At 36.4% G+C, this 56179-nt stretch overlaps 4 protein-coding genes and 1 pseudogene across 15 annotated transcripts; 1 reads left to right on the forward strand and 4 right to left on the reverse strand.

The window, feature by feature from the left end:
* Positions 1-4341: 4341 nt before the first annotated feature.
* Positions 4342-5473, reverse strand: LOC147548927 (large ribosomal subunit protein uL11m pseudogene; annotated as a pseudogene). The gene is made up of 2 exons (XR_015238557.1): positions 5344-5473; positions 4342-5010 (listed from the first exon to the last, which is right to left on the reverse strand). The product of XR_015238557.1 is annotated as a large ribosomal subunit protein uL11m pseudogene (transcript).
* Positions 5474-6379: 906 nt separating this feature from the next.
* LOC147548928 (putative O-methyltransferase 3) lies at positions 6380-13023 on the reverse strand. Of its 6 annotated transcripts, none has more exons than XM_086670121.1 (6): positions 12486-13023; positions 12342-12398; positions 10288-10322; positions 9566-9641; positions 8049-8845; positions 6380-6838 (listed from the first exon to the last, which is right to left on the reverse strand). In XM_086670121.1, the coding sequence occupies exons 5-6, from the start codon at positions 8838-8840 to the stop codon at positions 6539-6541; spliced, it is 1092 nt and encodes a 363-aa protein (XP_086526247.1). In that variant the 5' UTR covers positions 8841-8845; positions 9566-9641; positions 10288-10322; positions 12342-12398; positions 12486-13023; the 3' UTR covers positions 6380-6538. The 6 variants fall into 6 exon arrangements, with proteins under 6 accessions (XP_086526247.1, XP_086526244.1, XP_086526245.1 ...); XM_086670118.1 differs by having other exon boundaries at positions 10288-10636; XM_086670119.1 differs by lacking the exon at positions 12342-12398 and having other exon boundaries at positions 10288-10636.
* Positions 13024-13982: 959 nt separating this feature from the next.
* On the reverse strand, positions 13983-14396 carry LOC147548929 (secreted RxLR effector protein 161-like). The gene has a single exon (XM_086668154.1). It carries the CDS (start codon positions 14394-14396, stop codon positions 13983-13985), a length of 414 nt encoding a protein of 137 aa, XP_086524280.1.
* Positions 14397-27664: 13268 nt separating this feature from the next.
* Positions 27665-31299, forward strand: LOC147548930 (uncharacterized). 6 transcript variants are annotated; one of them, XR_015238204.1, is made up of 3 exons: positions 27665-28309; positions 28698-30517; positions 31003-31299. XR_015238204.1 is itself a non-coding variant. In XM_086670873.1 (2 exons), exon 1 carries the CDS (start codon positions 27718-27720, stop codon positions 28033-28035), a length of 318 nt encoding a protein of 105 aa, XP_086526999.1. In that variant the 5' UTR covers positions 27665-27717; the 3' UTR covers positions 28036-28046; positions 30457-30659. The 6 variants fall into 6 exon arrangements, 1 of the variants encoding a protein (XP_086526999.1); XR_015238201.1 differs by having other exon boundaries at positions 27665-28046; positions 30457-30517; positions 30835-31299; XR_015238200.1 differs by having other exon boundaries at positions 27665-28046; positions 30457-30517.
* Positions 31300-54239: 22940 nt separating this feature from the next.
* Positions 54240-54845, reverse strand: LOC147548931 (uncharacterized). The gene has a single exon (XM_086668159.1). It carries the CDS (start codon positions 54843-54845, stop codon positions 54240-54242), a length of 606 nt encoding a protein of 201 aa, XP_086524285.1.
* Between the last annotated feature and the right edge of the window lie 1334 nt (positions 54846-56179).

Raw genomic sequence — 56179 nt, forward strand, 5'->3', positions numbered from 1 at the left:
GGGTTTTTCTATGGCACATATCATAATTTTTGAAATCCTGAGGTTTGCATCCGCAAACTGGTCTCTCATTTTACGATCCATTTTGGGTTGTTGGCCCAATCATGGTGTAATGAAAAGGTAAGGAGTAAGGACACAGCTATTAGCCTATTATTATGCTCCTAATGTCACATGGAGGCCCATGATTTACATTTGCTTTTATTGAAGATGGCCCATCATTTACATACACCATGTGCTGCCTGTGTGTACATGTGTTTAAATGGTGCAAATGGGCATCAAATAAGAGATTACTTCCATATATATAAAGGAAGTTTGTTAACCATTGGCATTAATACCTGCTATAAGTTGACGGGATATTTTTCATTGACTCGACCATCCTGGGGCATGGTTTCTTTATCTAGAGAATACTGGCAGGATTATTTAAAATCAATTTTTAGTTTCTCCTTGTTGAGATCTTTTTTGTCTTTGGGAATTTGAGGTGTCCATTTAGTCCATCTTTATCCAGAGAAGACCTGTTGTCAGATTTACAAGCCTCAAAATGAAGAATATCTTCTGAATCGTAGTTTTTTTTATTTTTGAGAAACCGAATCAAAGTTATTTTTTCCAATTCTTTAGTTCTCTAATTTTGATTTATTTATTTTGTATTGTTGCTACGTTATGATTTAATGCAAATACCTCTCGCAAAACAAAAATGATTCCAGAGCATCCACAATGTCTATTGTCCGGGTTTAATCATATAGATCAAAATAGCATTGAAAAGTCAACAGTTGGTAGCCCAAGTGGTTCCAAGGTGGTGACATAAACTCCAGAAACCCCTGGAGGTCCCAGGTTCAAATCCAAGAGAAGGTGAAATCTTTGGTTATTTGAATTGGGATTATTAGGGTATAAATAATGTAGTGCAGTTGGGTTTTAAGTCATTATCTAGTTGGGCTATAGGCCAGGTCATGTTAGACTTTGAGTGGGCGGGTAACAAGCTTATAACATCTTTGATGTATTCAATGCCAATTGTAATGACAATGTAATCGGTTTTCAAAAAGAAAAAATAGCATTGAAAATATAAGCTTTGAATGATTATTATTCAGGCAGAAAAATTATAAAGACTAAAATATATTTTTCCCATTTTGTGTATCCAGTTGATTTATTTTCTTTTAAACTTTAAATCTGCATAACTTTCGATTTCAGGTTTCTTATAAAGTTTATATACTTAGAAATGTTTTTTCGTTATCTGTCTCACAAGATACTCAATACTTTTTCTTAAAAAGAAACATCCAAAAAAAATGACATCTTTTTGTTATCTTTTTTTTCTTCTACAAACTGAGTTTGCAGTTATTACAAACTCAATTTGAATTTGCATTTGCAATGTTGGAAACTCAATTAGAATTTGCATTATCTCAAACACAATTTGTATTTACATTTGCAATATTTCAAATTCAAACTCTGCAAACTCAATTTACAGTTTCCTCCAAACTTGGTTTGTTTGTGAACCCCTGCAAACTCCGTTTTGCAAACTTTTAGAAATTAGTATGCAACCTCTTCATATTGCTTTAACGAGTTCTATGATAGTTATAGATCTAAATCAATTTGCACCTGCAACCTAGATCTAAGTTTTACTTGCGATGACGAATTGAACTAGATCTGAAGAAGAAGAACAATCGAAGATGCAGAAGAATTAGTTCCCTTGAGATCTAGGAAAATCTTGATCACACTTACTTTAGATAGACTGAAACAAATTAATAAAGGCAAGGCCATTTCCTGACCTAGAGAGCGTTCGGGCCATCATCATCATCTTCAGACGCGACCGAACATTTGAGTAACCCTACAGAGAGAGAGAGAGTGTGTGTGAGTGATTGTTTGTGTGTATCGAGAAAAAACAACCCAAGCATTAAGATTGTCGAGGACACAACATCCAACTCGGTGTTTATACTCAACCTTTCTTCATCTCATCTCACTTTTTTTCCCTACAGAATCTTACATTTCAATAATACAACAGAACCACCACGTACAACGACATCTAACACCTTAGGACCTTCATCCTTAACAATAGAAACAAAAGCATCTAAATCTTCACCTGGTAACCGATACTTTAAATTCGAGTGATGATCGCTATTAAACTCTCACGATCTTGGTGATGAATCTCCTGATTTGCTGTTTGAATTGGTTCTTGAAATGTTGTTAATAAGAGTGATACTCTACGATCTTGTATCTGAATGAATAAGATCTACAACAGTTTGGATGTTGTACGATCAGTCTAATGGTTTTTGAAGAGTCATTGGTGTGATTTCGACAACCAGTGATCGCTAAATTGGAGAACTCTTTCGCCTGTCCCGATTTGCTAAAATATGTTTTGTGGGAGAGTATATCGTGTCCTAAAATACTCGGACGATTAAGGGTTTACGTGTACAGTCGTGGTTTTTTAAATATAAAAGTTACCCAGACAGTCTCAAGCAATGGTTATTTCAATCGGTTGATTTCATATGTACAGTCGAGCATTAACATTGGTTGGTTTCAACCTTGCTTTGTAAATGGTTTTTAATGTTCAGGTGTTGTCCTTACACTTACTACGAAGTTGCGAAGGAATTGGGATGGCTTCGCACCAATTTCCACTAGTTGTTGAACATCTTTTCCTCACATTTTACTTATGCACGACCAAGAAGACTTTTTGTTAACTCATGGTTATGGATTCCAGACATAACTGGCACTTCCCACGTGTCACCATCCCTCGGTCTTTGTGAGTGCTGATCTGAAAAAAGGATCCTAGAGTTCCTAACATAGTTTCGTTCTGTCAGTCCTTCCATAATTGAATAGTGCACGCTTGGTGAGCCTGTGCTCATTCGGACATCCAGTTAAAGAGTAAAATCATACTAAGGTGCTAATAGAGCCCGCTAGTCAAAGTTGATTGACGGGAGTCAAAGAATCCGTCGCCCGCTACGCTTACAACACTTTGGTCGAATGTCTTATGTAGCGACCTAGTTCATTTGGGAAAGTCCGATTAGACCTATGGTTGATTAATTCTAGTTTTTTTGGTAAAAACTCTTTTACCATTGATTGGAAAATTAAGGAATTAGTATCTCTTTACAGCAGTCTTTCTTCTAAGTTGAAATGAAGGTGTCCTGAACTCATAGGATGCTTTCTACATGAACTGTGTTGGCCGACAAGTTTATGTTTGGGTAATTAGGTTGCTTAGTTTGAAGGAATTCTACTATATGATCTTATCATGTTACTGTTTAAAAGTAATGGAGACAGCTTTTTGATACCCGCCATCACTAAAAAAACCCTTACTTTCCTTCATTAGCCACCCGTTAGACCCACTAGCCTAGTTCCACATGGTCTGAGCAATTTCATTAGGTCGGGCCTAGCCAAAGATCCTCAATTACCTCCAAGAATTCGACTAATCTACACGCAAAAGCACAAAGAAGGCATAAACAATATGTAGAACAAGGTGTTACGTTGTAACCTTAGGTACAAAAAGTCTTCATAAGCAACGCCCATCTATTTTCACTCTAATGTTCCAATTAATACTTGTTTCTCTGTGTCTCGCAATCAAAAGATTCGGGATAAATGAACATCTCAACTACATAACTTGCCCACTTCCCCTAAGGTCACTTCGTTATAAGTATGACGTAATATGAATGATGATTGTTTTTTGCGTAGTGTATTGTCCTGCAGAAGCTAGTGAATGTGATACAGTGGATGGAGAAGCTTGCAATAAACCACTACACAACCCAGAAGTTTAACTTTAACTTGAACAAGACAACAAAAGCACTTCACCACATGAGTTTCAGATTCAGCAAATAGATGGTACATTGAACATAATGATCCTATGGACATGCAAATCTCAAAACCGCCTGCGAATTTAAATAGTTTTTTTTGCTTGAGGTGAACTTTTGGGTAGTAGAAAGTCTTCTTACTAAGAGTTGGTGAGGAATGTTATACATTTTCATAGGAAGGTCTGCTATGCTCTTGAAGGAGACTCCTGCTGCGGCCCTAGTATAATAAGAGTTGGGTTACAAAAATCATAACCCAATACTATCAGTTTTACTAGAAATGTACTTAAACAGCGACCAATAAAATATAATCTAACTTCGTCGGATGTTATACCTAGCTTCAGAGCTCGGCATTAACTATTAACTTCCAATATGTCACATTATCACGTAAAAGTATTACAAGATGATTTCTCCCTCAAATTTCTACTACTACTTTCTAAACAAAACAAATGGTTTTCAAGAAAATGAATCAAGTTTTATATGATATCTTTTCACACATAACTTACTTGCACCAATCCACCATTAAAGTGCAAAATATTAAAATGGGTAGGCACAAAACCATCAATACCCAACTCCATCATCAAAGAACTCCAAGTAAAATTGTCGAATTCATGTTCAAATTAGATTCTTCATATATCAAATGAGAAAACACTTGCCCATTTCCCACATTCAAAACCCAATTAGTACTTTCTACAGTAAGTTTTCTTGAACTTCAATTTTATTTAAAAGGAACAACAATCAAACTACTACCCAAGAACAAAGAAAAACCCTAGAAATCAATCAAGATCCTTCTGAACTTTGATTCCCATGGTATTAGCAGTACCAATAATGGATTTGGAAATTGCTTCTAAAGACATATACTGACAGTAAGGATCAGATTGTTTTACCTTAGCGATTTCATAAATATGTTTGACTGTTAGGGTTGAAGCAACAACATGACCAGGTCGACCACTTCCATTTTCGATTCCAGCTGCTTTTTTAAGGTACCAAGTAACAGAAGGAGATTTAACAGTGAATTCAAAAGTGTTATCTTTGAAAGCTGTGATTGTGACGGCCATTGGAGTATCTGGTTTGAACTTTTGAGTCCGAGCATTGAAGTCTTTGCAGAAAGCCATTAGGTTTAATCGGTACTGACCTAGTGCTGGTCCTACTGGTGGTGCTGGTCGAGCTGCTCCTGCCGGAACTGTTAGCCGGATTGTGGCGGCTATAGGTCGGCGAGTTAAGATCTCTTTCAGAGTCGACATGATTTCTAAAAATTAGGGCAAATTCAGCATCAAAACTTCCATCAAATCAATAAGAATTATATTAAAGAATTGGACCAAAATCATCTCTGAAACTAGGAAAAATGAGTAACAAGACAAACTTGAAGAAGAACACACTAGGGTAACAAATTAAGGTAAAACCATTCCTAACACGGCTTTAGCTAGAGAAAAAGCCCGTTACTTCAAATCGTTGATACCACTGAACGATTTTGTAAAGAGAGAGTGCAAATCGAAGAAGAACAAGATATAAAACGGCTGCAAATTAATTAATTACTCGATGAAAGAGGAAAAGGTCGTGCTTTGAAGAAGAAGAAACTTACTTAAAGATGAAGCTGTTTGAAATGAGTTGTTAGTCGAAGAAGAAGAAGCTAAAAAATGGCTGCTCTCAAATTCTTTGTAGGGTTTCGTTCTTGAAGAGGAAGAAGCCGATCCTACGCGGGAAAAGTGCACAAAAAAAGGGGAAGTAATTCTAGGTCAGCCGTCTTCATTTTAATCAGAATGACTTGTTCATTATTATTGAAAAATAGAGGGACTAAAGTAAAAAATATTAAACTTGCACAATATGGTCACCTGTGGTGCTCTGCCCGAATTGGGCCGAATAGAGCCTGAAGAGCATCATTTTTGTGCCTCTTCAGTTAAGCATCCAAGGTGTATTTGTGCTGTGAAATGTGCTAATGTGCAGTAGGGAAACAATGTGCAGTAGGGAAACAATGTCGAGCAAGTCGATTTAGAGGTGGCAAAAAAACCTGCGAGCCCAAACCCGCCCACGCTCACACGAGGGCACCCGAGTCCTTAGACCCCCGATGTCCGAAACAGACACCGTCCAACCGACTGACTAGAATTGGCGGACGGACACGGACAGTCGGACACAACGCCTTGTCCGACATACCGTTCGAGTCCGACCATTTCAATTGTCCATCCGACCAGGCGAGAGAGAGAGAGAGAGAGAGAGAGAGAGAGAGAGAGAGAGAGGGACTTCAATGTAGTTTCACTGACCCTTTGATTTACGAGCGCCTTTCATGATAGTAATAAGCATATTTCATATTTATGATGTAACCAAATCATACAGTGTAATGTAGGTCTACTGTAATCGAATAATCTTATAATGAGTCCGAACTAAAAATTAGCATGAATCGGAACGAAGGGAATTGTGAATAAATTGATTTAATTCGTGTCAGCTATGACACTAGACCTGTATTGCCAACAACCCTTGGTTAGAGTGGTAAGAGGTATAATCTTCCACCTAAAGGTCAAGGGTTCGAGGCACACGCTGAACAATTCAAAAAAAAACATTAGACCTGTATCTTGGCATTAACTGGTAAATAAAAATGTCATGCAATACAACCACAAGCTTAATTCACATTTTAATTGAAGCTGTTTTATTATGATTCAATAACTTCAGCAATAGCACAACTTTATCGACAGTTTACAAGATTTCAATTCTACAACCTCGGTATCCACTTTGATTGATGAACACTGAAACCCAAAAAGTAAACTGGATAGCACATACTCTCTCTAAGGAAAAGCTTCGATAATAGATCCTTCGCGCAAGAGATTGGTTATTTTGTAATCAGTAAAACCAGAAGCTGAGAGGAGTTTTTTCCATTCCTTTTCGGTTCTTTCGTTGCTAGCAAAGGTAGTCATCATCATAATGTCCATGTAGAATGCGACATCACTCGGAGGGTGTTCTTGTTTCTTATCCTGTTGTACTACGATATCTACTATAATCACCTTGCCTCCTTTGGTTGGAATAGCTTCTCTACAATTCTTCAGTATCTTTATTGAATCGTCATCATTCCAATTATGGAGAGTATGCTGTCATTTTACATAACAAAAAGAATCATATTTATAGTCTTTGCTTGTCTTTTCAGAATTTTATCCAAATTTGACTCATCATATCTGACTCATTGAGAACAGATGAGAATAAGTTATTTAAAGGCCTACTAAAACGTATACTTGCTGTTAAGTCAAAACAAATACACAAGTATCCGACTCGGTATATGCTACTATCCTCATATGCCAGATGAGTAAACATCAAATGTTGCAGCCAAAACAAAATAACAAGAAAACTAATTTAACGAGCTAGACCTCAAATTAGTATATTTGAGGGTTGAGTTAATAATCATTGATACTCACTTCTGAAGCTAACCAATTCATGGTTCCAAACATACTACTTAATTCTACTTCTCTCAGTCTAGGGGTGGGAATCGGGCCGCACGGGCACTTTTTTCATTGGGTCGGGTGGCTAGGTTACATTAACCCCTTGACCATTAGGGCAGCCATGCGGACTCGGGCGGGTACTTGACAAAATCAGAGCACCATTGCCCATCCTACCGAGCGCATCGGGCTCGGGAAGTCAATTAGCTTCGCACAAAATCCAGGGGGATACCCAAGGGCTCCTACATGAGTTGATTGTATGTGATCTAAATCATCCAATACAAGCCCAAAGAGCCTGACTAGGTACGCGGTATGCCCATCAGGTGTGGTCAAAGTACTCCTACACTATAAGATAAGAACACCCCTGTCCTACTTTATAAAGCCCCAATCCTCTTGGCTTAACTTACTAAACTCGATTTGGGACAAAACCTGTTCAAGGTGAATTGTTTATTGCCTGAGAGTTTAGAGCCACAGTGAAAAATCAGTGTGGGGGACACATGAGGTTGGGGTTATATAACCCCAATAAAAGCTAGTAGGCCTTCAATGTTGGTGTTCAAACTCAGACGCCCCAAGCACAACTCCTTCCATGTACAGGTGATATACAAACGGGTAAATTATCGGGCGGGGGTGTGTGGTAGTGGTAGGTAAGCCTGTTAAATTAATCTACCGCGCCAGGCCGTCTATTTTAGACGGAAAGGTGGCTGTCGCCAGTCACGGTGTCAAGGGAACCGGCGCCCATGGTCACTCTAGGGCTCAGACGCTTGTGGTTGGTTAAGGCAAGCCAGGCTTTATTCCGACCCCTATCTTAGTTCTTAGTCACATTCAAATATTGAAAATAAATAAATTGAAGGAGTGTGAAATATCACACCTTCAAAAGGACAGCATCTGCATGATGAATGGATTCAAACATGTCACCACCAATGAAGTCTATGTTATCATGAATCTTCGGCAAGTCCGCAACCACTTTTGGCAGGTCAAGAACAAAGCATTTCAAGTCTGGGAAAGCTTCACAAATGACCTTAGCCACAGTCCCGTTACCACCCCCAACATCTACCAATGACTTCAAATTCTCAAAAACATTTTTACCCTCAGTTACAATTGCAGTAATCTGTGAGTGAGAGACGTTAGCCATGGCGTCATCAAATATCTTCCCGAATTCAGGATTTTGCTCAGTAAAACTCCAAAAGTTTACTCCATGAACTATCTCAAATGCTGTACGATCACCACTACTCCCTTGAAACCACGGACTTAAGAAATTCAAAGGTGTTACAAGAACTGGGTTCAACATAGCAAGAACCAAAGATGACATGCTATTTATATTCCCTTTTATTAGAAGACTTGATAAAGGAGTTAGGTCAATCCCTTCTTGATTTTCATCAAGTTTCTTTATTGCAAAGAATTTTGAGTGAATCAAAAAACGAAGAAAGCGGTCGAAGTGATTGATTTTTTCAGGTGGTATCGACAAAGCATCGACGAGGCTAGAGAAAGTAATAGGTTTTCCATGCTTGTGGATTATATCTGGGATGCCTAATTCAACCGCACATTTGAGAGACATAGAACTCACGTGGCTGAATATTAATTTGCACATTTGAGTCTGAATTTCCATTGTCATCCCAGTATCAAGAGTAGGACCACGCATTGATTGTTTACCCATATCCATTAAACCTACAAAGAGTAAAATGCTTATCAATTTCCAGTTAAATGCATTAATATTATAATAATCCGATCCATCATCACTATATATGTCACACACCAGAAAGGAATACAATAATAATACTGGATCTGAAAACTAGAAAAAGGATCTAGTCATGCAGATCTTCGAAAAAGATTCAGAAACATTACATCAATATTTTCTAATTGTCCATAAGACAAAATGAGATAAAATAGGGTCATTTTCATTTACCAAACTAGATGGATGGAGTTGACTGAGAAGGTGGTGGAGGCGAACGCTGGTTCTAGATGAAGCAAGAGGATATGAAATATGTCGAATAATCTGCCTCCAATTTATAGAGATTTGAGGAGTATCTAGATGCTTCTCATGCTTAGAAAACCCTAGATCCAAGGATGAGGGGTATTTCTAATATCCCTCATCCAATGGCCCTTATTCAAGCCCATTAAAGGGTCAGTCGGGTAGGTTCAGGAAGGTTGGTTCGGGCGAGTTTCTTGTCGGGCAAGGTGGGTGGGGTACATCAGGTACAATAAATTGGCGAGTTTATGTATATGTTATAAATAGAATATTTGACTACAACTGACAGCTCATGCACCAATTTTGGTTAGCTAAAAGAAGATAATCATGTCTTTCCTTAAGAGTTCAAGAATCATTGAAGTATTGTAGCTTAGAAATAGTATGGCTATATAGGGAAAATGTGCAGGATTAAAAATTACCATTGAATGTTACTGATGCTTTCCTGGCAAAAACCGCATTGGGCTTCACCAATATAGTTCTTCATAGTTCATATCACTGCAACGACACAAAATTAGTAATGCAGTTACTAGTCTGCTTTTCGGTCGAGAGATAAACATAACTAAGACTATTTACTGGGTATAAAAAGTGAATCAAGCCTCCAGAGCTATGTAGTATATCAAAATCAAGAGATACGTAAAATCCAGCAAATACTAAAATATAAGTTAACGTGTAATGTCGAACTGAAAGTTACCTTAAATCTCTACTAAATACAAGAGCAAATCACATGTTTCGAAATTTTCATCAAGAAAAGAATCTATTTGATAATTATGATTACACATAAGCGGACTATGATCAACAATATTCTCAATTTCTCATTACTGAATCCTGTTAGTGCGATGTTTGTCAAAAACCTACTGATAATCCACTATTTAGTCCAATAGAGTAACAGCATCCAGTTAACCTAGCGTTAGTTAACGCAACATTCAAGGGCTGACTAAATAAGCATGTGTCACAACAACATCCCAGCAAAGTACTTCATCCAACTAAGACAGTAAGTCTTTTTATATGCTTTAATTGCTTAGAACACAGAAAAAAAAATGTATTTTCTTTCTTTGAAGAAACTATTGAACACACAGAAAAAAATATATACGAAAGAAAATTGGCTTCAATGATACAAAAGAAGAGAAATTAGCTCAGTGACCTCAGTTCAGAAGAGAGAAGACCGAACCTGGCTACCTGCGACCACAAAAAATGTTACATAATTGTTACTACAACTTCCCATGCAAAGGCTATAGTAGTTAAAAGAAGAGAACTTAGCTGGTTAGCCCTATTTCAATGATATAAAGATCCTTGAATTGTATGATTCTTTGTCTCTTCACCTATATGCATATGCGTGAAGAAAATAAGCTTAAAATACTTATATGTGACATTCAACACTTGTTTCATGGTTATAGAAGAGACAACTGAATGATGTATCAAGCTTGTCCCTTCGTTTCTTAGGAGATGTCTTTGTCCTTGAGTTTTCGTCCCCATGGTTCGATGAGATTATCCTACTAGTGTCAAAAGTTCAACTTACAAGATTTGTCACTTAATTAATGTCTACTATTTTCTTAAAGATACATATGAAAACCATAGAAAAAGTAACTCCTAGTAACCAATTATCAATATCAAAGTTTCAAAAACATCATCAAATCCATGTATAAGAGAAAACCCTGAAACTACTAAAATCGAACACCGACAATGTGTAAAAATCAGGTCTGAGAATATCTTATGTGACAGGTCCAATAGTCAGACGTGATCCATGCCATCCAATAAAAATGTTACATCGAAAGAACGGAACATGTGAGGTAATGGCATGTGAGAATAGTTTAACATAGAAAATAGTAAATAAGATGATGTGCACAACTTTTGGTCCACTTACTCAATAGAGTTAAAAAGATATCTTATTCATGTTCTATTCTTTATTTATGCATTTCGATTAGGTAGTTATTTTCCATTGTGAATAGTTATTTGCTTTTTAGTGTAGTTATTTGCTTTTACTTTGTGAGAGACATGAGTAACAAATGTAGTTATAGGTAGTTATGTTTTAGTCTATATATAATGATATAATTTGCAGAAGAGAGGAAAAAAACAGAGAATAAAGAGTAGAAGTGAAAGTTGGAGAGTTAGAGTAATCCTTAACTTTAGTGTAAAGCCACTTGGAGTGATTACAAGAAATTGATCTTGGTTTGCAGCCGTTAGTATTATTATGTATTTTTTTTATACTCGGTTATAATAAATGAAGATGCTTGTTGTCGTCCAAGTTATTTCCTACCTTTCCTTTCTCTAATCCACTATCAGGCAAAACTTTCAATCTTTTTTTCTTTCCCATTAGTTCCAGGTATTATACCCATCTATCTTTACCTATCTTCCATGATTTAGTTCCTACCATAGATTTGTTATTGGCCTTCGTTTCAAACCTAACATCCTAGACAACCCTGTGTGCCTCTTTTTGAGTTAGTATTGATCCCTAGACCTTTAATTATTGTTTAGTAACGTAAGAAACACTATTGTAGGATTGTAATAGACTTCGAATCATGTATAATATCTTAGTGATGATCTAAATTGTTATGCATGAAGTCAACATTGTCTGATTTTTAATTGCTCATGTTAATATGTGATTGATCTTGGATATGGATAACATGACCATTTACACTATCCTAAATTACAAGATCAGGGGCTTCTCTACTCATTCCCAATTAATTTTGAGTTTGACACACAAAGCATCCTTTCTCTCACGTCTCATAAAATAAATTTTTGTAAATGTTGATTCAAAATAATAAAAAAATAAATGAAAGAAAAGCAGGAGCACAGAAGTGCATTAAACAACCCTAGTTTTACATATTTTGAACTGAATCCGATTCAGTGGCACAAAGATGAAATTATGAGGGAAAACAGTTGGATGTCGTAGGTAAGAAGAACCCTTTGCCAACAACATTGGTTGGAGTGATAAGAGGTTTAGTCTTCCATGTTAGAGGTCATGGTTTCAAGGCAAGGCTCGCAATTCAAAAAAAGAACCCTACCCCAAATACACAAAGAGAGCACAAACAGATACAAGGCCTGAAAATTTTGAAGTGTAATTCAAGCAAATTGTATTGAGTCAAGTCTGAAAACCCTATTTAGCTTTTCTTGTTTGGAAATTAATCACAAAAGAACAGAGCCGGTAAGTACGAACTCCCAACTTTGTAATCTACAATTCAATTTGGGGCTTGGTACCTTCTTACCCGCACCTTCATAAGAAAGAACTTTCTTTTCTTCAATTGATGTTATAAACTTCGAAAACGAATAATTCAATCAAATCCAAGTGAAGGAAAAGCAAAATCTAACTGAAATTAAAATAAGAAGCAAGAAAAGACTTACGGCGAGAATGATGAATATGGCAGAAAATACTCGCAAATCTTCTGGTTCTTCTTCTTCTTCTTCTCTCTTCCGATTATGTGCCATTTGACTGAAACAAACCCCTTCCGGTGAAGACGATTATGGAAAGAGCTTAATTGCTGGGCACTGCCAGGCTTATTTCGGGTACTCTCTGATAGAGCTGGGAATCGAGAAGGGCGGGTTGGGTGCGAGCAAATCATTCCTCTAACTCCATCGCTGCCCGCCCATGCCTGCTTAATGTAGCGCCCACGTGAAGGTGTCGTTTGGCAATCAAAAGTATAAGTACTTTTATTTGTATTAGAAGTTTTTTTACTTCAAAAAAGGTAAAGAATTACCAAATGTTGTAATATAATAGAAATTGGTGGAGAGAAAATATAGAAACTATAATATCATTTATAGTTATTATTTCTTTGTATATTACTCACTGAAAGATAATAAGAAAGATGATAATTACAAAGTAAAAGTAAGAAGGGGGGAGAGAGAGAAATTCAATCGGAGTTATTTTACCAAATTATCCCCCTTCTAGAATGAGAAGTGGGGTCTCCATAAATAGTAATTAATGCATGGGAATAATGACTCTATGAAGAGACAAGTGGTGATGCACGGGAGTAGTGGCTTCATGGAGAGACAAGTGGTGATGAATGGGAGTAATGACTCCATGAAAGGACACGTTGAGTAGGTAGGAATAGCAACACTTCCTCCCTAAGTAAACTTGACTTCTCTAGATAAGATTTGTGTAACACTCAAGGCAACTATAAAATTGACTATGGGCAGCCACCATCATTTATAACACTCCCCCTTAAATGACCATCACTCGAAATAATTGCCTCATTAAAACCATGTCAGAAGAACTCAGTGGGACAAAAACTGATAAAGGAAAAAAGAGTACAACTAATATATTCCGAGTGACAACGGATACGCAAAACACTGCCTCGTTAAAACCTTGCCAGAAAAATCCATTGGGATAAAAACTAGACAAAGGAAAAAGAGTACAGAGCGTAGATAGCGATACATGAACCTGCACATGATAATAAACTCCCCCTGATGAATATCATATCTTTGACCGATGTAGTCTTACATCATTATATGACTCAAGCGTCGCATTCTGATGCCTTTTACTAGTTTTCTGAACGTTGTAGTAGACAAAGACTTGGTAAACAAGTCAGCATAATTCTCACATGATTGTATCTTCTGGATATCAATCTCATTATTCTTCGGGGGATGGTGCGAATAAAACAACTTAGGGGATATGTGCTTAGTTCTATCGCCTTTGATGTATCATTCTCTGATCTGAGCGATGCATGCCGAATTATCTTCGTGAATGACTATGGGAGAATTTGTGATTGAATTAAGACCACTTGAGCTTCTAATGTGTTCAATAATGGATCTAAGCCATACACATTCTCTTGTTGCTTAATGGAGAGCAATAATTTCTGCATGGTTAGATGAGGTAGCAATCATACTTTGCTTACTAGATCGTCATAAGAAAGATGTACCTCCGTTTTTGAATGCATAACCTGTCTGTGAAATCCCTTTGTGCGAATCAGAAATATAACCGGCATCTGTGTATACCCTTACTTGAGAATTACCAGACAAATCTTTATAATAGAATAATCCCATGTCAGTTGTTCCTCTCAGATATCTTAGAATTTGCTTTACTCCGACCCAATGCCTCTTAGTTGGTGCAGAGCTATATCTGGCTGATAGATTTGCTGCAAAAGCAATGTCCGGTCTAGTGCATTGAGATAAGTATGATAATGCACCAATAACACTCAGATATGGTACTTCTGAACCAAGGAGTATTTCGTCTTCTTCTTTAGGTCGAAATGGATCTTTCAGAGCATCGAAAAACCTAACAACCATGGGAGTACTAAGTGGATAAGAATTCTTCATGTTAAAGGGCTTCAGGACTTTTTCATTGTATAATGTTTGATGTACAAGTATCCCACTTGTGCTTCTCTCAATTTGTAAGCCAAGACAGAATTTTGTTTTTCCGAGATCTTTCATCTCGAATTCCTTTTTCAAATATTCTACTGCTTTAGAGAGCTCTTCTAGAGTTCCTATACGGTTGATATCATCAACATATACTGCAAGAATAGCGAATCTAGCATCTCCTTTCTTGATAAATAAACATGGGCAAATGAGATCATTCACATAACCTTCTTTGATCAGATATTCACTGCAAAAAAAAAAAAGAGTCTCATTTGGGGCGGTCGAAAACTGTCCCTAAATGCCTCAAAACCGTCCCTAATTATTATTCGGAAACGGTTTTGCGTGTGTGATTACTACTGGCGTCATAGATACCTTTAGGGACGAATCATGGGACGATTTTTATCCGTCCCAATTAAATTTCTGGGATGCTTGATATCTGCCCCATTTAGTTATTAGGGACACCCAATAGGGACAGATATGGAAGTCACCAAAAGTTATTGGGGACGGATTTAATTCGTCCCTGTTAGTATTTTCAGACGAAAAAAGTTGTTGGGACCCATAAAAACCCGTCCCTAGAAATTCTTAAGAACGGTTTACAAACTGTCACTAGTATATTTTTAAATTTGAAAATCATTTTGCCATTTATTATTGGTCTAGGAAGTTCTGCCTATTAGCATTCCCTGCTATAAAAAAAATAATTTATCCATTTCACATAAACTCTAAAAACAACAAAAGAAACTTGCATTTTACTGATATAAACCAATCGAACAAGAAACAATATTTGAACTTAAACTTAAATTTCTAATACACCCAATACTTCAAGTTTTCATATCTAACCATAATATTACTTGACAAACTATATAGCTATATACCAAAACTAAATCCGTTGTCGTTTTCTGCTTACTTCGTATCCAAATGACATTCTCTTCACATTGAAGCTTGATTCACGAACTGAAACAAAACAACACATAATAATAAAAATGAATGAAAGATTATACATGAATGTTGCCTAACATATTAATACATTCAACATTAAAGTCAACCAAAGGGTTTAGAGTTTCAAAGAGTATAATAAAACAAACATTCAGTAACTACAGGTTAAGAAATAGTTATGAATATCAGAGATATCGAAGTGGAAGAACAAAAGACATTTAAGTTTCATAACAAACATGAAGTAACCAACAATAACACTAAAGAGATACACATCTACTATATCTCTTACATCTCTAATTTGCTTGGTGGGCACTATAATCTATTGTTGCCACTTTTGTGATGGAGCACAAACTTTCTACTAGGTCTATTGGTTACTATTTTCTTCTCGTTAGATACTTCATCGAACCTAATGAAATACTAGTTCATCAAGGCTAACTCAACAAGAAACCAGTACGTTATAGGAACAAAAATCACCTCATATTAATCGCAATGAGTGGTTAAATTTGGATTAGTAGGAGAACTTCCAAATAAGAAGTTAGGTGTAGAAGTGTCATCCTGCAAAAGTCATATATGAATTTTTAATATGGGATCTTGTAACACTAAATTCAATGAAATTATAATATCTAAGATAATACCTTTTGGTTGCCAAATCGCCTGAAATAAGCCTTCATCTCAGCAACTTCATTTTCCATTTGTTCGACTTTCCTCTTCAAATTCAAAACCTCTTCGTCGTTCGCATTAGATTTAGTTTTTGGTGATTCTCTCCAAATAGTTTTAGGATTTCCTTTTCCATAACAATGGACAAAGCCTCTACTTTTAGGTCCCATGACCTTCAAAAATATGGCATCTGGTCCACAATCACCTATGCAAGAAAATGAGTTGAAGTAAGATATAATCTAAATAACCAGATTTTGTAAGACAAGAGAGCAACAAATGGATCAAAAGACAAAGAGGAAGAGAACTACAGGAATTCTATCAATATGCTTCTCTCTGACACGAGCAGATACTGCCTTCCTCCTTTTTGAAAAGCAGGGTATCAAAATTAGAAACGAGATATGAGAAAATCATCCCTGTATAAGGTAGAATTATACAAAAAAAAGTGAAATAACTTAAATAATGTGGTATTGTCAAGTATTTACAATCTGGGCTTTGATATTCAATCATGTAATTTGCAGACTGCAACTATAAAGCTATGCTAAAAATAATAGTTGTTTATCGTTTATAAAGGGCTTTTGTCTTGAAAACCCAGACCCGGATAACCCTGAGCTGAGTAACTCGGTCGAGTTCCGCCCGAGTTTTAGTTCAGTTTCAACTTTCAACCGAGTTATCATTAATTCTTATATATCAATATATATATATATATACAAGATAGAATTACCTTCAGATTTTTAATTTACTTTTGAAGTATTTTATTTGCATCTTTAAGCTCATGAGTTTCACTTTTTAGCTGATTCAAAACACGGATGGCATCACTTAGTATGGCAGACTTGTCAGTTTTGGCGGGTCTCCCAGGGTCCAATTTAGAACTCAATTTTGCCAACCTGCAGAAAAGATAGACACACTTTTCAGCCGAAATACTTCTACATTGACTCGATTTGTCTAAGAAAAGATATAAAATTTGCATAAACCATGATTTTGCTCAAAGGGTCTGATAACTCTAGTATATTACTGAAATGGAATTCAAATTTGTCTAAGAAAAAGCACACCTCTCGTTCATCTTGTCGCTTCGCATTTTTCGTGACAAGCTTTGGAACTTGCTTTGTTGGACGAATCAGTCTGTCCACTGTCCATATGAAGGTTAGGTAAATTCACAATATTTGGACACCTTGTGCTCAACTCCAGCATGACGTAGCTTGTTCTCCGCAGCTAGAACTAACTTTATTTCCTTGTCGCGGCGATCTATATTTAAGCTGCGAAGAATTTGCATCTCAATCTTGCCTTGACTTGTATGGAAAACTTCTAAGTGTGTGCAGAAGAGATTGATTGTCTCCCTGCATTATTCAGTTATCCTAGGTCAGTTAAATTGTCCTATAAATTTGACAGTATGAGGGTGTAAGAAGCTGAAGATTAAAATAATATCCCTAGATATCAATTCAGAAAAACAAAAAGGAGTATAAGAAAACAGTGAGGAGTGTGTTAGCAGATGATTTAAAGTTGGGTTAATGAGGAAAAGTACTTACATGTGAAGCACCCAACCTCAAAGCTTTATCTGCCTCGGAGTTCTTCTTCACTGCCAAAGAAACATTCCTCCATGTGGGAGCGATCTTTCTAAGAGATTCCTAGACCCATTCGATGAAATTAGAACACAAACTGGACACTCATGTATACAACTCATAAACGTAATGAGGTTGAAAATATGAACCTTCCCAACAATGACAGGAGAATTTCCTATTGGGTCAATATTGGTAATGGGACCCTTATCCTCGGGGAAGAACTTTCCAAGTGTAGCCTCTTACTTCTTGGGTTCAATATAAAAAAGAAAGGGAATGCATCTCCAAGTCCATCTCTAGATCAATTTGGTACCGGTTGGACAATAACATGGTATGGTTCTGACATAAGTATATGACTGCAAAAAAATTTCTAAAAGGTATAGAGTGTTTTAGGAAGAAATTGTCTAACTCAAAGTGGGAAAGAAAAATTTCTTACTCTTCTTTAATGTCTACCTTTTGAAACCATTGAATGAACGCCCTTGGTCTGTTAAGGACTATGTAACCCTGAAATTGAAAAATGAGACACGCGAATGATGAATGGCAAGAGAAGCAATACAATCCCATGGTCAAGGATAACATCCCCCCTATAGGATTCCAATTCATCAAGTATATTCTGGAAACCTCATCCTACTAAAACTCAGTTGTAAAGTCTAGTCCCTCTTCTAGTCAGGCAGATCTTATAAGGTTCTGTCATGGTGAAAGCGAAGTACAAAATAAATAAAGACTATCATCTAAAAACCCAAATCCAGTGTAGGTAATGAATGGATTGAAAAAACCAGCTTATATAACTCATTAATGTTTCATAATGACATAAACAATGACCACAGTTTGAACAATAATCTCGACAAAACAAACTGAGAAGAATACCCAATACCCAACTGAAGTTTGTCAACATAATCAACATTATACACACTTTGGAAATCTTCATTATGTGATTTGAATTCTAAAGAGAGATTACCCCTGGTTATGTATAGAAGGCCATAATCTTTGCTGTGTCCATAACCATGATAAAAGACTCCACAAACTAAAAGACTCGGTATTCTGAAGATATTGCAGCAGAAGTTCATAGGAGTACTGATGGGAGAACACAAACATTGAAAACCAGACATTTATGATACATAACCTCGAACATCTATTTCAGTAATATATGGGTGTAAAAGAAGATAGGAATGATGAGCCAAAAATGAGGTATACCACGAAGGAGTAAGGGATAAGAAATTGTATAAGATCAAACCGATAAAATGCAACGATGCACTAAGTGGATAAAAATTTAACGCAACACTTATTTCCCTTAGTCGTGACCTGCAAAAAGGTATTTTCAGGAGAAAAATCGTAAGTTGTGTGTATACATCGACATGGAAGAAAGAAGAAGCTTAACAAAAACCCACAAAGTGGTCGTATATTAATCAAAACAATGTTACTGACATGAAGAATACAGAGGAAAATAATACTCAAAGCACGTGTAGGAATAGTAAAATGGATTCATTAGTTTTACGGAAATACAAATAGTGTAGACATATGAATGTAGAAGGCAGAGAAGAGACACAATTAGCAAATAAAAAGTAAACTTATGAGTGCATTTTCCACAACATCATTTGGATGAATTTGGCCACTAAAGCGCCTCCGAACGGTAGCTAAGTTTGTGTGTTTTAGCATTGACACCAATCAAAGTGAATTTTTTTGCATATTGCACAATGGACCTTTAGATATGACATGTTAACCCTTTTCACGCTTTCGACTTTAGGCCAATTTCTATGGCAACATGGGAAAACATGCCTTTTATACACAGGGATTGGTGCGGTCTTTTTTATGTGGATTTGTCGTACGGGTGCATCACGTGACACCAAAACGGTTGCCGATGAAGATGAGTCTGACAATGAAGGGAAGATAGATAGGTGACGCATGGGGAAGACGATGTTGATGAAGAAGGAGATAATGGACAAATAACAGTCGGAGATAACCGACAAGTAACAATTGCCGATGAGCCACATGATGATTCAGTTGACGACGCCATAACAGAAAAGGCGTAGATATTTTAACCTGTACAACAGGAATATGAACAAACTTAACCAATTTCGAAAATATGATAACAACTAATAATTTTTAGCAGATCGGGTGTGTTAATAACCCAAATGTGAATAGTCTGCTTTCATTTTTTCCTTTTCTATTTGGTGGATAGTTCCTTATCTACCTGTGGTGAAAACCTGTTGAAGAACTTATCCAAACTAAGCTATCAAATTTTAAGGACAAATATGTAGTTGGACAAAGAAGAGGCTAGGTAAGGATTGTTGAGTGTCCAATTTTCTTTACCTACGTCTAATAAAGTATGATCAGAAGCAATGGACAAAAGGTCGGTTTGGCGGATCGAAAGTCATTGAATCACACAAATACAAAGCATAGAAGGGTTGAGCTGCTACAATTTTTAATTAGGTAATATAAACCTATGGTTGATTGTTGTGTTAATAACCCACAAGACGTTAACATAACTCCACATAAGACATTAAGTAATATAAACCTATGGTTGATTGTTGTGTTAATAACCCACAAGACGTTAAGATAACTCCACAGAAGACATTATAAAACTAAAGATTGTAAGGAAGCAAAATTTTACAAAGTTAGACTACAATTGGGTGATGGAAAATACTTCGATAAGTACAATAACTATAACAGTGAGGAAGAGTTGATACCTAGAATATGTGTAATAATAATCTATATTACTGCATAGCCTATAAAGATTACTAATCACAATGCAGATAGACTACCACATACCTCCACTAACCGAGAAGCTAGTTGATGGGTCATGAAAATGTTCCATCTGAGTCGTTTAATTTAGTCGAGTTAGTTCGTTTCGAGTCTCTATTATAATAAAATGGTTGGTTTTCTTGATTAGGTGTCTTTTGGAGAGTAAGGTGTGAAAAACGGTTAAAAACGAGGAAAAGGTGCATGAAGGATATTTTGGTCATTTGGAGTGAAGGAAATTCTGGTAATTTGGCCAAGGTCAGTGCGTGGTTGAAAAGTAGATGTCGAGACGAGTCCGTAGGAGAAAACGGAAGTCAAATCGGAGTTCGGATGAGTGAAATATGCAAAGTCAAAGTCAGTCAACATTTGGTGCACATTTGGTCAACACTCGGGACAGTGTCGGGCACAGATTTGGCGCGCGGTACACCAAGAAACACGTGGCGCGCTATGGAGGCTGGTGCATCTAAATCCCGTGTTTCCGCTAAGCAACGAAATGGAACCTATAGGTCTGATCCGGTGTAGCGCGCTGCAAGTTAGTACGGTGGTCCCAATCCCACGTTTTAATCGTGGCCGTTAGCCTCCGCGTCTTCAAAATCCAACGGCTCCTGTGCATCTGCACTTTTAGGCTTGATCCAATGTTTCCGTCGCAACTTAACTCCATAGTCCCGCTCCCACCTTTTAATCTCATCCGCTTGATCCCGCGTTCTCTAGATCCGACGGCCTCTGAGCTTATGTGCCCATATTATGATTCCGTGCTGCTCGAAACAACATAGTATCCCTGCTCCGGTACACGTGTCGCTCTTCTGTCCCTCCAGATCCGCGAGTCCTTTAATCCGACGGGTACCAGCTGCTGCCGCACATCAATTGCCTAGCCGCAAAGCACCTTAACATCCGGACTTCAAAAACCCTAACCCAGCCGACCATATACTTGTGTGATTTAGGGTTTTTATATTTTAAACCCCTAAAATTCCAAAAGTAGCCCTCCAATTTACCCTTTTTACCATTTTAACCACCAAAAACCCTAACCCACCTATAAATAAGTCTCTTTCTCCTCCATTAAAACCTAGATTTGCAAACCCTCTCAATATTCTTCTTCTCTATTCCCTTATATTTCTCTTCTCTACTCAACCTATCCCTTTTCTTACCTAAAACTTCCTCTTACCTAATCTTTCTTCTCTACTACTAAATCCATTTCTTTTCCATTCTTTTTCCATCTTCTTCTCTACTACTATTCTTTCTTCCATTAATAGTCTTCTCCTTCTTTCTTCCATATTCTTCTATCATCTTTACCCTCTTCATCTCTTCTTTCCAACTTCTTTCTAGATCTAATTTCTTCTTTTTCTTTCTTTTTCTTATTTGGGTGGCAATAAAATAGCTATTACTTGGATTTCTTGGAGTACAATTCTTGAACACAAATGGAGCAAATCTTGGATAAAATGGAGATACATGGGAATATGGATTTTGAACATTCTTGGTGATTTCTTTCCATTAATTTCTTAGTATTTTCATTTATTTTACAATGTCAATGAATGTCACTCTAGATTCCATGTATAGTTAATTTAGCAATCTAAGGTTGTGAATGAAACCCATTTTGGATCTTTATAATACTTGTTCTTGATTAATTAAATCCTTTGATGTGCTTTAATGTCTATTGATTGTTTATCTATATGGATTGGATTTTCTTTCCATTACTCATGCCTCATAATTAGATATTTCATACTTTCGTTAAGTTGTTAGATGGAGTATGCTTTTTAGATGATGAATAATAGTTAAGTGATCCGAATCTTTATAAGGAAGACAATTAGAATTAGTGATTATAAAATTGTTTTATCTAGAATATCATCCGGAATCCAAATAGTTCATTATATTGGATCCCGAGTAAATACAAAAGAGATTTAAGTAATTAAGTGCTTGTTTTATAAAGTGAAATTATGTGGTGGATTTTATAACCTTAGATATCTTCTCCCCTCTCTTAGATAGTTTAGATAGTTTCATTTGTTTTCTTATTGCTTATATATCAATCAAATCAAATTTATGAGTGGGGTGTGTGTGTGTTAGTCTAAGTTAGCTATTGACATTTTGATTATTGGGCTAAACTTACCGTCAATATCCGAAATTGCCTACTTATCCCTTGGGACGATACTCGATCTTATTATAAATACTATAACTTGACCCCGTATACTTGCGGGAATAGACCTATTTTTAGGCCTATCACTAGTATCCAATTGTCACTAAAGATTAAGACTCAATTTTCATGGAAGGAAAAAGAAATACTTACCCGTGGTTGTCCAGGTCAAAGATTATGAGGTCCACAGAGAAGCTCGACTGAAGAATGCTAAGGAGAACAAAGAAGATGCACCTATAAGAAATCAACTTTCAAAATTAGAACGTTATATCTCTGTTAACCAAATTAGGGCCTCTAGTTGCTATATGGGGGTGAAATTGATGAACTCACACTACAAATCAACTTAAACTATTAGAAGGTTATATCTCTGTTAACCAAAACAGATCTATTATACAAACACTTACAGATGAAGAATTACAAAGAAGAAAAACAATTGGACAGAAGAAATATAAAGTCATTAGACAGATCAGAGAGAAGATTGGGTACCCAAAATGAGAAGAAATTAAAACTAAGAACTCATAAGATTTCTTTATACAAACACTAACCTTTTGTTTGAGAAAATCACTTACCTATTGATCTTCTTCTCCATTCTCTTTATACAAACCCTAACCTTTTGTTTGAGAAAATCACTTACCTATTGATCTTCTTCTCCATTCTTTTTAAATGAACGATCCCTCTCCCCATAATCCCCTCTTAGTGGAGGAAGGTGAAGGTATTTGAAAATTGGGGAGCTTCCTGTTAAGTTTTGAGATGAGAGAGAGAGAGAGAGTGGCACTGTTCATCGTTAAGGGGAAAAAGAAAATGAACCGTTCAGTGGAATCTGTTATGAGGGGGGGGGGGGGGCATAGTATTTCACTAACGTTGTAATGGGCAATGACAAATTCCGTTGGATTTCAGGGAAGTTGGAAGATCCGAGGGCTAGATTTTTAGAATGTAAAATAGACATTTACGTGGACGTCCAGTCACCTTATTTTTGTCCTAGTCATATTTTATGTAATTAATATGTCCCAGTCACATTGATCTGTTTTGTACAATATATATATACTACAATGCTATTGCTACATAACTTATTATATGCTATTTACTTATATATATGCCAAAAACACACTACTATAAATTTTAATTAAATTCTAACAATTCAAAGTGTCAGACATATAAGTTCGGACTGCGGTGGACTCGGGATACCCCAGGTTTCGGTCTAATCCGATCCCCGAAACACTCGGGTGGGCCGGTAAACTACTTAGATCCCAGATGATTTGATCCATCATACTCATTATAAACCAACAAAAATCAATTATGAACTTCATAAAACTTGAAACCACACTTAGATTACATCACAGTAACTTCTAGGAAAAACACATTGCAATACAGATACTTATCTTCCAAAATAAGAAAACGAATTTGTCCATGAACAAACACAATTCGAACAAAAGTTTGGATAAGAAAACGAAATCAAACGAAAAACATAAATGTGAATCACATTCAACAGTAAACAAAATATACAAAATCCAATAAGAAATAGAATCCAGATTGTAAAATCTAATCACTAGAACTATCGAAGCAAAAAAGAAATCCACCCTCAAATTCATTCAAACGAACCACAAAAAACGGCATAATATTATAACTTAATCTTCAACAATATCCGACCATCAATAATCAAAATCATTCGAATACTTACAAAAACCTAAGAAGTGGGTAGAACCGAAAGAATCTCCTTGTTAGAGAAGCGATGGTGGTGATTTCTAGAGAGAGAAAGAATTTCCTTCTTTGAGCAGAGATGTCGTTCAGCTTTCTCCCTTTCAACTTCCCTCCTCTCGGCTTCTCTTCTTGCTCTCTCTCGGCTTCTCTCCATGTTCTCTCTATCTCTCTCGGCTTCTCTCCCTGCTCTCTCTCTAACTGTTAGGGTTTGAAATTGAGTGTGGTGTAAAATCGTAGGCACAAGTAATTTTCAAAGTTGAGGGTTTGGAATTGGGCGTGGGTTAAATATCGCCGGACATGAAAAAGTCATTTTCAAACAATTTTGGCGGAAAACAAATTTCGGCGCAAAATCTTTAAGTGCTCATGAATCTTCTAGGGGTCTCCACATCCCATTTTCTTGCATAGTTCTTTTATGGTACCTTGTCATGAATATAAATATAATCTATCAGAGTTGAAGCATAAAGTGGACTAATTTATCTAAGTTAAGTGACCTCAATGTGACTTTTTCACATCACATTAACTACCGAAACCACAAAAGAGGTCGAATCAATGAAAAAAAAAAACAAGTTCACATAATGAATGAAACAAAAAATAAAATTTTAGTTACAATTATTGAATGAGGAAATTTATATTCACAAATGAAAGTAATTAATTGCGAGAGAAATAATCCTCAATCATTCTTCACCACTGGACATCGGAGGTGCAACATGTTACAGGTACCTCAAAAATTGCTCCATTAACTTAGACGAAAGGCAGATCGAAAAGGAAAAATAATAGTTCCAAAAAAAGAGAGTTATTTCCTGTTTGACCCCCTACTTTCTAACCAACTTCCTTTATGGCCCCTTATTTTCTATAAATTCAAATATGGTCCATTTTTTTAAATGTAAGGGTCTTGATACGTGTGCAAATGTGAGTAAGAAAGTCGTTTTCCCAGGAAAATCAGTTTTCCGCTGTTTGATTGGCCACTTTGGGTAAGAAAATCGATTTCCTAAGAAAAAAAAGTGTGTAAATGGTCTAATTTTTTTTCCCACCTTTTAGATGGGAAAGTTGATTTCTCACTCTCTCCCTCCTCCCATAACTTTCTCCTCCCGTAACTTTCTCTCTCTATTCTCTCTTACCGTAACTCTCTCTGTTCATCTCTGTCCAATTAATAAATAAAACAGAGTTAATAAATAAGCTGAAATTCCAAAGGCACCCCTTAAATTCTAAAGGCACCCCTTTAATGCCTAACATTTACATATTGATTAAAGACCCAATTGATAATTAAATAAAACCTAATTGATAAACATTTGTCTAAAGGCACCCCCTTAAATTCTAAAGGCACCCCTTAAATGCCTAACATTTATATATTGGTTAAAGGCCCAATGAATAAATAAAACATAATTAATAAACATTTGTCTAAAGGCACTCTTTTTCTCACCTTCTTATCAAACACCTAAAATTCGAGTTTGAGGTAAGAAATCCCTTTTCTTTCTAATGGGAAAGAAAGTCGTTTTCTTACCCATATATTTTCTCGCGTATCAAACGGACCCTAAATGTCGTAACTACCCTTCCTATAACTATTTTTTCAAAATAAAATTAAATACAAAACATGAATTCCACCTCACTTCCACCTCACCTCTCTCCACCTCACATAACTCTCAACTTCACCTATCTCTCTCTCCAACTCACATCTCTCTCTCTCTCCAACTCACATCTCTCTCTCTCCAACTCACCTCTCTCTTCTCCGACGAAGGTCGCCGACCCGAAGATTTTTCAGCCGATGACCTTGAACCATAAAAAAAAAACTTTCATCTCTCTCTCTCTCTCTAAAACTCCGGCGAAGGGGGAACGTTTAAAAAAAAGATGAGAGTTTTTTTTATGTTTGAAGGTTGCTTTCGTCGGAGAAGAGAAAGGTGAGTTGGAGAGAGAGGTGAGGTGGAGAGAGAAAGGCGACGTCGAGAGAGATGTGAGGTGGAGAGAGAGGTGAGGTGGAAGTGAGGAGGAATTCATGTTTTGTTTTTTATTTTATTTTGAAAAAATGTTTATAGGAAGGATAGTTATGACATTTACATTAAAAAAGGGGTCCATATTTGAATTTACGGAAAATAGGGGGCAATAAAGGAAGCTGGTCACAAAGTAGGGGGGCCAAACAGAAAATAACTCAAAAAAAACAAAAAGAAAAGGGAAACTACTATGATTACTTTTGTAAGTGGTGGTGAGAAGGGCAGAAGGCCCGCTCCTTGAGTGGAGATTTGGGTTGGGAACAAAGAGTACAAATGATTCGAGGGCTCACATGAGTGACAAAGCAAGCAAGGACCAAAAGAATTGAGGAACAAAGTCTTATAATTAAGCCTGTCAATGGATATCCGAATATTCGACATCCGATCCGTATCCATATTCGAATTTTACAAAAACATTCGAAATTTCGGATATCGGATACGGATTCAGATATTCTTTATTGGATATCTGCTTATCGGATATCGAATACAGATACACTAATATTCGTTCCGATAAATATCCGTATCCGATAAGTAAGATAAAAATTAATAAAAATTTAAATTTATTCATAATAATATATAAAATATATGGTTGAGATTTATTATTTAGATCTAATGGTTAAAAGTCTAAATTTTTTTTTGAAATTTTGTTAAAGATTCGGATATTATCCGATATCCGTTAATATTATCGGATTTGGGTTCAGATATTGATTTATAATATCCGTCGGACAATTATCAGATACGGATACTCGGATAGCTTATCGGATTCGGATACTGGTATGCCTATATCCGATCCGATAAGATACCGAGAAACCTACTTGTCAAGGTCTCCATGTGACTAGGGGTGGGAAAAAGATCCGGAAGACCGCTATCCGATCCGTTCGACCGAGATAAAAAGTGTCCATGGACACCCGATGGTCATAACGGTCAGTGTCCGACCGGCCCGAAAGAATTGGCGGACGGTCACGGTCAAAATTCTATGTCGAAGGACCGACCGCTAACCGACCGGTACGAGTGACCGAATAGGTTGACCGACTAAACTGTCCTCATTTTTAGAAGTTGACCGTTGAATTTTATAGACATATGAATGAATATATGATGATCGTTGGTTATAGTCATATAGTCCTCTAGAAGACCAAACATTAGTGCATGGCTTAATTATATCTTGTCAAATGATGATCAACTGTGTTTTTTCTTTTTTATATTTACTTTTGATTTCTTGGCTAAACATCTTCGTTTGTAAGTAATTTTGATTGTGGTAATAAAAATAAAGTTCTGAATTAAGTAAATTTATTGGAAAGTTCGGACCGAGACCGTCCGGTGTCCGACTGGACCGGTAAAATAAGCGGTCTTGGACGGTCAATGGACAAAGAATTCTTGAGAGTGACCGTCCGAGTCCGCCCGAGTAAATTGGTGGTCACCAACAATTTATGTCCGAGTCGACCGGTTCGATGAAGTTAGAGTCCGGTACCGACCGGTCCGGACCGATTCCCACCCCTATCCATGACTCCATCTCACTTTCTCTGTCCGTGTGGCCGAGCAAATACTATAACTAGAAGAGAGAGAGAGAGATAGAGACAAGAGAGAGGTATACAACCATGGTAGAGCAACAAAACCCTAACTCTTTAGATTCCAATAAGATTTCAAGCAACACCAGCAAAGGGGTTAATAGTTCAACTCCTGCGCCAAAACCCCATCACCAAAATCCACCTGATGCTTCAATTCCGGATGCAGCAACACTTAGGGATCAGTGGAGGTTTGCTATCAGACAATACAGCAAATGGTATTCTCATGCTTGGGGTACTGCAATTCTTGCTGGTATCTCATTTTTTGCTCTTGGGTGGGTTATTAAGGGTTCCAATCCTCTTCCCTCAAGAAAAGATGACACTCCTCATAAGCCGGATCAGAATAAATGATCTCATGTCAGGTAACCTCATCTCTTTCTTTATTTTCAATTTTATGATCTAGTGTTTTCGCCCCTTCAATTTGATATCTAGGGTTTAAATTGACATATAGGGTTTCAATGATTATGTGGTTAGTTCTTAGTAAAATCAAGTAGTTTGTTTTATAGTTCTTACTAATTTGTAATATCTTTCAACCAAGTTTTAATTCAGTGCTAACTAAATTAATAAGTGTACTTTCCTTTCCAACTCCCTAAAAAAAATGAAGATAGAGTGTTCATGTTACATAGTTTTTGTGGGAAATTTACTGAAACCCCCACCTTTTCATAATACACATTATTGAAGGGGAAATGATAGAGTGACTTAGGCATTGGTACTTAGAGGGTGAATAATTTCCTGATTTAGAAACAAAAGCGGTCCCACCGTAGTCAAACTTTGAAAAAACTTTGTCTTTTGATTCCACATAAGCTGGGCATTAAAATGCCCAAAAAACTGGGCACTCTAGCATCTCAAGCCCCCAACTTAAAACCCCCACCTTTTCATAATACACTTACTAAAACCCCCACCTTTTCATAAGAAAATGTGGGGGTTTAGTAATGTGTATTATGAAAAGGTGGGGGTTTCAGTAACAGTAATGTGTATTATGAAAAGGTGGGGGTTTCAGTAATTCTCCCTAGTTTTTGTACCCTCCAATACTGTTTTGTGTTAATTATTTTAGCCGTGTGGGACTATTCTTACTCGCCCCCTCAAGTGTGACCTTTTTCTATCTGTCTTTGTATTAACTCTGAGAGTCATTACATTGAACATGGTATGGATAGTTATAAATGAATTGAATAAGCCCAATGACTACCATCATTAAAGACATCTTGGGCTCTAAACGCCATATAAAGACGTTTAAGCTATCTTAGGGACACGAAAGCCCATTCCTATGGTTACTTCTTTTTCTTGTATTGATAAGTGGACTCGTTACAAGAGATAAAATAAGCTAAAACGAAATGAAGACTAAAACCCCATAAAATACTAACAACAAGATTCACCCCTTAGCCCCATCCCTTTCTCACCCTCACTTTTCCTCTTGTATCCATATTAATGATGTTGGTTAGTGCGGCCGGCAGTTGGTTGCTATTCAAGAACCTATTGCCAGGTTGCATCTTCCTTTTCGATAGAAGTCAGCTGCCTGGTTGCTTCTCTGTAGACATATGTGATCTTTATGCTCTCGAAATTGTCACGTAGCCGATTCACTTTGTTCCAGATGCGAGTTGATTTGGTTTCGTAAGCAAATCTCTTATGTTCGCAGAATCCGCACCAATATCTAGGTGGTGGATTCTTATTTCAGTGGCAATACGCATTCCCATTTCGACCCCTTGCAATTCATGGATGAATATGGTATGTGGTTCCACTAGTGTCGTGCCTGCCTTTATTACATTACCCTCTGAGTCTCGTATAATTGGTTCGTAACCAACACTATGATCATCTAGAGCACCATGGAGATAACCATACATCTTCCTGAGCTCGGCCCAATCCAGCGACAAATTTTGGTTATGGGTTGAACCATTGAACAAGATATATATTCTGGTTCCAGCGGTCCACTGCTCGTCTATTAGTACTCGTATCCTCGACTCGTTTTGTTCCAATTAGCTTTATTTTTACTTTATTTATACCCTATTACCCTATAACACTAGTCGATAAATGATGGGTTCTACTTCTACCGGTAATCGAACTTGCGACCTCTGGGTTTTGGGAGTAGATGCACAACCAACTGGTCAAGCAGTTGTTGGATATTTATCTTTTTGTTACCCATTTGAGATTTACTTCGTAATTTCTATGAATTCATTTCCTTGAGTTCCAAATGGATTTCCTTGTTCAAGATTGGGACCGGCTGATGCTTTCAGATGTAATGCCATTTACTTTTTATAATGAATTCTCCAATTTGGAAACGAGTTTTCATCTGGCGGGTGAGGGAGTTGGTCTCTAGGCTCGATTGTGGGGCAAAATATTTACTTTCTGATACCAGCAGACTGACTGATGACTTTGCTTTCGAATCTAAACTTTATATAAACACTCACATACTATTGTCTCACTTTAAAGAAACAAACAAACAAACTAGATGACAACATTTGTCAGCCATGGCAGTTTTCTTGCTCATGTTGACTCATAATATTGTATACAATACTTATGCCTGAATAAGATAAGGTACACATGCCCATATGTCCATATTGTATACAATACCCATGCCCATGGTAAAGTTTTTCTTACTAGGCTACAGTTTCGTAGTACAATAACGAAATGAAATGTTTGTTACTAGTTTTGAGGTTGTTATGCAACTCTTTTATGAGTAACCAGTGGCTAAATTCTTTTGTTCTATTCATACATACCCACAACGATCGGCTTTCCTGCTTGGCTTATACAAATGCTTGCTTATTCCTGGTTTCGCAGGAGATGACTGCATATGGGAAGACTTCGGGGAATAAGGTGTAGGAATTTCCATGATCTTCAGGTAGTCTTTCTTTTTTTGTGGTGTAAATGATGTGATACAAGGATCTTTTACTTGACATAGGCAAATGACGGGATTTTACGAACAATGTTATATATGAGAGGTTCAAAAGTATATTAATAGGGGTTCAAGTCGTTAGTGGTCACTCATGTATCTGCCCTTGAGGCTTTTATAAGTCATTCAATATCTGGGTTGCTTTCATTTGATGCATGCACATCCAAATCGTTTGCGTTCCTATTCTTTCTCCTCTCTTGATTTTCTATAGGAAACTTTCAAGCCTCTAATTGGAGGATTTCCTTTTGTGAGGTGTCTACTGTTAGGTTTTTGCAAATGATGTATTTTCTTTATCTTGTTTTATAATCATCCCACGTTAATAGTCTGTCCTTTGGGCAATGCTGGACTATCTCCAGTATCAAGAGCTAACATGGTAAATCTGGCCAAGGAATTCTTTGAAAGCATTTTTTAGACATTCATTGCTTCCAATGCAGATGTCCCCATGAAGAAGTAGTTCCCTCTTTTTGGAAAGCTTTGGCATTTTCTACAGAAACAGCCTGTCAATGAGGAGGATCTGCTTTATTTCCCACAAGCATTATTATTATTATTTTTTTTGAATGGTCAGACTGCCTCGGAAGCACTATTACAATATTGAAATCATTATTATTATTTTTTTAATTGTCAGCCTGCCTCAAAACTTTGGAGCTCTATAATGGCCTAATCCTATATTTTTACTCCTTAAGTTTCACTCAAAACGCAAATCACTATTCAAGTCTATATTGGCATCTTTGTTATATTATGAGTTTTAAATCTATAATTTATTATGACTTCGATAAATTAAATATAATTAATATAAATTATATATAAAAACATTATATTAAAAAATAAGTACATAATATTAGAGATATTAAATGCTACTACAAAATACAAAATATAAACTAAAATTGTTTTAAATCTATAATTATTTGTTAATATAAAGTTTTTATATTAATACATAATAATTAAAAAATAAATATATAATATTAGAGATATTACAATGCTACTACAAAATATGAAAATATAAACTAAAATTGTTATGTAACTGCTCCTGTAAAATTATTTAGTACTTCGGTAAGTCTCCACCTCCGTCTCCTTTTCTACATTCACCTCCGTCTAAGCTTCCATACCCACCTCTATATCCACCACTTCCGTATCTACCCATTTGTTGTCCACCACTTTCATATTCACCATTTCCGTATCGCACACCTCTATACTCCACCACCTCAAGACCCACTTCTGAATTGGGTAAAACTTGATGACCCCCCCTCGTCCCGCTCCAGTATTTTTTTCCTTATAGTTACTAGTATTTGTTTCGAAAATACTCATGTTCTTCTGGGTTCATTAGGCCTTTCTCCATAATGTTGGCTTTTAGTTGTGCACGATTGTAATCTACTTTATTACGTTCCACCTCTATTTTGTTATGTTCGTTCTCAGGTCGAAACACCACAAGTTGATGACGCTTCTGAATTTGTTCGACAAGGGTTGAATGTTTTTGCACAATCTCCATTTGTACTTGCTCTAATATGTGTCGAATTTCTGTTCCTTCCTGAGACACTTTATCTAGGTAAACTTTTTTCGAGTCTTCCATACTCTTTTTCATGTTCTCTTTCATTCTCCCGACGGGTCGACTAGAGTGATCTGATTGCATTGCTATTGGTGATTAATTATTATTTTCCTCAAGATTTACTGAGAATTGAACTTTAGGAGATTCCAGTGTAAGATTGTTTGGTTCATATTCGTCAAATGCATTAGAGAAGTATTATTGTCTTTGCATAGGTTCCTTCTTGAATTTTTGACAATTTTTCAATACGGACCATATGTGCTCAAACAAAAACCCTTTTTTTCCATCTAAATCTTGTACATAAAATGTTTTCGCTTGATTAAGCTACAATATTTGAAAATATAGATCGATTAGATACTTTGAAACTTTAACAAAAACAAGAAAATACTTACATTGTCTAACTCACTAGCACCATTTTGGTTTCGATTTTCTATTTGGGCGAACACATCCTCTGTTATCCTTGAAATCACCTTCCACCGGACTGTCAGAGACTTATATGTTCTAGATAGCTCACCACTCTCGGGCACTTGACTGAGAAAAATTTCAGTAATTCGAGTCTATAGACAGTCGATTTTTTGACTGTTACCTTTAATAGGATCTTGAGATATCTCAACATAAGCATTAGCTAAAATTACATCTTCTTGCGATGTGAATGCTTTTCCACAAGGTACCTTATTAGTCTTTTTACTACTTGCATATTTTGGACCTGTAGGTAACCCTTAGAATATGTATGTGTTTAGATGTGTTATATAGTAAGAGTTACGACAAGTCATGTATATGATTGGTAAATTTGGGTTGGAAAAACTTTAGCTGTTTTTTTCAAGATTATTTGATAAGATGTGATTGATAAGAAAATTTGTACTCTTATAGCTTTTTCAGATTAAATAAGATTTTCGGATCGTAAAATCTTCGGTTCTTTTTTTCAAGATTGTTTGATAAGAAGTTACTGGTAAGTAATTTGTATTCTTATAGCTTTTTCAAATTCGGTAAGATTTTCTAATCATGAAATCTTTAGCTTTATTTTTTCAAGAATTTTAGCAAGGCCCATCACAAGATTGAAGCTACAAATAGACACAAATTGCAGTGATCGATCATCTTACATTTCTCTACCGCATCAACATCACTACAAAAAATTCCGGTAAGGGGTCATCTCAAAATCCTAACTGCCATGTAAATCCACTTGAACAACTTCAAAAGAACTTGAAGATGACCGAACACAAAAAGGTCTCTTATATGTGCATACACATAACAATACTCTTATTAATTATATTTTATAAGATGATGACGATGAGGATGATAATGTGCAAAGGTTCAATTCCTTGCCACAGAGTAACTAATCATGCAAGAGAAAAATGAATATTCAAGTATGCAACGGCTATTTCTCGAAAATCCAAATTACACAGCTAATTTATTTCGTAGAATTTTTCCAACGGGGAGGGATTTATTCCTATGTAATGCCAATGCAGTGAAATATCATGATAGCTATTTTGAGAAAAAATATTGGTAACTAAGGGTCCGTTTGTTACATAGGAAAATATAGTGGGAAAATCGATTTTCGTAAGAAAATCGATTTTCCGCTGTTTGATTGGCCATCTTGGGGTGTGAAAATTGATTTCTTAAGAAAATGAAAGTGTGAAAATGGCCTTGAATTTTTTCCCACCTTTTACCTGGGAAAACTGATTTCTTACTTACTATGACGCGCTCTCTCTCATCTCTTATCGCCATCCCGTAACTCTTCCTCTCTCTCTCTCAAATTGATCCAACCTTCGAAGAAACCTAACCCCATTGAAGAAAATAGAAGTCATTTACATATATCATCACCAACAATTGGATCTTTTGATTATTCTCTATCTTCAATTCATGAAGGAAAAAAATCACATAAACCATCTTTCCTAGAACAGTTACGGAAGGAGAGAAACAGAAACCGAAAACTAGGGTCTTCTTCAAAAAGTAATGGTAAATTTGTTAATAGGTTTATTGGTAATGGAGAAAGATGATTTTCTTCTTCTTCTTGAAGCTTGATGAAATCTATTGAAGCTTGATAAAATTGGTATCTCCCCAATTTGATGAAATCTCAATCATGTTTTGGATCTCAATCATGTTCTTCTCTTCTTCTTTTCTCATCGGCATCGTTAGCGGTTTTGTCGAACCTGAGTTCCAGCGATTCGGTCTAAGAGCTATGGTTGTTCGGTTGAACAATCCCTAGAATCACTATAGAAGTAGAATATAATTTCTTTGATCAAATTACGAACACTCATTAAGAAACACATACACATACCTGTTGATATAGTTATCAATTTGATTCAATCTTGGTAGTTTTCCTTCTCAATTTTGGATTTTCTATCTCTGCCAGATGATGGTGTCAATTTTGATTTTGTGAATTATCAGGATCTTGGGGGTTAGATTATCAATTTTTGGGGTATGAAATCCCAGAGTGGGAGAGAGAGGTGTCCTCTAAAGATCCTCCAATCATACTCAACATTTTGCTATTTTAATGTGCATACATGGTCATGCCTATCAAGTGTTTGACAGTATTCCCAACTGAAGTCTGAGTTTAAGCAATGGAAATTATATTGGTAGTGGGCTATTTGGAGGGGATTGACCTTGAAGATTCATGGTTGAACCACGGGTTAAATCAATTTCTCCAACACTTTTCCGCACTAACTACGAACGATGTTGCTGACATTACGGTGAATGTGATTTAGCCCCACATTGCTTGGCGGCTTCTCTTTTACCGTAGCAATGAGTGTTGTTGTGATTTCTTACTTGTAATTGTTATCTTTTAGTCCTTGTGTTTGTTTGGTTGTAAGGACGTTTCTTTCATTATGGAATTGAATTAAAAAAAAAAAAAAAGATTATCAATTTTTAGATTGGCATTAGGGCTAGCAGATTGTCTTCTTCTGTGGGCACCCATTTATGAGGTCCGATGACCAAACAAAGCCCAAGACCAAAATCCAATTTAAACTATTTTCTAAAGGCACTCCTATTTTCCCAACAACTCAATCAAACAGTTAAAGTTTCATTTCATAAGAAAAAAATTGGTTTTCTTTCTCATCAGAAAAAAATGGTTTTCTTACTCAGACCCTCTAACGTATCAAACGGACCCTAAGAAAGTAGGATTGTCAGACTTTGCAAAAAATAAACGGTGGTTTCCACCTGTTATTGTATGGAAAAACAGCAGACTCGGTTGATGAATATTTAAGAACTAGGGAATCCACGACAATTAACTCCTTAAAAAGATTTTGTCGTGCAATTATTGAGATTTATGGGGAACAATACGTGAGAGCGCTTAATGCTAATGATATTGCAAGATTACTACAAAAAGGTGAAGAAAGAGGCTTTCCAGGAATGTTGAGGGGTCCTGATGGCATGCACTGGGCTTGGAAAAACTGCCTTGTTGGTTGGGCCGGACAATATTCTGGACGTAGCAGACACCCAACTCTGATTCTAGAGGTAGTTGCCTCTTACGCCCTCTAGATATGGCATGCATATTTTGGATTTTCTGGATCTAACAGGGACATTAATGTACTACAATCATCTACTTTGTTTACAGATTTACCCAATGGTAAAACTCCGCCCATACATTATAATATCCTAGGAACCGAATACAATGTCGACTACTATTTGGCAGATGGTATATATCCGCAATGGACAACTCTTGTCTAAACTATCTCTGACCCTCAAGATATGAAATTTATTTTTTTTTTGCAATGATTCAAGAAGTAGGTCGGAAAGATGTTGAACGAACATTTGGTGTTCTTCAAGCTAGATGCCATTATTAGGGGACCTGGACGTTTTTGGGACAAAGAGGTGCTACATGATATAATGATTGCGTGCGTTATAATGCATAACACGATCGTAGAGGATGAACGTGAAATGGATGTTAAACACATTTATGAAACACTTAACTCGAATGAAGATATCCAAGAAGATGATAGAGAAAGACAAGAAAGTTTTCACAATTCTTATCTCGACAAAAAAAAGTTAAAGACAAAGAAGGTCATTACGCGTTGAGAAATGCTTTGGTTTAGCGTTTATGGGAAAGACAGGGTGATGTTTGTCTGAGAAAAATGACTAAGATCTAATTTGTATTTCATTAAGTATTTCTTTTTTGTTAATAAAAATGTAATTGCGTAAATTTATAATTAATTAAACTTTATTATTAGTTTTGTTAGAATACAAAAATATAGGACATAAATGTCACTTTATAAAATATATGGACTCAAATATAAACTTTATGGGAACCAAGGACCAAAAACATATTATTTCCCATCAACTCTATAATTTAGAATATAAAAAAAATGTAATAGAGGTTCCTTTGGAACTTAAAAAACTTCACCTATGAATTTTTGAAGTTCCAAAGGAAACTCTATTACTCTATATTTTAGGGTTTTGTGAATATTGAGACGCCAAATTATAGAGTTTCTGATAAATAATACATTCTTGGTCTTTGGTCTCATAAAGTTCATATTTGAGTCCTTAATATATTTTATCAATTGACATTTATGTCCTGTTATGCTTTGTTCTAATAAACTAATATTATTGTTAAATTAATTACATTATTATAAATTAACATAATTAAAATTTTACTAATAAAGTTATAATACAAAACAAAATACAAAACTAGATAATAAGTAAGACCATATCATCTCTTAAAATTTAATCATTTTTCTAAGACAAAGCATCACCCAGTCATGTTCATAAATAACCAAAGCATTTCGCAACGCGTAATGACCCTTTTTACCTTTAATCCTTTTATATCGAGGTAAAACTTTCTTGTGTAAAATTTTATGTGTTATCACATCGTCTTGGATATCTTCATACAAATCTAGTATTTCAAAAATATGCTCAACATCCTTTTCACGTTCATCCTGTATGATCCTCTTATGCATTATAATGAACGCAGAGTCATTATACCATAGAGCAAATTTTTTTCCAAAAACATGCAGATCCCTTAATAATGGAAAATATAGCTACAAGAACACCAAATGCTCGTTCAACATCTTTTCGACATGCTATTCCATCATTGCAAAATGCCTTTTCTTTATATCTTAAGGGTTAGAGATAGTTTGGACAAGAGTTGTCCATTTCGGATATACACCATCGACGAAATAGTAGCCGACATTGTATTGTAGTACATTAATGTCATTGTTTGATCCAGGAAGTCCAAAATATACATGCCATATCCAGAGGTCGCAAGAGGCAACTGCCACAAGAATTGTAGTTAAGTGTCCACTACGTCTAGATACTGTCCAGCCCAACCTGCAGGGCAGATTTTCCAAGCCCAGTGCATGTAATCAAGACTCGCCAACATTCCTGGAAAGCTTTTTTGTTCACCTTTTTGAAGTAATCTTGCAATATCATTAGCATTTAAGGAGTTGGTTGTTGTGGATTCCCCAATTCTTAAATATTCATCAACCGAGTCTGTTTGTATATGTTTGAGTTTTTCAGGAACAAACATTTCTACCGGTTGGGAATTTTGCGGGAATTTCAAACTATAGTGAAGGTAAACAAATACTCTCTTTATTTTCTGTATTTACATTACAATATTACACATGCAGTAGTCTCTTTATGTATGTATAATATCATATAATTTATATATATATATATATATATATATATATATATATATATATATATATATATATATTAAGTTAACCGATTAAATCCGACTGGTCCCGTTGTAGTCCCGACTAGTCGCTAGGCCCGGGTCTGCCAACTAGTCTCGATTTCCGATTTTTCGAGCTTAGATCATGAGATGTCTGCATTGGTAATACGTAGGAATAAATCCCTTCTCATTCGAAATTGTCTGCGGAATAAATTACTCTGGTAGTTTGGATTTTTCGAGAAATAGTCGTTCCATAGTTGAATATGTCATTCTCTTCCACGATTAACCACTCTGTGTCCAAGAACTGAACCTCTGTGGAATTGCAAGTTAGCATCATCATCTTCTAAAATATAATTAGTGAGAGCATTGTTACGTGTATGCAAATATAAGAGAACTTTTTGGGTTAGCTCATATTCTTCAAGTTCTTCTTGAAGTTGTTCAAGTGAATCTACATCGTAGGTAGGATTATGAGATGAGCCCTCACCAGAATTCACTATTGTGATATTGATGTGGTAGAGAAATGTAAGATGTTCAATCACCACAATTTGTGTCTATATAGCTTTAATCTCGTGGTCGGCTAAAAATCTTCATAAAAAATAAAGCTAAAGAGATCGGAAAATCTTATCGAAACTGAAAAAGCTATAAAAATACGAATTTTCTTATCAGTCACGTCTTATAAAGCTAAAGATTTCCTCATCAAAAAATCCCCTCTAATCTGAAAAAGCTATAAGAATGCGGGTTTTCTTTTCAGTCAGGTCTTATCAAATAATGTTGAAAAAAAAAATAAAGCTAAAGATTTTATGATAAAAAAAATGTTAAAGATTTTTTGATCCAAAAATCTTATTGAATCTAAAAGAACTGTAAGAATACAAACTTTCTTACCAGTCAGGTTTTACCAAATAATCTTAAGAAAATAAAGATAGAGATTTTCCTATCCAAATTTATCTATATATACATGACTTATCATAACTCTTACTATAACACATCTAAACACATACATTTTTTAAAGGTTATCTAAAGATACAAGATATGGGCAAGTAGGAGAAAGACGAAGGGTTATTTCCCAAATGGTGTTGAAAGTGGTTTTTAAACCAAATTTGATTTTGGGCCTTCTATGAAATGTGAAAGTAGGAGAAGTACAAGGCCGACCCAAGTCGGTTGGAGGCCTAAAGCGGAACTCAAAATGGGGCCTTTGCGATAAAAATAATATGTGTAACAATGTAACCACATAATCTTATGCTGATCGATAACAAATAAAATTTTGAAAATAAAATTGTTATTGTTTCAGTAACAATTGTTGTCTTTGTTGCATCAGAATATTATATGAGTAGATTAACTACGAAAATGATTTCTGTTTTGAACGACAAAAAACCGTAGCAAAGTCATCCAAAATAGTGGCGTAGGAAAATTTTCACGCGAATTTTATTGGAAAATGCACGCACGTCGAAATTTTTTACCCAAATTCCGACGAAAAATAGGAAAATGTCGTCAAAATAAGACCTTTTCCAATGGATTACCATGCCATTGGAAATAAATGGTTTCTACTAACCTCTAATTTGCCGTACCGTAATTGTTTTCTCGACGATTCAGGAGGTAAGTCGTCGCTACTGCATACCATTTTCGACGAGATTCGTGAATTTCGTAAAAAGTAATACTTTTCCAGCATTCATCGAAAATATTCCGTCACAAAAAATCTGGATTTTTTTAGTGATTATTGATTAACATACCTTATAAGGATATTTAAGAAAGTTAAAGAGATAGTGATTTAAGTTATATTATTTTTGAGATTCAATTTCATGTATTAATAACACAATAAAAAATAATAAAAAAATGTTGGTAACACAAAATAAAGCTAGAGAGAGGGAGAGAGAAAATACACTAGGAGTGTAGGAAAGATAACGAACCTTGGTAATTTACAAAGCAGCGAGGAAGAAAAAGAGATTTAGATGATGATGACCTGAAAGAGAGAAAAGAAATTTGGGTGTGTGTTGTGTCGGCCCATCATTTGTTTGGATTATATGAGGTAGAGCCTTTTTGTGATTACAAACACTTGGGCCTGTCCTTTAGTTGGGGAAAAGAAACTAGAGTGCCTATATACAACTGTAACTAGGCCTTCTTTTAGGTTGGGGCCCAAAGCAGCCAGTTTGGCTGCTTCGGGCCTGGGCCACCTCTGCTTCAGTAAATGGTTTGATCAAACTAGAAGGGGCAAAGAAGGAAAAAACCTCATGAAATTAATTAAAAGGGTGTAAAGAGTTCTTTTGTTTTCACTAGTTCAAGAGTAACCTAGTGAGAGAAAGAGAAGAAAAAGTGTTCTTGAGTGAAGATGATGAAGCTAATAGAAGAGATGTATGGGTATGTATTTTAGATTATTATCTAATTATGAATGTGTTTTTCTTTTTATTTGTTAACAAGATTACAACAAGTCAACAAATAATGTTCATGTCGAATGAAGATTTGGGTTTGAAAGCTAATCAGTTTGAGTATATTGTTTGTGTTAGTGTGTTATTTTTTCTTGATCTCCAACAAATTGGTATTAGATTCATATCATCTTATCATTTTAACATTTTGAGAATCTAGGGTTTGTGGAAATTTCGGGGATCTTGTTAGAAAGATAGCAAATATGATACGATCTCAAATACCTAGGCTAACAAAAGAAAAGTATGGACATTGGTCTATCCAAATGTATTGTTGGGATCTCAAGATTTGTGGGATATTGTTCAAAATGGTTATGTAGAACCAACTTTAGAAGAAGAGAATATTATGGATGACTTGCAAAAAAGTGTCCTTACAGATTCAAGAAAGAATGATAAAAAAAACTTTATTTCTTATATTTCAAGGGATTGATAGTTCTACATTTGAAACTGTCCGAAGCAAAATCATCGAAAGAGGCTTGGAATATTCTCAAGAATTCTTTTAGGGGAGTTGATAAAGTGGTGAAGGCTCGTCTTCAAATTTTACGTGGTGAATTTGAAAGATTGAGTATGAATGAAGGAGAACTTGTCTCCAATTATGTTTCAAGAGTATTGTCTAATATTAACAGAATGAAAAGGTGTGGTAAAAAATGGGATGATGTTCGGGTGATGGAGAAGATTTTACGGTCTTTGACACCTAAATTTGATAGTGTGGTTATTGTTGTTGAAGAATCAAATGACTTAGAATCTATAACGGTAGTATTGGGTTTTGTATGTATCTAATACACATAATCCTCTAACTAATGTTGTAAGTGGAACCTCAATCATCATATAATTAACACTAGTTTAATCCAGGATCATATACCTGGATTCGCTTTCCCTCGAACAAGATTCCAATGACTTTATCCCGAAGAAGATGAGAGCTCCAATTGTCTCTCCTCTACTTGAAACACCTGAGTAAATAATTTGATCTCTCTTCTTTGTTGTCTGCTAGAACTCCATTGAAGGTTGAGAAAAAGAACCATTCTTCTTTTGACTTCATAGACAGATTGAGAGATTTTTCTCTAAAACCCCATCTCTCTCCACTTAGTTGTATAGAGAAAACCTAATTAGAATTTGGGTCCAGTTAGGTTTCCATAAGAGTCTCAGAAAAAGTAAACACATCATAACTTGTTTCTGACTGAAATTAGGGTTTAGCCTAACTAGGGTGTGGTCGGCCACTTAAGCCCATTAATGGGCTTGGCCTGGCCAGCCCACTCCCACACTATGGTCGGTCATGACCTCCCCTTTATCGGGCTTGGTCTAGTCGGCCTATAACTGGGGTTTTACCCTTTTTCAGGTTCCTCTTTCGAGCCCGGTTATTTCTATCTTTTTGGCACTATCAGGCTGGATCATATCCATCTATAGGAAAGCTCCCATGAGTCAACTCTCTCCGATCAAGCTATCACTCTTTGGTGTAACCCGTTGTAGGATCCGGTCTATGTTAGCCGCGGATTACCGAAGTGATTCGACGATCGTAAGCGGCTTCTGGCTAAGCATTACGATCCCTAATTGAACCAGACTAGATGATCTTCTAAATAATATCATCGTTATCTTAACTGACAAACTGTACGCATTGCCATCTTGGTCGACGGACTCTCATTCGGAAGGACATCTCCTTCTGACCGAAGGACTATATCCTTCAGTCTCCCACTTGTACTTAGAACAAGTGCAATGCTCGATTCCCATGTCACTTCGCATCTCATCTGATACGTCATATCTTTTCAGACTTTCTTGATCTGGAGAACAACTATCAAAGCTAATGAATAACTATGAATCTATTAGAGTACCGCCGTACATTTTCAGTTACTTCTCCTCAAGTGGCCCGGAGATACTAATCCTAACCTAGTTAGGAGGACATAATCTATTCTGTACTCCCACTTAACTTCATGTCTATCGTGTCATTCTCGATAATCCGCTTTTATAACCTCCTTTACGGCGCGACGTTTGGCTGTACTAAAGTTTGACATTCCTTACATAAGATGAGTGGAGCACTCATGTTTAATGAATCTCTCCAATCTTGCCTATGAGAGTTCATGACGTATTTCATTACTCATTGAAGAACTCTCATGTTGGGTTATCCAGTGTATATTCCCAATCATACACACATGTAATTGACTCGAATTCCTAGTTCGTGTAGTCCATGAAACTGCGCTATCAGTCAATTTCTCATGCTAGTCTTCGTAAGTCATTGTTGTCCATGCAATGACCTGGACTACGGACTTAATAATTAATGTATTCCAAATTTACTTAGTAGGGTTCCATTTATCAGATCAGTATCTGATAAACCTATTTGGAATGCTTCATTACTTTGGATTGTACGTTAAATACTAAACCACGATTTAACGACGAAATAGTTAAATTATTTCTGATAATAAGAGTTTGTAAATATTGAGCCTTCACGTGTAACTCCTTACACCCTCAATTTTACATGTCTGAGCTTTTCAGAAAAGCCCAATGCCTATGACCGCAGTATGGCTTCTATACTTAGTCTAAGGTGACAGTTTAGTTAATTGACCTTATCTATTTGGATTTTGCTGGTTATCAGCCTGATGATAATCTTTAGTATTTAAATACTAAATTAAAGCTTCTCAAGCTTTAATTATTTTCATTTTTTTGTAGAGTCTGCAACAATCTCTTCCTGAAACCTTTCCAGCTTACTGTTCTTCCATGTCAAGATTGTCATCTTATTCTGGAAGTTTGTAAACATATGACTTTTCAACCATTTTATTTTCCTAACATTGTACTGAGATCCTATCATAAGTCTTTCTCAAGTACTTTATGATATTTCTCAGTTGCAATCTAGATCAACTATCTAGATTTGATTGGTGATGACCATAAATACTCCAAGTATTTAAGACGTCAAGGTGAACGCTTATCATGTCTAACATGACCGATCTAATGCTTTCAGGATAACCATCTTTTCTCATGCATGCTTGTTCATCTATTTCGAATTCTGAATCTTGCCAAGCTATGTTTCCTGAGACTTGGGTAGAATTACTCTTCTTGAGTCTTTCATATTAGACTTTTCAAGACTTTTTTTTAATAAGTCTTATCATCTTCTCGATCTTTACCTATAGATCTTTGATGCCCAAAAGCCTTTCACCTTTGTGTGTGGTCCATTTTGGTGAGTCAGTTCTAAACTGTTTTTCAACATCAGAATGTTGATCTCAATCTCTAGTATGTCGTCTACATATCGGACCAAAGAAAACTGGGTCACTCCCAGTAACCTTCTTGAACTTTCTGAATTTAAGATTTCTCTTCATTCTTAAAGAAACCAACTTTTGATTACTTTGTAGAATCAAAATTTCCTACTCCTACTTGCATGCTTCAATCCTTCGATGGATTTTTAAAGCTTGCAGTTGTCACTTTGCTTTCAGGAGGGCCAACTCTCCTTCGGAATGTGACATGTGCACATTAGTTTGCTTAGTGATTGATGATTATGGTTTTAAGCATCGTGACTTGAGAGATGGTCTTTTCATGGTCTAAACCAAAAACTCTTTGACCTTCTTTTCTAGTCTAGCTCAGGGAAACACTAATGTTTTCATCCTTGTCTGTTTTTGAAACTCTTTAAAAAACCTATTTGTACTTAACAAGAAATATTCCTTTAAGAAAGTAGATTAAGTTCTAAACTTGATTTCAGACGTGGATTCCATTCTGATCTTTTGACTCCAAGTCATATTTCAGAGTGATTCCGTCATAGCTTTTGTGTAGGTAGTTCATCTCTTCTTCAGTGAGATTTTGTTCTCTGAGACAGATCTATGAGCCTTCAAGGGGGGTTTGAACAACTTTGAGACGCTCTCAACTCCTTGAGGGCTCTCCTGCGAATCTAATTCCACTTATGCGGAAGGATCCCCGAGATCTAATATCTCTACCTCTATTTCCATATCTATCGGCGAAAATAGATAGGAGCCGCAATTTCTGACATTCGTATACCACCGTTGGTTTGTAATACCATTGTCAGTTTGTTGCTCTTATCGAATTTCTTTGATATCTTAATTTCTCGCACTTGTCTTCTTTGAAATAACCATTATTTCAAGGAAGACACATCACGAGCAACAAACGCTTTGTTCTCTGATGGATTGTAGAAAAATCCCCTACATTTCTTTATTCATAAAGAAATACTTTGTCTTTCAACTTTTAGACGGAATGTGGTAGGTAGGAAGAAAGACCTTGTTTGAAAATATATCCCAGAAAGTGTTAGGAAGATTGGCATATACTCATCTTGACCGACTCATGTCTAAGATGTTCGATGACTCCCACTAGGCTCATCAAATTTCTCAACTTCTGTGATGGTCATCAAATTTCTGACTCAAATATTCATCATCTCAATCCAATCGAATGACTTATATTTTTGTCAAATGTATTCTGGTTGACTCTAGTTAATGCTTTAATTGTTTTACATACATTCGTATGTACTAGGACTATTAGTTCAGTAGTCATATCTGTCTTGCGAAAATGTGACTTTATCAAATAGTCTTTTTGAACAAAATTCACATGTGTCGTATGATTCTAAATCATTGGACTTAGAAGTCCATACCAATGAATCTTCTTCATGTGTCTTATGTCAATTTGACGCAATGACAAAACCAGAGTTGACTTGGTTTGAATCCTTTGATTATAGCCTATAGTATCTTTGTTAACGTTTCAGTTCTCTTATAACCGACTTTGTTAATTTAACACTGGTTTTAAAACATTAGATGTTTCTAGAAGAACATAATGACACTTACTAAGTTCTAAGCTAGATCAGTGTCTAAAAGAAGACTTTATCCAATTCAGCATCCTTAGTAATCACTTGCTTCTGCTCCCTCTTGGACCTTTTCTCCTTTTAGTCAAGTATGTAATTCCCTTGAGCTCCTACTGAGCTACACATCCGGTTTTAAACACCCGATGAAGGGAGTCTACTATACTTGCCAAACTAACTTTGCTGACAAAGATATAGGAGCCGGAATTCTCAATTATGTTTCTTTGTCTTTCAGGTACTTAGAGTAGTTTCATGTAATGGCCTAGCCATTGCTTTTAAAATTCTGACCCTTTGTCCCTTTGAATCATAAGAACTCTTCTTATATTCCTTTGGTTACTGAATCTGAAGAACTTGTTTCTTAGATTCAAGCGCTCCGCATTATTCTTTTCAGTTGTTTTCACAAATTGAGGTAACAGCGAACATTAAGAATGGGATATTTTTGGAGATTTTCTTTGTTTCGAATTCGAGAGCGTTTCTCGGATTCTAATCCAATCAAGGAAATAAGTTTTGTTTCATTCCTCCTTGAGGAATGAACGAAAGTTGGAAAACTATTTTCTAATAGTCATGTATACTCTACACTAAAAGAAGAAGCAAAATCTTAAAACTTATTATCATAGCAAAACACAGTTTTGCCACATTATTCAATGAAAACCGTCCTCGGTTGAATAATGCGATTCCAAGACCCCATTTCTTTGAGGTTAAGCGTAGTAGGGCACTGCCCTTAACCCCATCGTCTTGGGTGAGTAACTCTTTACTGATCATACTCCTATGACTTTTGGTTGATGAATAACACGCTCATGTGTTCAATTCATCCTTTGCCTCGAAATGCAAAACCCTTTTACTGACTCGTTGAGAATAACCATTTAGACATGTAGATCTCTTCATAGGTCTACCCGTACAGTCCCGAGGTTAAAGATGGCATCCTGCGGAGGCAGACCCACCATCCATGAACGAGGGCTCAGCAGGTGTCTTAATCTGGGTAGGCTTTACTCGAAATTCTTTTTGGGGACTTTTACGTAATTTATCAAGTATGAGTTACTCTGAACTCTATCTTAACCATTTATGACTTTAATACGTAAAGTTTATGTGAATTTGCGCAAGGAATTAATTAGTTCCTAGTATAGCCCCCAAAAGATCTAATCTTTTAGGTTACCTCTTGTTCGGCTATGGTTCGTTTGGATTTACGTCCTTGAACATCCATTGATTACTCCCTCTTGAACCATGACCTCATCGTTCGGTTCATCAATGGATCCTATGACCCTATACTCTAAGTGTTATTCGGGCACATACTTACTTGTCTTAGAAACAAGAGTCGATTACTTATCTAAAGACAATAATATTCTACGCATTCACATATACATACATACAAAATATGACATTCATAAAATAAAGTATGTATTCTAGATTCCTTTCTAGGTTCGATATTTGTGGGAAATTGTGACATCTCTATGTCTAACGGACTTTTAGGTTTATTTTCGTAAAATATGAATTAATGGTCTGTTATGTTTCTTCCTTAATGATTTCAAAAATCGATTCAAGGAAAAACTCTGTTTGGGCCCTCGGATGGCCCGGGTAAAAATCAAAAAAATTTGTTGAAGTCGGAAGAAGAAAAGTCAAGACCTACCACTCGGATTAAGGCCCGAGTCATACTCGAAAGACCCAAGTCAAACTTGGTCAACAGTCCCCTTGACTAACCCGGGTTGCCCCATGACAAGTCTAGGACCAAGGCCTAGCACTGGCCGGACCGGAACGACACGTTCCAAACGTTTCGAGTCCATAGGCTTGGATGCGTCCTAGCCCTAAGCCAGATGCGTCCCTCAGCCTTAGACGCGTCCAAGACGCGTCTTAGTACTTCAGATCTGACCGAGTTATAACCTTCTCGGACAAGGACTCCGAGAAGTTAGGACGCTTCAGATGTGACCTAGACGCGTCTGGGAGCATGATCGAGGTCTTGGTGCTAGACTGAGACTTCCGCATCCTAGATCATCTAGGACTCCAAGTCCGAGATGAATTAGGTTTGCCCAAACGCGTCTGGTAGGGCATAGTCGGTCACGTTTTAGACGCGACCAGATATGCTATGACGCGGATCCCTCGGGACCTCCTTGTTCGAGATGGACTGGGATGCGTCTCGAGCAAGCCGCGGCTGGTCAGACGCGTCTTGAGCAGTCCGCCCAAATAGAAACTTTTATTTTGCCCTTTCTTCTCTTTCCAAACTCCATTGTTGTTGTTTTCATTCAGAAAACTGTTGTTTTCACCCAGAAAGCTGTTGTTTACAACCAGAAAACTGCTTTTTACAACCAGAAAATTGTTGTTTTCATTGATTTTCATCACCAAACCTCATGATTTTGAAACTTGTTTTTACGTTTTCGAAAACTCTTTTCAAAAAAATTCAAATCTAATGATTCTACGCATTGAAACTCTTTGAAATACGTGTTTTGATTACGAATAAATCTAATTCAAACTAATCAAAATATGTCCAAATCTCTATTCAAACTAATCTATATATAAATTAAGTTTGAATCTAATTCGTTCTAGCCAAAACTAGTTACATGCACACGGCTCGTGATGCCACTATTGGGTATTGTATGTATCTATTACACATAATCATCTAACTAATATTGTAAGCGGGATCTTTATCATCATATGATTAACACTAGTTTAACCAGGATCATATACATGAACTAATAATGAACTAGAAACTGAAAGAAGAATACCTGGATTCGCTTTCCCTCGAACTAGATTCCAATGACTTTATCCCGAAGAAGATGAGAGCTCCAATTGTCGCTCCCCTACTTGAGACACCTGAGTAAATAAATTGATCTCCCTTCTTTGTTGTCTGCTAGAACTCCATTGAAGGTTGAGAAGAACCATTCTTCTTTTGACTCTATAGATAGATTGGGAATTTTTTCTCTAAAACCCCCTCTCTCCACTTAGCTGTATATTGTGAGAGAGATGAAGTTTTCTCTTGAGAAAAATCAAACCCTTTTTCTGTTCTCTAATGACCCTTATATAGAGAAACCCTAATTAGAATTTGGGTCCAATTAGATTTCCATAAGAGTCCCAGAGAAAGTAAACACATCAGAACTTGTTTCTGACTGAATTTAGGGTTTCCCCTAACTAGGGTGTGACCGGCCACGTAAGCCCATTAATGGGCTTGGCCTGGCCGGCCCACTCCCACACTATGGCCGGATATGACCTCCCCTTTACCGGGGTTGGTCTGGTCGGCCTATAAGTGGGTTTTTACCCTTTTCGAGTTCTTCTTTTGAGCCCGATTCTTTCTATCTTTTTGGCACTATCAGACTGGATCATATCCATCTATAGGCAAGCTCCCATGAGTCAACTCTCTCCGATCAAGCTACCACTCTTTGGTGTAACCCGTTGTAGGATCCGGTCTATGTTAGCCGCGGATTACCGAAGTGATTCGGCGATCGTAAGCGGCTTTTAGCTAAGCAATATGATCCCTAATTAAACCGGACTAGATGATCTTCCGAATAAAGTCATCGTTATCCTAACTGAAAAATTGTACGCATTGCCATCTTGGTAGAAGGACACTGCTTCGGAAGGAGATGTCACATCTCCTTCGGAAGGACATCTCCTTCAGACCGAAGGACTATATCCTTCAGGTAGACGAATTGATGGGAACATTGCAAATCCATGAACAAAGGGTGAATAGAAATTTTGCAAGCTCTTCAAATTATTCGGTTGATCAAGTGCTTCAAGCAAAACTCACTTTAGAAGAAAATAATATATACCCTAAAAAGAAAGAGACTATGAAAGTTATGGTAGGGGTTATGATAATCGTAGGGGGCATTGGAAGCCAAAGGGGAAGAAATATTGTTAATAGAGGAAGAACAAATGAACCAAGAAGAAGAGGTAGAGGAAACACTACTATACCTTATACTACCCAAGGTATAGAAATGAATGTTGGACATTACAGTAATGAATGTTGGTATAGAAATGAAGTTAAAGAAGAATCAAATCTTGTTGAGACTGATGTAGAAATTAATGTTGATTCTATATTGCTATTTTCTTGTGATGGACTTAATGATTCACAAACAAATACTTGGTATTTCGATACCGGTGCAAGTAATCATATTTGTGGGAAAAGAGAATTGTTTGTTGAAGTAAATGAAAACATAAAAGGGAATATAAAGTTCGGTGACTCCTTAAAGATTCCGGTGTTGGGAAAAGGTAATATCCTCATTCAACTAAAAATGGTAAACATAGTTACATTTCCGATGTTTATTATGTTCCCGCGATGAAGAATAATATTTTGTGTTTGGGGCAACTTTTTGAGAAAGGATATGATATTAGATTGAAGGATCTTCATCTCACTTTAAGAGATAGAAGTGGAACTCTCATTGCTAAAGTCAAGATTGCAAAAAATAGATTATTTCCTTTGAACATTTAACATGGTGATGTAAAATGCCTAAACGCTATTGGGAAAGATGAATTTTGGTTGTGCCACTTGAGAGTTGGGCATCTAAATTTTGATGGGATGAAGACCTTAGCAAACAAGAACATTGTAAGGGGTTTACCATGTATTGATCACCCAAATAAAGTGTGTGAAGGGTGTATCTATGGCAAACATCATCAAACAACTTTTTCGAAGAAGGAAGGTGGAGAGTTTCTAATATATTGGAGCTTGTGCATACCGATGTTTGTGGTCCATTCAAGCCGATGACAAATGGAGGTAATAATTACTTTCTTACTTTTATTGATGATTTTAGTAGAAAAACAAGAATTTATTTCTCAAAAAATATCCGAAGTATTTGAAGTGGTCAAAGAATTCAAGAACATGGTTGAGAAACAAAGTAGTTTTATGATAAAGAAACTAAGGTCTGATAGAGGTGGAGAATATACCTCAATAACATTTGAGATATTTTTTAGAGAACATGGGGATTGTCATGAACTTACCCATTCATACACACTAGAACTAAATGGAGTTACCGTAAGAAAAAATCGCACCATATTAGACATGGCAAGAAGCATGTTAAAAAAAACTAATTTGCCTAAAGAATTTTGGGGGGAAGCCTTGGCATGTGCCGCATACTTGTTGAATAGATGTCCCACTAAAAGTGTCTATATGAAGACACCGGAAGAGGCATGGGGTTATTACAAGCCTAGTGTATCTCATCTAAAAGATATTTTGGTGTATTGCTTATGCAAAGATACCGGAAGCAAGAAGAACAAAACTTGACGATAAAGGTTAGAAATGTATCTTTCTTGTGTATAATGAGCAAACAAAATGTTACAAGTTGTTTAATCTAATTGCCAATAAAGTTCTTGTTAGTAGAGATGTGGTATTTGAAGAAGATTTGGCATGGTAATGGAAAGGAAAAAAAATTACTCAAGTCGAACTTAGACTTGAAGGAGAAGAAGAAAAAGAAGATGCACCACCAAGAAAATTTCAAAGAGACTCACAAACACCATCATCTTCATCTCCACCATCCTCATCATCGGGAGGAAGTTCTAGTGAAAGGCCAATGAAAACAAAAGGTTTGAGAGAGATATATGAAGTTGTGGATAATGAAGAAGAATTGAACTTGTGTTGTTTTCTCATGGATTGTGATCCTATTAGTTATGAAGAAGTCATCCAAGAAGAAAAATGGGAAAATGCCATGAATGAAGAAATTAATGCAATTGAAAAGAATGATACTTAAGAGTTGACAAATTTGCCAAAGGGATACAAACCTATTGGTGTGAAATGGGTGAATAAGACAAACAAGAATGCAAGTGGAGAAGTCCAAAGGTACAAAGCAAGACTTCTAGCTAAAGGTTACAAGCAAAGAGCCGACATTGATTATAGTGAGGTATTTGCTCACATTGCTCGTATGAAAACAATTAGATTGTTAATCTCTATAGCGGATATATTTACGAAGCCCTTGAAGCATGATGTCTTTGAAAGATTGAAGTGGATGTTAGGTATGAGAAGCTATGGAAATTTGGTTTAAGGGGGGATGTTGAAAGTGGCTTTTAAACCAAATTTGATTTTGGGCCTACTATGAAATGTGGGCTTCAGTAAATGGTTTGATCAAACTAGAAGGGATAAAGAAGGAAAAAAACCTCATGAAATTGATTAAATGGGTGTAGAGAGTTCTTTTGTTTTGACTAGTTCAAGAGTAACCTAGTGAGAGAAAGAGAAGAAAAAGTGTTCCTGAGTGAAGATTGGTGATGAAGCGAATAGAAGAAATGTATGGGTTGGTGGAGATTAAGAAGTATATAATCACAATAACACAAGTAATAAAACCAATACTCAAATCAACTCAATATATTTCATTCAATAAGCTTCAATCAACACACATTCAAATAAATCAACAAAAACTTAGTTCTTCAACAACAAACTAATTTTGATATTGTTACTTACCTTGCATACAAGCATGTTCAACCCAATCTCTTCTCTAAACCATAACTGTTTAAACATTCACTTGTTTCTCTCACTAGAAACCCTTTTTTTTCTTAAGAACCAAATGCCAAAAATCAAAAAATACTTCTTGAACCCTCTCTTTGTTTTTTCTACCTTCACTTAATAGAATAATGAAGTCAAGCCCAATTTTGGTTCAAAGCCCAATTTGGTTTAAAGCCTAATTTGGTTTACAACCAATTTTTAACATGGGTATCTATTTTAGATTATTATCTAGTTATGAACGCGTTTTTCTTTTTAGTTGTTAATCAGATTATAACAAGTCAACAAATAGTGTTCATATTGAATGAAGATTTGGGTTTGAAAGCTAATTAGTTTGAGTATATTGTTTATGTTTTTTTTTTGTTGAGAGAAAAACTAAACAAAATCCACAGAGCCTAACTAAAATACGAAAGTAAAGATTCAGGAAGATCCGATAGAGCCCGCCATATCCAGGTACCCATATTCCTGCGACTCCATTTAGCTAAAATATCAGCTTTAGCATTTCCTTCCCTATTGATGTAAGTGTATATAACTTTGATGAAATTTTCTTCTAGCTGACGTACTTTGTCAATGAGCTTGCCTGCTTGCCAACCAATATTTGCCTGATCCCTGTTGAGAGTTAGGACAATATTACTATTGTCACTTTCAATATGAATATAATCAATATTCTTTGATGTCGACCATTGGAGAGCTTTGACAATTGCCCAGCATTCACATTCTTCTGCATTTTGGCCTCTATAATTACATGCCGAGGCAGCGAGAAAGTTGGCTTGGTCATCGTACATGATACATCCAATCCCAGCTATTTCCTTTCCGTCCATAAAAGAGGCGTCTACGTTGATCTTAATGTAAGGAGCTTTCGGAGGAGACCATCGGATATTTCTTTCAAGTGGTTGAGATGGCAAAGGGTGCTTGAGAAGGTTCGGTGTGCTATTTACTTGATCAATAACCATCATGGGTAGAATCTTAGCATTAGAGAAGCATCTATCACACCTCGCTTTCAAAATCTGCCAAAGTATATTTGCGAAAAGACCGCTTATCTGCTCATCAATATCTTTCCATGAAATACTCCAGTCAATAAGACTATTAATGTTGCCTGATATAATATTAAAATGAAACCATACCACTGTAGCCAAATCACAATGTAATAGTGCGTGAATCAATGTTTCAGGAGCCCGACAGAAAACACAGTCAAAGTTATGGCCAATAAACTGCCCAATTTTACCACGGACCGGTAAGCTGTTCGTACAACATTTCCAAAGGAATAGTTTGATTTTTGGGTGAATAGGTAGATTCCAAATGAAGATACATTCCTTAGTCTCATAGTCATAATGTTCAGTACGTAAATAATAATACATGGATTTAATGGTAAATTTACCTGATTTGGTAAGCGTCCATCGTGCAATATCATCCATTTGTTCCTGTAAGTTTATGCTCAAAATAGAGTTACATATATCATCATTAAAGCATTGAGTTATTATAGTCGTATTCCAATGATTATTGATAATAAGTTGAGAAACCTTTGTGAGGTTACTATTAGTGGTGTTACATATAGGAGGAGGTTGATTAGGGATCCAATAATCATACCATATGTTAATATTGGTACCTTTATTAATATCCCAAAACGTTAAATTGGTGAAGTATTTCGCTTTAAGAATATTAGCCCAAGGAGAGCCAGGATCTTTGATAAGGCGCCAAACTAACTTGCTCAGAAAAGCTTGGTTGTCAAGAACAGGAAAATGAAATCCAAGACCTCCCAATTTTTTGGGAAGACAAATAGAAGACCAGTTAATGGTATGAATCGAATTAGATTTTCCCCACCAGAAAGTTCTTTGAAGAACTTCAATGCAATTGCTTATACCCTTAGGGAGGGCAAAGCATTGCATTTGGTATCGGGGAACAGCTGCTGCTATTGTGTTGATAACAATAGAGCGACCAGCTGGAGAGAGGAGAGAAGCCTGCCATTTAGAGAGTTTGTTCTGAATCTGAGTAGTGAGGGAAGAGAACAATTTTCTTTTATTCGCTCCTATAAAAAGATGAGTTCCGAGATATTTATCTTGATTGGAGGATTGATGAACTTTAAAGTTACGGATGATCATACGTTTGAATTTCGGATGAGTGTTTTTCGAAAAGAAGATAGTAGACTTGGTGAAGTTAATCATCTGCCCCGAAGCTAAACAGAAGGTATCCAGGATATGCTGAAGAGAATTGATATTAACTAGGGAGTTCTGCCCAAAAATGATGCAGTCATCTGCCAAAAGAAGATGTTTAATATTGATATTGGTATTGGGGATAGGAAAGCCTTGGAAAGGCGTGGCCACCCCATTGGTCTCAAGAAGACGACTGAGACCTTCCATGGCAAGAGTAAACAGGAAAGGAGAGAGAGGGTCACCTTGCCTAATTCCCCTACTAACATTAAAGGTAGGGCCAGGACGACCGTTAATCAGAACAGCCATAGTCGAAGTAGATATGCAAGTGTGAATGAGGCTAATCCACTTGGAGTGAAACCTCATTCGTTGCATAATGGTCTCTAAAAAACTCCATTCAACCCGATCGAACGCTTTCGACATATCTAGCTTCAGCGCAAAATAGCTCTTCGATCCTTTGATTATCTTAAAGGAATGAACAATCTCTTGGCTGATGATGATGTTATCCGTAATCTGTCTTCCGGGAACGTAAGCCGCTTGAAAAGGCGAAATGATTTCAGGAAGCACAAGTTTGAGGCGATTAGCCATGATCTTGGTAATGATTTATAGGTGGTATTCATAAGACTGATGGGACGATAGTCAGAAGTGGTATGAGGGGTTTTGGTTTTGGGTATGAGACATATATGAGTATGGTTGACCTGCTCAGGAAGAAGAGTATGAGTAAAGAAATCCGAAACTAGTTTGATGATATCAACTTTCACCGTATCCCAATTAGTTTAATAGCACAGAGGAGGAAAACCATCCGGCCCAGGGGCCGAATCAGCTTTAAGAGACATGACGGAAGCATAAATCTCCTGATCCGAAGGAACACTAGTAAGGGCAAGATTAGAAGAGTCTGTAATTTGAATAAAGAAAAGATCTAGTAACTCATCAGAGATAATCGAATCAGAAGTAGTGGAGATACTACAGAGATTGGTAGAAAAGATGTTAGCAATATCTAAGTCCTCTTGAACCCAAGTACCATTGTTGTCCTTAATTGCCGTAATGCGGTTCTTCCGATTCCGATTAATAGCTTTGGCATGGAAAAACTTGGTATTTTGATCACCAAGTTTGATATTGTCGTTTCTAGATTTCTCTTTCCAAAGACTTTCCAGCTGATTATAGGCTTCCTCAAGTTGTTGATTTAAATCGTGAAGATTCTTACAGTTGTCCGCATGCTGAATGGCCTCAGTAAGATTGCGAATCCTGGTATCGAGGTGACCAAACACATGTTTGTTCCACCTAGCAAGATTAATCGCTAAGTGGTTAAGCTTCGGTTGGATTGACTGGAGATTGGGAGGCCAGTGATCTCTGATGAAGTCGCCACAATCCGGATGGGACATCCAAGTTCTAATGAATTTAAAAGGGCGCTTACCAAGATTAGCATTAGCCGAGGTAGTCAGAAGAATAGGAATATGATCTTAACCAACTCCCGGCAGGTGAGTAACAAGAGAAGAAGGAAAGTCCATAAGCCAGGAGTGAATCGTGAGGGCTCTGTCTAATCTTTCTTTAATGAGAGTGCCTTTAAATTGTCTATTGGTCCAAGTAAAGGTGGTGGCCTTATAACCCGCATCCCTGAGACCTAGGTCATTAATCACCTAGTTGATTTTAGTGACTTGACTAGAAATCTCATTTCGTCCTCCTTCCTTTTCCGACGGGTGTAAAATGGTGTTGAGGTCACCCATGACAACCCATGGGACCGTGGTCTCTATCCTCTGATTACTAAGGGTAATCCAGGGGGTCATACGGTTTTTCCGATAAGGGCTTCCATAGAAGCCTGTCAGAACAAAACTGTTACCATTATCGTTGTGGGTACATCTAGTGTGAATCATATTATCATTAACATAAATGGTATTGACATCATATTCATTGGTCCAAAACAGAGCAAGACCCCCCGCTTTATTTTTAGGCTTTACCACTACCAGATTATAATTGGCATGTAATTTGAGAATTTGATTAAGGTGATTAGTGGTGCTTTTGGTCTCAGAGAGAAAGATAAAGTCGTGTTTGTGGGTCCTAATAAGCCTATAAAGATGCTTTCTGTTTAAGAATTGCCCACAACCACGAATGTTCCAAGCTAAAATGGACAGGTCGGGTTTAGGTTGATCCATAACACAAACTAAAGGCACCCCACTAAAAGAACAAAGAACATAACAGGAAAAGGGAGAAGAGGCACGAACAAGGAAGAAAAAAACAGAGGAGAAGAAAACAAGGAAGAAAAAAGGAAAACAAAAAACAGAAACAAACAAGGAAAACAGAGGCTAGGAGAAGACTAAGGAAATAGAACAAAAACAAATAGACTATGAAATTAAACATACAAGAACACCAAATAAGAAAAGTATCAACAATAAACTAGATAGACAATAAAATTAACACTAGTAAAACCATAACATTAGACTAATGTCCCTGCCTTGAACAAGAAACAAATAGACTATGAAATTACCACATGCAAATAGAAAGCACCATAGGGTAAAGAGAATAATCATTAAGTTACTCCCAAGGCCAAAGAAGATAAATCACGGGGTAGATTACATTTACCTAGCCGAAGGAGAAGAGTTCAAATCCAAAGAAAGAGTGATGGAGTGTGCCTTTCCCAGTAGCTGAGATATGCCGTAGTGGTGCGGCTAAACCTAGGAGTGACAGCACTCTTTTTGTTTAGACCAACCACTCCTGACTT

The sequence above is a fragment of the Eschscholzia californica genome, unplaced genomic scaffold, assembly GCF_041429995.1.
Source record: "Eschscholzia californica isolate CP2 unplaced genomic scaffold, dmEscCali1.0.p SCAF_3, whole genome shotgun sequence".
NCBI lineage: Eukaryota > Viridiplantae > Streptophyta > Magnoliopsida > Ranunculales > Papaveraceae > Eschscholzia > Eschscholzia californica.

Bases quoted from the DNA above. Each gene is read 5' to 3' on its own strand.
- LOC147548928 (XM_086670119.1), bottom strand. From the start codon at position 8,840: ATGGATATGGGTAAACAATCAATGCGTGGTCCTACTCTTGATACTGGG. The intron at 6,839-8,048 runs GTGTGATATTTC...GTAAAATGACAG, and splicing joins CAGATGCTGTCCTTTTGAAG to CATACTCTCCATAATTGGAA.
- LOC147548929 (XM_086668154.1), bottom strand. From the start codon at position 14,396: ATGAAGAATTCTTATCCACTTAGTACTCCCATGGTTGTTAGGTTTTTC.
- LOC147548930 (XM_086670873.1), top strand. From the start codon at position 27,718: ATGGTAGAGCAACAAAACCCTAACTCTTTAGATTCCAATAAGATTTCA.
- LOC147548931 (XM_086668159.1), bottom strand. From the start codon at position 54,845: ATGTCCCATCCGGATTGTGGCGACTTCATCAGAGATCACTGGCCTCCC.